The sequence below is a fragment of the Bubalus bubalis genome, chromosome 11, assembly GCF_019923935.1.
Source record: "Bubalus bubalis isolate 160015118507 breed Murrah chromosome 11, NDDB_SH_1, whole genome shotgun sequence".
NCBI lineage: Eukaryota > Metazoa > Chordata > Mammalia > Artiodactyla > Bovidae > Bubalus > Bubalus bubalis.
Genome location: NC_059167.1, coordinates 30911631 through 30983719, shown reverse-complemented (window position 1 = coordinate 30983719; position 72089 = coordinate 30911631). Strand labels below are relative to the sequence as shown.

Sequence of the window (72089 nt, the reverse complement as noted above, 5' to 3'; positions counted from 1 at the left end):
AGGGGGAAGTTTCAGGAGTGTGCAGAACAGCAGTCAACTCCAACAATTCTCTTGAAACTGGTCATGTGATAGTCTGGTCAGTGTCATCTTGATTGTTGTAAGTGCAGTTGATCTTCAGTTCCAGAGTTGGTTTGTCCCCTTTTCCTTGAAGTCAGTTCTTGGAATTGTGCAAGATGGATAAGCTTATGTCACAGCTATAGTCCAGTCATCATGCAGTTAGCTTTTTCTATGTGGTGGTGGTTTTAGTATCCTGCAAAAAACAACTCAGGAATAGACATCAGGCGCTATTATCTATGTCCTTCAGAGAGGAACTAAAGATTCTGTGATACTATCACCCTAACCACAAACTGCTTGAGCCTGCTTTTTTGTGACTCAGTGAGGCCAGGGAGACTACAGCTTTACCACAAGTAAGAAACAGGGAACATGGAGGCTTTATTGTACCTGGGAGGGCCCCACCGAGTCCTGTTCTGTTTCAGTACTACACTGAGTCTCACTACTGTGAACAAATTCTAGTCAAGTTTCCTCTGTGCCTTTTCCCCTTCTGTAAAATGAAAGGCTTGAGTTAGACTTAGTGTCCCCAGCTAGATCATCCCATGGATGGGTACACTCTATTCTCCATCCCAAACTCCAGCTGTGGGAGTGGTTGTGAAAGGGGATAGATCTGCAAATGGCAATTGGATTGGGAGCTGGGACAGCAGGCCCAGGATTGGGAAAACTGGCCCAAAGAATATAATCTCTGTCCATTCCTGGAGAATATGAAGTCTACATGAGCTCTGAACATCTAAGTCTCAAAAAATATGTCTTTGTCTTTTTTCATGGAAGAGCATTTTATTTTAAATATAGCAGGGTGCGCATGTTAATCCCAAACTCTCAATCTATCCCTATGTCTTTGTCTCTTAATTTGATGATTTGGTCTAATGTGAATATCTTGTTCATTCCAGGGTATGTACTTGTAAACTTGTGTACATTTATTATCTGACAAGATATAATGGTTAACTTTATGTGTTGACTTGGCTAGGCCATGGTGCCCAGTTTCTGGTTAAGCATTCAGCTAGATATTGCTATGAAGGGATTTTTTTGTTGGTACACTTTATATAAAGCAGACTAGCCTCCATAACATGGCTGGGTCTCATCTAATAAGTTAAAGACCTTAAGTGAAAAAAGACAGAGGTCCCAAGAAGAGAGAATTCTAACTCCAGAGTGCCTTTGAACTTGGGCACTGTCAACTCTTCCCTGAGTCTCCAGCCTGCCAGTCTGCCCTGCAAATTTCATACTTAGTCCCCAAAATTGTGAGTTATTTCCTTAAAATAAATCTCTCTCTCTCTGTCTCTCTGTATATGCATAGGTATGTGTATATATACTAGATTGGCCAAAAAGTTCATTTGGGTTTTTCCATAACCATTTACCAAAAAAAAGCAAACAAAAGTTTTGGCCAAAGCAATGTGTGTGTGTGTATCTCTTATTGGTTCTGTTTTTATGGAGAACACTAACTAACACACAGGTATAATAAAACCACATAGTCATGTCATCTCACCAGCAGTTCTTGCATTGGAAAATGAAAACAACAAATTAATGTACAACTTTCCATATCAGAAATTTTATTTTACCTAAACAGAAGTATTTTTAGAATTCAACTATACGTATAAAGATTCAGTTAGCCATCATCAGAAAAAATAACTATTATAACTAACATCTTTGCAGTATAAAATGTCCTCATCTGTTCTATTCTCCAGTGAGAAAAATCTACTTTCAGAATCTTCTACCTCAGTAAAGATACTCAGCAAGTTCTTCTCATAAATAACATCCATTCCAGTTGCCTCTTCCCATTGTACAGAATTTACCTTAAAACTTGGAGCCAAAGCATTCAAAGCAAATGAAGGACAGATGAACAGATGAAGGCATTCTTCTGAGACCAGTGGGGGATAGAGTCAGAGCAGTGGAAATCTGGCCTCTCCTGAAGCAGCCCATCCATGAGCTGACCAAATTTCAACCATTGAAATATAATATTCCAATAGTGTTTTTAAAAAATCTTATTTAAATATAAGCTGATGAAGCACAAGCTGGAATCAAGATTGCCAGGAGAAATATCAGTAACCTCAGATACGCAGATGACACCACCCTTATGGCAGAAAGTGAAGAACTAAAGAACCTCTTGATGAAAGTAAAAGAGGAGAGGGAAAAAGTTGGCTTAAAACTCAACATTCAGGAAACTAAGATCATGGCATCTGGTCGCATCACTTCCTGGCAGATAGATGGGGAAACAGTGGCTGACTTTATTTTTCTGGGCTCCAAAATCACTGCAGATGGTGACTGCAGCCATGAAATTAAAAGATGCTTACTCCTTGGAAGAAAAGCTATGACCAAACTAGAAGCATATTAAAAAGCAGAGACATTACTTTGCCGACAAAGGTCCATCTAGTCAAATCTATGGTTTTTCCAATATTTGTGTATGGATGTGAGAGTTGGACTATAAAGAAAGCTAAGCACTAAAGAATTGATGCTTTTTAACTGTGGTGTTGGAGAAGACTCTTGAGAGTCCCTTGGACTGCAAGAAGATCCAATCAGTCAATCCCAAAGGAAATCAGTCCTGAATATTCATTGGAAGGACTGATGCTGAAGCTGAAACTCCAATACTTTGGCTACCTGATGCAAAGAACTGTCTCATTGGAAAAGACCCTGCTGCTGGGAAAGATTGAAGGTGGGAAGAGAAGGGGATGACAGAGGATGAGATGGTTGGATAGCATCACCGACTCGATGGACATGAGTTTGAGTAAGCTCTGAGAGTTGGTGATGGACAGGGAAGACTGGTGTGTTGCAGTGCATGGGGATGCAAAGAGTCAGACACAACTGAGCAACTGAACTGAAACATAAGCTGCATTATTTCCTCTATGAACAGAGCAACTTAAACAATTGTCGAGAGACAAAGAAAGTATTACTGTCACTTCAGACCCCTTTCCATCCCCATTTTGGAAGAGCAGTGGCTGCTCCTTTTCTCAAGTCTCAGTATAGTCTTATGAGGCCAGGACAATGCTGCTGAGTGGTAAGTGCAGGACAGTGCTGCTGAGTGTTAAGTCCAAGCCAAGGCAATGGTCCTTCAAATAGGTCAGGGACCTTTCAGGATTAAAGAAAAAAGAGTGAAGCCATATACTATATTTCAGCACCTTACAACATGATTCTGCAAACACTAACTTGCTCTCGGCCAAAGTATTTGTTTCGGCAAATAAATCCTATTTGGTACTAAATCATCCCCTACTTCATGTCCTCAAGTACATGATTCATGTACTCTATGATTCATGTCCTAGAGTACACAGTGCAGTGAAAACAAAGTAATCAAAATACCACTGTCTAATTCACAAAGCATTAAAATACTGTTCTTGATTAATTTGCACTAGGAATATGCTTCAAAGCATTTAATTGTTTCTTCCTAAACACCTACATCGGAGAAGGCAATGGCACCCCACTCCAGTACTCTTGCCTGGAAAATCCCATGGATGGAGGAGCCTGGTAGGCTGCAGTCCATGGAATCGCGAAGAGTCGGACACGACTGAGCGACTTCACTTTCACTTTTCACTTTTCACTTTCATGCATTGGAGAAGGAAATGGCAACCCACTCCAGTGTTCTTGCCTGGAGAATCCCAGGGACGGGGAGCCTGGTGGGCTGCCGTCTCTGGGGTCGCACAGGGTCAGACACGACTGAAGCGACTTAGTAGCAGCAGCAGCAAACACCTACATAGGGCTTCCCAGATGGCTCAAGTGGTAAAGAATCCACCTGTCAATGAAAGAGATGCAAGACACTTGGGTTTGATTCCTGGGTCAGGAAAATGCCCTGGAGGAGGAAATGACAACCCACTCCAGTATTCTTGCCTGGGAAATCCCATGGACTGAGGAGCCTGGTGGGCTTCAGTCCATGGGGTTGCAAAGAGTTGGACAGGACTGAGCATGCAAACATACACAAACCCAGATACCTACAAGTGTTAGACAAGCAACAGCAGGAACTTTCTTATTCTTATGCATTTAAAAGCAAAAGAGTTTGCAATTCACAAGCCACATGAAGACCCAGTTCTGGTGCAGAGAAACAAGGTTATAGGCGATGACAGTAGTCAAATGGAGAATATTCCAGGCATGGATACAACAGAACTTCCATTCTCTCTAACTTCTGCAATGCGTTGTATTCTCTGACATCAAAGGCTGCTCTTCGGTAGGAGCCAAATATAACTTTAAAAGAACCACAAAAGTGAGATTGTGGCTTCCCTCCTCAAGGTTTCATTTTCCAATTACAAAACTTCCTTTTCTTTCCTCTTGAAATAGTTTGAAGAATGTTGCTTGTAATAATTAAATTTCCTTAAACAGCTCTTTCTTCTCACTTTCCAGTCCCATTGCAAACGTCCTCCACCAACCCCTCGCACTTCAGTCTTCCTCTTGAAAGTTTTTTCTGGTTGGAGCCACATCACCTCCTCCCTAGTCTTACCTCTCTTTACAATTACTTCTGATGGGGACTGTGTCTGATAGCTCAAGTTTTTTGTGGGGTTAATATAGTATTGCCTCAACAAAACTTTAAGTTCCTTGAGATAAAGTAACAAAGCCAATGTTTCTTTTGAAGGATCTATGATATTTAGCTATGATAACAAATGATAAACTCAAATTGAATTAAAATTTCCTTTCTTTGAAAGTTAGACCTCCATGAAATTCTCAGGTCAGGTCTCTGAGTGTCATTAACATGCTTTGAATAACATTTCAAACCAGGCCTTTTGTATAATCTGTAACCTTAGTTTTCACTCCAGCTGTGGTAGAATGATACCCAACCTTCCCTCCTTTTAGTAATGATCACTTTTGACGGTATGTGGTCAGGACCAGTCAACATAGATCAGCCAAGATGGAAGCAGTGGTATATAAGAAAATTGTCTCCTTTCATAATAAAAGCATATATTAAAAATAACTTAGAAAATCCAGATCATCCAAGATTGGCAGTCTCTGGGAGAACAGAAGGTCAGGAAAGGCGGCGGTGAGGAGATACTCCTCGTCCAACGTAAGGAGCAATGGCTGCGCTTTGCTGGAGCAGCCGTGAAGAGATACCCCACGCCCAGGGTAAGAGAAACCCAAGTAAGACGGTAGGTGTTGCAAGAGGGCATCAGAGGGCAAACACACTGAAACCATACTCACAGAAAACTAGTCAATCTAATCACACTAGGACTACAGCCTTGTCTAACTCAATGAAACTAAGCCATGCCCGTGGGGCAACCCAAGATGGGCGGGTCATGTTGGAGAGATCTGACAGAATGTGGTCCACTGGAGAAGGGAATGGCAAACCACTTCAGTATTCTTGCCTTGAGAACCCCATGAACAGTATGAGAAGGCAAAATGATAGAATACTGAAAGAGAAACTCCCCAGGTCAGTAGGTGTCCAATATGCTACTGGAGATCAGTGGAGAAATAACTCCAGAAAGAATGAAGGGATGGAGCCAAAGCAAAAAGAATACCCAGCTGTGGATGTGACTGGTGATAGAAGCAAGGTCCGATGCTGTAAAGACGAATATTGTATAGGAACCTGGAATGTCAGGTCCATGAATCAAGGCAAATTGCAAGTGGTCAAACAAGAGATGGCAAGAGTGAATGTCAACATTCTAGGAATCAGCGAACTGAAATGGACTGGAATGGGTGCATTTAACTCAGATGACCATTATATCTACTACTGGGGGCAGGAATCCCTCAGAAGAAATGGAATGGCCATCATGGTCAACAAAAGAGTCCAAAATGCAGTACTTGGATGCAATCTCAAAAAACAACAGAATGATCTCTGTTCGTTTCCAAGGCAAACCATTCAATATCACAGTAATCCCAAGTCTGTGCCCCAACCAGTAATGCTGAAGAAGCTGAGGTTGAACGGTTCTATGAAGACCTACAAGACCTTTTAGAACTAACACCCAAAAAAGATGTCCTTTTCATTATAGGGGACTGGAATGCAAAAGTAGGAAGTCAAGAAACACCTGGAGTAACAGGCAAATTTGGCCTTGGAATATGGAATGAAGCAGGGCAAAGACTAATAGAGTTTTGCCAAGAAAATGCACTGGTCATAAACACTCTCTTCCAACAACACGAGAGAAGACTCTATACATGGATATCACCAGATGGTCAATACCAAAATCAGATTGATTATATTCTTTGCAGCCAAAGATGGAGAAGCTCTATACAGTCAGCAAAACCAAGACCAGGAGCTGAGTATGGCTCAGACCATGAACTCCTTATTGCCAAATTCAGACTTAAATTGAAGAAAGTAGGGAAAACCACTAGACCATTCAGGTATGACCTAAATCAACTCCCTTATGATTATACAGTGGAAGTGAGAAATAGATTTAAGGGCCTAGATCTGATAGATAGAGTGCCTGATGAACTATGGAATGAGGTTCATGACATTGTACAGAAGACAGAGATCAAGACCATCCCCATGGAAAAGAAATGCAAAAAAGCAAAATGGCTGTCTGGGGAGGCCTTACAAATAGCTGTGAAAAGAAGAGAAGCGAAAAGCAAAGGAGAAAAGGAAAGATATAAACATCTGAATGCAGAGTGCCAAAGAATAGCAAGAAGAGATAAGAAAGCCTTCTTCAGCGATCAATGCAAAAAAATAGAGGAAAACAACAGAATGGGAAAGACTAGGGATCTCTTCAAGAAAATCAGAGATACCAAAGGAACATTTCATGCAAAGATGGGCACAATAAAGGACAGAAATGGTATGGACCTAACAGAAGCAGAAGATATTAAGAACAGATAGCAAGAATACACAGAAGAACTATACAAAAAAGATCTCCATGACCCAGATAATCACGATGGTGTGATCACTGACCTAGAGCCAGACATCCTGGAATGTGAAGTCAAGTGGGCCTTAGAAAGCATCATTACGAACAAAGCTAGTGGAGGTGATGGAATTCCAGTTGAGCTATTCCAAATCCTGAAAGATGATGCTGTGAAAGTGCTGCACTCAATATACCAGCAAATTTGGAAAACTCAGCAGTGGCCGCAGGACTGGAAAAGGTCAGTTTTCATTCCAATCCCAAAGAAAGGCAATGCCAAAGAATGCTCAAACTATCACACAATTGCACTCATCTCACACGCTAGTAAAGTAATGCTCAAAATTCTCCAACCGAGGCTTTAGCAATATGTGAACCGTGAACTTCCTGATGTTCAAGCTGGTTTTAGAAAAGGCAGAGGAACCAGAGATCAAATTGCCAACATCCACTGGATCATGGAAAAAGCAAGAGAGTTCCAGAAAAACATCTATTTCTGCTTTATTGACTATGCCAAAGCCTTTGACTGTGTGGATCACAATAAACTGTGAAAATTCTGAAAGAGATGGGAATACCAGACCACCTGATCTGCCTCTTGAAAAATTTGTATGCAGGTCAGGAAGCGACAGTTAGAACTGGAAATGGAACAACAGACTGGTTCCAAATAGGAAAAGGAATTCATCAAGGCTGTATATTGTCACCCTGCTTCTTTAACTTCTATGCAGAGTACATCATGAGAAATGCTGGACTGGAAGAAACACAAGCTGGAATCAAGATTGCCGGGAGAAATATCAATGACCTCAGATATGTAGATGACACCACCCTTATGGCAGAAAGTGAAGAGGAACTCAAAAGCCTCTTGATGAAAGTGAAAGTGGAGAGTGAAAAAGTTGGCTTAGAGCTCAACATTCAGAAAATGAAGATCACGGCATCCGGTCCCATCACTTTATGGGAAATAGGTGGGGAAACAGTGGAAACAGTGTCAGACTTTATTTTTCTGGGCTCCAAAATCACTACAGATGGTGACTGCAGCCATGAAATTAAAAGACGCTTACTCCTTGGAAGGAAAGTTATGACCAACCTAGATAGCATATTCAAAAGCAGAGACATTACTTTGCCAACAAGGTTTGTCTTGTCAAGGCTGTGGTTTTTCCTGTGGTCATGTATGGGTGTGAGAGTTGGACTGTGAAGAAGGCTGAGCGCCAAAGAATTGATGCTTTTGAACTGTGGTGTTGGAGAAGACTCTTGAGAGTCCCTTGGACTGCAAGGAGATCCAACCAGTCCATTCTGTTTGAGATCAGTCCTGGGTGTTCTTTGGAAGGAATGATGCTAAAGCTGAAACTCCAGTACTTTGGCTACCTGATGCGAAGAGTTGACTCATTGGAAAAGACTCTGATGCTGGGAGGGATTGGGGGCAAGAGGAGAAGGGGACGACAGAGGTTGAGATGGCTGGATGGCATCACTGACTCAATGGACGTGAGTCTGAGTGAACTCCGGGAGTTGGTGATGGACAGGGAGGCCTGGAGTGCTGCGATTCATAGGGTCGCAAAGAGTCGGACACAACTGAGCGACTGATCTGATCTGATCTGGGAGAATAGAAAAGAAAGGTAGACAATATGAATGAAAACAGAGACTGAGGAAGTCTAGGGAGAGAATATTCTTCCTCAAGAACAAGAAGGGATTTGTGGCTTTTGATTGACGACATGATTACAATACCCTGGATACTTTTGGAAATGTGTTGGATATGCTTTGCTTTCATAGTGCCTGGTGGCCACGGATCAGGTGTGCTAAAATCTGGGCAGCATGTAAAGGCAAACCTAATAAAGAGTTGTCTGGGCCCAAATGCCCACAGTTCCTGTCCAGAAATACTACAGCCTGACTGTGGTGGAGAGAGGTTTCATGGTCTATTCCCTGCTTAAGGGAAGGATTCCTGCATACTCTCCGCATCTGTGGGCCATATTGCATGTACAGTTCAGTTCAGTTCAGTTGCTCAGTTATGTCTGACTCTTTGAAACCCCATGGCCTGCAGCATGCCAGGCTTCCCTGTCCATCACCAATTCCCAGAGCTTACTCAAACTCATGTCCATCAAGTCGGTGATGCCATCCAACCATCTCATCCTCTGTCATTCCCTTCTCCTTCCACCTTCAATCTTTCCCAGCAGCAGGGTCTTTTCCAATGAGACAGTTCTTCACATCAGGTGCCCAAAGTATTGGAGTTTCAGCTTCAGCATCAGTCCTTTCAATGAATATTCAGGACTGATGTCCTTTAGGATGGAGTGGTTGGATCTCCTTGCAGTCCAAGGAACTCACAAGAGTCTTCTCCAACACCACAGTTCAAAAGCATCAATTCTTTGGCACTCAGATTACTTTATAGTCCAACTCTCACATCCATACATGACTACTGGAAAAACCATAGCTTTGACTGGATGGACCTTTGTTGGCAAAGTAATGTCTCTGCTTTTTTAATATGCTGTCTAGGTTGATCATAACTTTTCTTCCAAGGAGCAAGCGTCTTTTAATTTCATGGCTACAGTCACCATCTGCAATGATTTTAGAGCCCCCAAAAATAAAGTCTCTCACTGTTTCCACTGTTTCCCCATCTATTTGCCATGAAGTAATGGGACTAGATGCTATGATCTTAGTTTTCTCAATGTTGAGTTTTAAGCCAACTTTTTCATTCTCCTCTTTTACTTTCATCAAGAGGCTCTTTAGTTCTTCTTCAGTTTCTGCCATAGTGTGGTATCATCTACTTATCTAAGGTTACTGATATTTCTCCTGGAAATCTTGATTCCAGCTTGTACTTCATCCAGCCTGGCATTTCTCATGATGTACTCTGCATATAAGTTAAATAAGCAGGGTGACAATATACAGCCTTGATGTACTCCTTTCCCAGTTTGGAACCAGTCTGTTTTTCCGTGTCTAGTTCTAACTGTTGCTTCTTGACCTGCATACAGATTTCTCAGGAGGCAGGTCAGGTGGTCTGCTATTCTCATCTCTTTCAGTATTTCTCACAGTTTCTTGTGATCCACACAGTCAGAATCTTCAGTGTAGTCAATAAAGCAGAAGTAGATGTTTTTCTGGAACTCTCTTGCTTTTTCAATGATCCAATGGATGTTGGCAATTTGATCTCTGGTTCCTCTGCCTTTTCTAAATCCAGCTTGAACATCTAGAAGTTCATGCTTCACGTTCTGTTGAAGCCTGGCTTAGAGAATTTTGAGCATTACTTGGCTAGCTTGTGAGATGAGTGCAATTGTATGATAGTTTGAGCATTCTTTGGGATTGGAAGGAAAATTGACCTTTTCCAGTCCTGTGGCTGCTGTTGATTTTTCCAAATTTGCTGGCTTATTGAGTGCAGCACTTTCACAGCATCATCTTTCAGGATTTGAAATGGCTCAACTGGAATTCCATCACCTCCACTAGCTTTGTTCATAGTGATGCTTCCTAAGGCCCACTTGACCTCGCATTCCAGGATGACTGGCTCTAGGTGAGTGATCACACTATTGTGATTATCTGGGTCATGAAGATCTTTTTTGTACAGTTCTTCTGTGTATTCTTACCACCTCTTCTTAATGTCTTCTGCTTCTGTTAGGTCCATACCATTTCTGTCCTTTATTGTGCCCATCTTTGCATGAAATGTTCCCCTGGTTTCTCTAATTTTCTTGAAGATGTCCCATGTCCAAGGGCAAAGAAGAAGCCCCGCAAGATGGTAGGAGGGACAAAATTGCTTTTAGACTCAAACCCCATACCTGTCAGAGATACTCAGAGGACTCAAACAAACCTGTGCACACCAGGACCCAGAGACCCCACAGAGACTTACACAGAATTATGTTTGAGTGTCTCCTGTGGAGGTACGGGTCAGCAGTGGACTGCTGCAGGGGCAGGGGCTCTGGGTGCAGTAGACCTGGGTATGGCATAAACCCTTTTGGAGGAGGTTGCCATTAACCCCACAGTAGAGCTGCCAGAACTTACACAGGACTGGGGAAACAGACTCTTGGAGGGCACAAACAAAACTTTGTGCACACCAGGACCCAGGAGAAAGGAGCAGTGACCCCACAAGAGAGTGACCCAGACTTCCCTGTGAGTGTCCAGGAGTCTCTGGTGGAGGCATGGGTTGGTGGTGGCCTGCTGCAGGGTTGGGGGCACTGAGTGCAGCAGTGTGTGCAGGGGACCTTTTGAAGGAAGTTGCCATTATCTTCATTATCTCCACCATAGTTTGGCCTCAGGTCAAATAACGGAGGGAAAACAGCTCTGCCGATCAACAAAATTGGATTAAAGATTGCATGCACAAGCATTGGGTACTGTTGAGGATCCTTATATTCTACAGACAGACAACATCTTACCTAAAGAGTCTTGGATCTCTTATATAAGTTGCCTCCTTCTCTTTAATAATTTCAAGGGATTCCTCAATAGGAACTTCTCACTGCATTGCTGGCCACGTGTTGTTCTGCATATCAGTGCACTAACTGTTTCTTTGGGTTAGCTGATTTCAACATTATCTTGAGTCTCTGAAACATGAAAAGTTCACCATATGGTTGGTTCCCTCTGTCTGTTTCTCTTTCTCTTTCACTCTCTCTCTCATTGAATGCCTCATTTCAAACTTCTTTTTACATATCTCAGTAAATGATTTAGTCAGTGGTGCTGGTTACTCAAATATACCCATGTGGTAAAATTATATAGAACTACGTATGTATGCCTGAACACACATACACACTTGCATATATGTTAAGCTGGTGAAATCTGAATAAAGTCCCTGGATTGTACAAATATCCGTTTGCTGGCTCAGTTATTGTTCTGAAATTATGTAGAATGTTACCAGTAGGGAAAAACGGGTTGATGAAGTGTTGTATACAGAACTTCTATTTCATTTTTTTCAACTTCCTGTGAATCTATAATCATATTAAAGCAAAGTAGGAATATTTTGTAGTTATAAGGTGTTTGCCCTACAGTACAGTGTTATTTGAAGATAGACTTGGATTGATTATAAATGTGTATTGCAAATTATAGGGCAACTACTTTAAAAAGTTGTTTTTTTTTAAGTCATATAATTGATATGCTAATAAAGGAGAGAGCATTAGGCAGTTCTCCAGAGAAACAGAGCCAACGAGATGTGTGTGTGTAACAGGAAATTTATAATGAGAATTGGCTCATGCAAATGGAAACCAAGAATTCCCATGATCTGCCAGCTGCAAACTGGAGAACCATGAAAGCCAGTGGCATAATTCAGTCTTCGCCAGAGGCCTGAAAACCAGAGGAGCAGATGGTGTAAGTCCGCATCCAAGTCCAAATGCCCAAGAGCACTGATATCTGAGAACAGGAGAAGATGAATGTCTCAGCTCAAGCAGAGAGCAAATTCACCCTTCCTCTACTTTTTTGTTCTGTTTAGGCCTTCAATGGATTGGATGATGCCTACCCATATTGGAGAGAGTGATCCTTACTCAGTCTACTCATTCAAATGCAATCTCTTCCAGAAACAGCCTTACAGACACACCTAGAAATAATGTTTTATGAGCTATGTGGGCATCCCCTTTAGCCCAGTAAAGTTGATACATAAAATTAACCATCACAGAGGGAAAATAAACTTGTATAAAATGCTTAGTTAAAAAAGGCAGAAATGGTGTGGGAGACAAAATTAGGAAAAAAAGTACAAGTTTTTGTTACTTACTAACAATAAGTAAGGCAATAAACAGTAACAGAACAGATATGGTGGATATTAATCCAATTATATCAGTAAGCACTCTCAGTGGTCTAAAAACAAAAATTAAAAGTCACAGATTGAGGATATTTGCATCTATGTTTGTTAATGATATTGGCCTGTAATTTTCTTTCTTGGTGGCATCTATATCTGCTTTTGGTATACATTTCTGTGTGTAAAATAGATAGCTGGGGGAATTTGCTGTATGATGCAGGGAGCTCAAATCGGGTGCCCTGTGACTACTTAGAGGGGTAGGATGGTGTGGGAGATGGGAGGGAGGTTCAGGAGGGAGGGATATATGTATGCCTATGGCTGATTCATGTTGATGCATGGCAGAAACCAACACAATATTATAAAGCAATTATCCTCCAATTAAAAGTAAATTTTAAAAAAGTCACAGATTGTCAGAGGAGATCAAAAAACAAGACCCAGTTAAATGTTATCTAAAAGAAACTCACTAAATTTAAAGACACAGTAGATTAAAAGTAAGAGGATGGATTTGACAATGTTTTTTTGGATATGACACCAAAAGTACAGGAAACAAAAGCAAAAATAGACAAATGAGATGGCATCAAACTGAAAGGCTACATGGCAAAGGAAACCACTGAAAAAATGAAGTCAACCTATGGAACGGGAGAAAATATTTACAAAGCCCTATCTCTGATAAGAGGTTAAAATATACAAAACAAATCCAAACCAGTTAAGAATTTGTATATCAAAAATATACAAACTAAACCCAAAACAATTAAGAAAATGACAATAAGACCATGCATATTGATGGTTGCTGCTGCTACTGCTAAGTCGCTTCAGTTGTGTCCGACTCTGTGCGACCCCATAGACGGCAACCCATCAGGCTCCGCCGTCCCTGGGATTCTCCAGGCAAGAACACTGGAATGGGCTGCCATTTCCTTCTCCAATGCATGAAAGTAAAAAGTGAAAGTGAAGTCGCTCAGTCGTGCCCGACTCTTAGCGACCCCATGGACTGCAGCCTACCAGGCTCCTTCATCCATGGGATTTTCCAGGCAAGAGTACTGGAGTGGGGTGCCATTGCCTTCTCGGTTGCAACAACCTACACATGGTTTATTTACATCCTGTTAAGTGTGATGAGTCGCCTAGAAACAATGTTGCGTATATGGGAGGATGTGCTCTACTGCTAAGCCACTTCAGTCGTGTCCAACTGTGCGACCCCATAGACGGCAACCCACTAGGCTCCTCTGTCCCTGGGATTCTCCAGGCAAGAATACTGGAGTGGGTTGCCATTTCCTTCTCCTATTGATGGTTACCCTAAGTGTAAATGGGTTAAATTCTCCATCCAAATGACATAGACTATCTGAATGAATACAAAAGCAAGACCTGTATATATACTGTCTACAGAAGACCTACTTCAAACCTAGGGACACATACAGACTGAAAGTGGGGGGATGGAAAAGGGTATTCCATGGAAATAGAGATCAAAAGAAAGTGAATCTTTTTCAATCTGTCTCCCAGAGTAATGGAAATAAAAGCAAAGGTAAACAAATGGGACCTAATTAAACTCAAAAACTTTTGCACAGCCAAGAAGACCATAAACACAACAAAAATACAATCCATAGAATGGGAGAAAATATTTGCAAATGATGTGACTGATAAAAGATTCGTCTCCAAAATTTATAAAAAGGTCGTGTGGCTTAATATCATCAAAACAAGCAACCCAATCCAAAAAATGGACAGAAGACTTATATGGACATTTTTCCAAAGAAAACATTCAGATGGCCAAGAGTCACATGAAAAAATGTTCAACATCACTAATTATTAGAGGAATGCAAATCAAAACTACAATATCACTTCCCACCAGTCAGAACAGATATCATCAAACAATTCACAAACTATAAATTCTGGAGAAGATTCAGGGAGAAGGGAACCTTTGTACACTGTTCACGGGAATGTAAATTGATACAGCCACTGTGGAGAATAGTTTGAATGTTCCTAAAAAAAACTAAAAATAGACTTGCCATATGATCCAGCATATCCACTCCTGGACATATACCCAGATAAAACTATAATTAAAAAGGTACGTGCACCCCTATGTTCACTGCAGCACCATTTGCAATAGCCAAGACATGGAAACAACCTGAATGTCCATCTACAGATGAATGGGTAAAGAATATGGTATATATATACCACATCTTCTTCATTCAATGAAACATTACTCAGCCATTAAAAAGAATGGAAGCAACAACATGAATGGACCTAGAGATAATCAAACTAAGTGAAGTAAGTCAGAAAGAGAAAGACAAATACCATATGATATCACTTACATGTGGACTCTAAACTACAAAACAAATGAACATATCTATGAAACAGAAACAGATTCACAAGAGAGCAGGCTTGTGGTTTCCAAGGACAGGTCAGGGAAAGTGTGGAGTTTGGGATTAGCAGATGCAAACTATTATATACAGCAGCAGTCCTGCTCCACCAGTTTCCCTGGAGCACAGACTGCCTCACTCTCCACCTTGAATTCCCCTCAGTGGCTGAAGGTCAGCAGCTGCAGCAGTCACGGGACTAAATCTCTGAGAAGGCAGATGGCAAATGTCCTTGTCATTGCTGTTTAGCTGGCAATGCTCTTGGCAAGTGAAATTTGTAGTTGAATATATATATATATATATATATATATATATATATACACATACATATACATATACCTTATATATATATATATATATATATATATATATATATATATAAGATGGAATGCAATTGAATGTTATTCAGCCATACAAAAGAAGGAAATCCTGCCATTTGCAATAATATGGATGAAACTTAAAGGGCTAAGTGAAAACAATCAGATAAAGAAATACAAATACTGTATGATCTCACTTATATGTGGAATCTAAAATAAAAAGAAACAAAAAGCAAACTCAGATACAGAGAACTGATTGGTAGTCACCAGAAGCAGGCAGCAGATAGTCAAAAATAGAAACTTCCACTTATAAAATAAATAAGTCATGAAGATGGAGTGTACTGTATGGAGACTATAGTTAGTAATACTGCTATATTTGTATATTTATAAGTTGCTAAGACTGTTGATCTTTAAAGCTCTTGTCAGAAGAATAAAAATTGTAACTGTGTGGTGATGGATGTGCATAGATTTATTGTGGTGATCATTTTGCAATATATATAAATGTTAACTTATAGAGGTGGACCATAAAGAAGGCTGAGTGCTGAAGAATTGTGGCTTTTGAGTTGTAGTCCTGGAGAAGACCCTTGAGAGTCCCTTGGACAGCAAGGACATCAAACCAGTCAATCCTAAAGGAAACCAACCCTGAATATTCATTGGAAGGACTGATCCTGAAGCTGAAGCTCCAATACTGTGGCCACTAGATGCAAACAGCCGACTCATTGGAAAAGACCGCGATGCAGGAAAGACTGAAAGCAAAAGAAGAGGGCAGCAGAGTATGAGATGGTTAGATAGCATCACTGACTCAATAGACGTGAATCTGAGCAAACTCCAGGAGATAGTGAAGGAAAGGGAAGCCTGGCATCCTGCAGTCCACGGGGTCACAAAGAGTTGGACCTGACCTAGCCTCTGAACAACAACATCTGAAACTAATATAATTATATCTCAACTTGTTAAAAATATGATGAAATACTAATCCCCCAAAAGAAGCTATCTCTCACCTATAGTTGGGTGTCCCAAAGAAAGAGATTCACATGGACCCACAAAGCAGAGTGTCAGCAACAATTACAACTAATCTGCCCTCATCTTTTACCTCTATTCCCACTTGTCCTTAATGATTCTTGCAGGATGAATTGTGGAAACCTCACTGCTTCCACTCACCATTACAAGAACATCAGGTTTGGTATCCAGGCTTCTGTTTCCAAGGTTTCTATCTATAGGTTGCAAGACTCTCCCTGGTTTCCTGAAGAAGGAAGGAAAACATTTCCTCCCTCCCCCATGCCTTATGTACTGTTCTCTGTGCTCAGTCTCACAAAGCTAGCCTTTAAGTCTACCAGATCCTATCAGCCTCAAATCCTTCTCTCCATAGAAACTGGAACCTAGTCTGAGGACCAGTTAAAGACAGCAGATACCATTGCTACCCTGAATCATCTTCCCCAGCACAAGTCCCCAGCCAAAGTCTATGAAGGGACACTATTGGGGGCTAGGACTGGGGCGGGTCAGGGATGGGGGAACGTGGTGTCTACACCACATTGGTCTAGGCTCAACAGTCAGAAATGTACTTTTTCATCACTACCTGGGCTGAGTTCAGTTCAGTTCAGTCACTCAGTTGTGTCCAGCTCTCTGTGACCCAATGGACTGCAGCATGCCAGGCTTCCCTGTCCATCACCAACTCCTAGAGCTTATTCAAAGTCATGTACATCAAGTTGGTGATGCCATCCAACCATCTCATCCTCTGTCATCCCCTTCTTCTCCTGCCTTCAATCTGTCCCAACATCAGGGTCTTTTTCAATGAGTCAGTTCTTCCATCAGGTGGCCAAAGTATTGGAGTTTCAGCTTCAGCATCAGTCCTTCCAATGATTATTCAGGACTGATTTCCTTTAGAATGGACTGGCTGGATCTCCTTGCAGCCCAAGGGACTCTCAAGAGTCTTCTCCAACACCACAGTTCAAAAGCATCAGTTCTTCAGTGCTCAACTTTCTTTATAGTTCTACTCTAACATCCATACATGACTACTGGAAAAACCATAGCTTTGACTAGATGGACCTTTGTTGGCAAAGTAATGTCTCTGCTTTTTAATGTGCTGTCTAGGTTGCTCATAGCTTTTTTTCCTAGGAGCAAGCATCTTTTAATTTCATGGCTGCAGTCACCATCTGCAGTGATTCTGGAGCCCCCAAAAATAAAGTCTCTTGCTGTTTCCATTGTTTCCCCATATATTTGCCATGAAGTGATGGGACCAGATGCCGTGAGCTTAGTTTTCTGAAGGTTGCATTTTAAGCCAACTTTTTCATTCTCTTCTTTCACTTTCATCAAGAAGCTCTTTAGCTCTTCGCTTTCTGCCATAAGTGTGGTATCATCTGCATATATAAGGTTATTGATAATTCTCCTGGCAATCTTGATTATAGCTTATGCTTCATCCAGCCTGGCATTTCTTGTGATGTACTCTGCATATAAGTTAAATAAGCAGGGTGACAATATACAGCCTTGATGTATTCCTTTCCCAATTGTCTGTTGTTCCATGTCCAGTTCTAACTGTTGCTTCTTGACCTGAATACAGATTTCTCAGGAGACAGGTCAGGTGGTCTGGTATTCCCATCTCTTCAAGAATTTTCCATAGTTTGTTGTGATCCACAGAGTCAAAGGCTTTGGTGTAGTCAATAAAGCAGAAGTAGATGTTTTTCTGGAACTCTCTTGCTTTTTTGATGATCCAATAGATGTTGGCAAGTTGATCTCTGGCTTTCTAAATCCAGCTTGAACATCTAGAAGTTCACAGTTCACATACTGTTGAAGCCTGGCTTGGAGAATTTTGAGCATTACTTTGGTAGTGTGTGAGATGAGTGCAATTGAGTGGCAGTTTGAACATTCTTTGGCATTGCCTCTCTTTGGGATTGAAATGAAAACTTACTTTTTCCAGTCCTGTGGCCGCTGCTGAGTTTTCCAAATTTTCTGGCATATTGAGGGCAGCACTTTCACACCATTATCTTTTAAGATTTGATATAGCTCAACTGGAATTCCATCACCTCCACTAGCTTTTTTCGTAGTGATGCTTCCTAAGGCTCACTTGACTTTGTATTCCAGGATGTCTGGCTCTAGTTGAGTGATCACACCATTGTGGTTATCTGGGTCATGAAGATATTTTTTGTATAGTTCTTCTGTGTATTCTTGCCACCTTTTCTTACTGTCTTCTGCTTCTATTAGGTCCATACCATTTCTGTCCTTTACTGTGCCCATCTTTGCGTGAAATGTTCCCTTGGTATCTCTAATTTTCTTGAAGAGATCTCTAGTCTTTCCCATTTTATTGTTTTCCTCTATATCTTTGCACTGATCACTGAAGAAGGCTTTCTTATCTCTCTTGCTATTCTTTGGAACTCTCCATTTATTGGGTATATCTTTCCTTTTCTCCTTTGCTTTTTTCTTCTCTTCTTTTCACAGCTATTTGTAAGGCCTCAGAGAACCATTTTGCCTTTTTGCATTTCTTTTTCTTGGGGATGTTCTTGATCACTGCCTCCTGTACAGTGTCACGAAACTCTATCCATAGTTCTTCAGGAACTCTGTCTATCAGATCTAATCCCTTGAATCTACTTGTCACTTCCACTGTATAATCATAAGAGATTTGATTTAGGTCATACCTGAATGGTCTAGTGGTTTCCCTACTTTCTTCAATTTAAGTCTGAATTTGGCAATAAAGAGTTCATGAACTGAGCCACACTCAGCTCCTGGTCTTGTTTTTGCTGACTGTATAGAGCTTCTCCATCTTTGGCTGCAAAGAATATAATCAATCTGATTTCAGTATTGACCACCTGGTGATGTCCATGTATAGAGTCTTCTCATGTGTTGTTGAAAGAGGGTGTTCATGGGCAGGAGCGATCCTCCATGCTAGGGTATTGGCAAGCCATTCTGTGTCTGTATATATTAGGGATGATTCTTAAAACACAATGTGGCTGGAATTTTTTAAAAAGTCATTTACAAATGTATGTAAATGTACGGTGGATGAAGATGGTGGTATAGAAAGACGTGTGCTCATCTTCTCCTGTGAGAACTCCAAAATTACAGCTTGCTGCTGAACAACCATAACAGGAGAATGTTCAGTTCAGTTCTGTCCAGTTGCTCTGTCATGTCCGACTCTTTGCGACCCCATGAATTGCAGCATGCCAGGCCTCCCTGTCCATCACCAACTCCCGGAGTTAATCCAAACTCATGTCCATTGAGTCGATGATGCCATCCAGCCATCTCATCCTCTGCCATCCCCTTCTCCTCCTACCCCCAATCCCTCCCAGCATCAGAGTCTTTTCCAATGAGTCAACTCTTCGCATCAGGTGGCCAAAGTACTGGAGTTTCAGCTTTAGTATCAGTCCTTCCAAAGAACACCCAGGACTGATCTCCTTTAGAATGGACTGGTTGGATCTTCTTGCAGTCTAAGGGACTCTCAAGAGTCTTCTCCAACACCACAGTTCAAAAGCATCAATTCTTCGGCGCTCAGCTTTCTTCACAGTCCAACTCTCACATCCATACATGACTACTGGAAAAACCATAGCCTTGACTAGACAGACCTTTGTTGGCAAAGTAATGTCTCTGCTTTTGAATATGCTATCTAGGTTGGTCATAATTTTCCTTCTAAGGAGTAAGTGTCTTTTAATTTCATGGCTGCAATCACCATCTGCAGTGATTTTGGAGCCCCCAAAAATAAAGTCTGACACTGTTTCCACTGTTTCCCCACCTATTTCCCATGAAGTGATGGGACCGGATGCCATGATCTTCGTTTTCTGAATGTTGAGCTTTAAGCCAACTTTTTCACTCTCCACTTTCACTTTCATCAAGAGGCTTTTGAGTTCCTCTTCACTTTCTGCCATAAGGGTGGTGTCATCTGCATATCTGAGGTTATTGATATTTCTCCTGGCAATCTTGATTCCAGCTTGTGCTTCTTCCAGCCCAGTGTTTCTCATGATGTACTCTGCAGTACATGATGCTTATTAAGTTAAATAAGCAGGGTGACAATATACAGCCTTGATGAATTCCTTTTCCTATTTGGAACCAGTCTGTTGTTCCATGTCCAGTTCTAAGTGTTGCTTCCTGACCTGCATATAGGTTTCTCAAGAGGCAGGTCAGGTGGTCTGGTATTTGATCCCACCAAATAAAGATATCCCACATCCAAGGGCAAAGAAAAAGCCTCAGCAAGATGGTAGGAGGGGTGAAATCGTGTTTAGAATCAAAACCTCTACTCACCAGAGGTGCTTGGAGGCTTCAAGGAAACCTTGTGCAAACCAGGACACAGAGACCCCACAGAGACTAAGCCAGAACTGTATTCGAGTATCCCCAGTGGAGGTGCAGGTCAGCAGTGGTGTGCTGCAGAGGCAGGGGCTCTGGGTGCAGTAGACCTGGATATGGCATAAGCCCTTTTGGAGGAGGTTGCCATTAACACCACAATAGAGCTGCCAGAACTTACACAGGACTGGGGAAACAGACTCTTGGAGGGCACAAACAAAACTTTGTGAGAAAGGAGCAGTGACCTCACAAGAAACTGACCCAGACTTGCCCCTGAGTGTCCAGGAGTCTCCAGCAGAGGCATGGGTTGGTGGTGGCCTGCTGCAGGGTCAGGGGCACTCAGTGCAGCAGTGCATGCATGGGATCTTCTGAAGGATGTTTCCATTATCTTCATTGCCTCCACCATAGTTTGGCCTCTGGTCAAAGAAGAAGGAGGGAACACAGCCCCACCCATTAACAGAAAATTGGATTAAAGATTTACTGAGCATGGCCCAGCCCATCAGAATAAGACCCAGTTTCCCCTTTAGTCAGTCTCTCCCATCAGGAAGCTTCCATAAGCTTCTTATCCTTAGGGCCAACAGAATGAAAACCACAGTCATAGAAAACTAATCAAACTGATCACATGGATGACAGCCTTGCCTAACTCAGTGAAACTATGAGCCGTGCCATGTAGGACCACCCAAGACAGATGAGTCATGGTGGAGAGTTCTGACAAAATGTGGTCCACTGGAGAAGGGAATGGCAAACCACTTAAGTATTCTTGCCTTGAGAACAGTATGAAAAGGCAAACAGATAAGACACTGAAAGATGAACTCCCCAGGTCAGTAGGTGCCCAATATGCTACTGGAGATCAGTGGAGAAATAACTCCAGAAAGAATGAAAAGATGAATCCAAAGCAAAAACAATACCCAGTCGTGGATGTGACTGGTGATGGTAGTAAAGCCCAATGCTGTGAAGAACAATATTGCATAGGAACCTGGAATGTTAGGTCCATGAATCAAGGCAAATTGGAAGTGGTAAAAAAGGAGATGGCAAGAGTGAGCATCAACAATTTAGGAATCAGTGAACTAAAATGGACTGGAATGGGTGAATTTAACTCAGATGACCATTATATCTACTACTGTGGGCAAAAATCCCTTAGAAGAAATGGAGTAGCCATCATAGTTAACAAAAGAGTCTGACATGCAGTACTTGGATGCAATCTCAAAAAGAACAAAATGATCTCTGTTCATTTCCAAGGCAAACCATTCAATATCACAGTAATCCAAGTCTATGCCCCAACCAGTAATGCTGCAGAAGCTGAAGTTGAACAGTTCTATAAAGACCTACAAGATCTTCTGGAACTAACACCCAAAAAAGATGTCCTTTTCATTATAGGGGACTGGAATGCAAAAGTAGGAGGTCAAGAGATACCTAGAGTAACAGGCAAATTTGGCCTTGGACTACAAAATGAAGCAGGTCAAAGGCTAACAGAGTTTTGCCAAGAGAACACACTGGTCATAGCAAACCTGGGCTGAGGTAGCCCAGAAACCTGGGTGTTCAGAGGGTAAAGCTGATGACCTTTCTTTTTCTTCCCAACAGAGGCATTTTTGCTGAATTCAATGCATATAAGGTAAAATTACCTATTGTCTATCAGGGAATTCCTTGGGAAAAAAAAAAAAAAGGCTTTCATTATTACATTTTGTGTCTTCTGTCGAAGGTATCCATGGATAAGTCAGCACTGCCCTCTACTGGATAATCTGTTTACTACTCTACTGTGTCTGTGCTTAAGTTGCTCAGTCGTGTCTGACTCTTTCTGACGCCATGGACTGTAGCTCACCAGGCTCTTCTGTCCATGGGGATTCTTCATGCAAGAACACTGGAGTGGGTTGCCATGCCCTCCTCCAGGGGATATTCCCAATCCAGGGATGGAACCCAGATCTCCCACATTGCAGGTGGATTGGTTTAAATAGAATCTTTTATTTCTTCCTGGCCCCTGGCCCCTTCCCCCTCCACCACTGAATTTCAGAGAAAGATGCATGGAAACCAAGATGTTCAAGCTGTCTGGATATTCCTCCATGCTTATTAATATGGTCAGATAATATGTTTCTCAAAAGGGGGGCTTCCTTCTTTAATTTTGAGAATTGAAAGTTTAAAAAATTAATTCCAATCCATTAACATCAAAGAGAAAGAGTCAGAAAGACAGAGATAGAGATGAGGGAAAGAAACAGAGAGAGACAGGGAGGCAGAGACAGATAGAGAACCAGAGAATGAGAGCCAGTTCTCATCAGAGTAAATGAGTACTGGTTTCCTACTTTGGCAACCTCAAAAATAAATTCAAGTAAATGCTTTCTTTGTGACATCACCAGCTGCGGTTCTTATAATGTGTACACTAATTCTAGCTCATGAGATTAACATTTTATCTTCTTGAGACAAAATTTAAGTTGTGAGCTTGGTCAACTATAATGATCAGTTTTCCTGCTGTGAAAATGTTACACTTCTACCAAAACAGGTTAAATTACGGTTGATTGGGAGTCAGCCAGCAACCTGCTGTATCCGACATAGTAACAGCATGAAAAACAACTGATACTGAGTCCAAATTCAGATTTACACAAAAAATAGTAATTAAAAGATGCTACTACACAAATAGTTCTTACAAGGGGGAGAAAAAGGAAAAAGAAAAGAATACCTAATCAAATTACAATATATGCCTAAATTATCCCAACAAGAACATCTGGATACAGCCTTAACAAGACAAATGCAAACCAGAATAAGCCATCATTTCTGGGTTAAAGATCCCAAACGAGGCTCTCCAACCCTGACCCCCATCATCTCTCCCAGAAGCAGTCTCAAATCCCGGAAGGATCATTGCTTTAGCCTAAAACACCTGGATTCAAATTCCAGCTCTGCCATTATGTGGCTTTGAGAAAGACCTTGTTTTCCTTATCTGCAAGGTGGAGGTAATAAGACATAAATCATAGAGTCTGAGGAAATTTAAATGAAATGAAGCATGTAAATCACTTAGTATCTGGCATATATTTGGGTTTCAATAAAACTATGGTTTTCCCTTGTCCCTCTTCCTCCAAATTCTTTTAGCAACCAGGTTACTAGACAACTCTGGGTGCCACACAGGTCATCACTTGAAAGCAAAATGTCTAAAATTCTTCTCCCTCTATGTCTTCTTCCCTAATTGCTGCTACTGCTATTCATCTAGTTGTCCAAATGAAACACCTGAACATCACCCCAGGTGCTATGTTCTTGCTCACTTCCATATGTGTATTATAAAACTCCTCTGTCAGCTTCTCTGGAGGCTCAGTGGTAAAGAATCTGCCTGCCAGTGCAGGAGACACAAATTCCATCCCTGATCCAGGAATATGCCACATGCCACCGAACAGCTAGGCCCACGTGCTACAAGCATTGAGCCTGTGCTCTAGACCCCGGAAGCCGCAACAACTGAATCCATGTGCCACAACCACTGAAGCCCACATGCCCTAGAGCCCACCGCGGTGAGAGAAGCTACCACAATGAGAAGCCTGAGCACCACAGTTAGAGAGTATCCCGGGCTCTCTGCAACTAGAGAAAAGCCCATGCAACAACGAAGACTCTGCACAGCCAAAAAGACACAAATAAATAAAATTATATAAATAAATAAAATAAAATTATATTAAAAAAATATCCTCTGCCTTCATGACTCAGTAGATGTTACCTCTCCAGGGAAAAGCCTGGATTTCTCTGATCCTCTCAGGCTAAGTTAAGTTCTTGATCTGGTCCCATGTTCCCATAGATATGTCTATTAGAGAATAGGTTTTAATATGTTGTGACTTGTTTCTCTTTTCCACTGGGCTGTGAGTACTCTTAGAGCAGAGATTGTGTCATTCAAAGTTTCACTCCCAGGTACTAACATTGAACTTGGCACGTGAAGATGCCAAAAACCGTTTGTGGAATAAATGAATAGAGGTAAGGATTAATGAATATGTTCTTGCAGCTGCCAGAATGGTACCTCTTTCCCTTATGGAGCAACAGCATTAGGAGTCAGATGGAGAATGTCATAGGAACCCACAAGCCAGGATCAGGCTTCCTATTCCTCCCCCAAGTTTAGATTTCTAGACCCTGGAAGTCAGACAAGAGCAGACATCATCTCACAGGGGAAGTGGTCATCTGCCTCATGTCTATTACATGTAGAGTAGAGAGTCTGCTTCCGGAAGCTTGTCCATCAGCCTTGACCCGGGTGTGCTTTCCCACAGAATCCAGGGCAGAGGGAAATGTATGCTTTTTGCAGGGAGGCCAGTTCTAAAACTGAGAATGCATGTATTAGTGCAAGTTGTTGGTGCCAGCTGCGGAAGGCAGTGATGCTGAAATCCAGCTCATACTCTGCTTGCTAAGCCGGGCACGGTAGCTTGAATCTGTGTTGAATGAAGATGCCATCTGCTTGGTGAGCCCTTTGTTTAGAGGGCTGTGTCCATCCAGAGTGGGACCTTTGTCTCATTTGCACAAAAGCTCTGTGTGGACACATGGGACCCTATTATATATCCTTTCCTCAAATCTCGCCAATCAGATGTATCTTTTCCCCTCCCTTGGAGAAGATGTTAACAGACAGAAGAAAGGGTGGAAACTCCCTTCTCAATGCTTCCAAAAGGATGGATGTCTTATTTTTTTATGAGTGAGGAGAGGAAGGGAAGAGTTCTCCCTAAGAAAAATAGGTGGGGAGAAGAGAATTAGCATTAAATGAACATCTACTATGTGCCAGATATTGGAGCACATGATTTGGATAAATCATTTCATATTCAAGCAAGTCTGTAAAGGGACTTCCCTGGTGGCCCAGTGGCTAAGACTCCATCTTCTCAATCCAGGGGGCCCAGGTTCCATCCCTGGTCAGGAAACTAGATCCCACATGCCTCAACTAAGAGTTCACATGCCACAACTAAGACCCAGTGCAGCCAAATAAACATTAAAGGGTCTGGGTTGGGGGAGGAGCAAGTCTGTAAAAACTGGTACCTCCAGATGATTATCCTGAGGATTAGAGCCAGGAAGACCACATACCCAAAAGTGATGACACTGGTCCCAAAGCCCACCATCTTACCCCAGCCCATGACCCTCATCTTCAGACAGAGGTCTTACTAGTAGAGACTCATTCCTAGTAGTTCAGGAGCTAAAGGGCATGAAGCTGAACAATGCAGACACCTCTATTTTCCCAACGACCTGAACCAAGGAATGCCATTGAGGCAGCACCCAGTTTTCAAACAGGTACCTTCTAAAAGTTCATTCCAAGACTAAGACTTAACAAATACTTTTTCTAAGTTATAAATGAAGGTTAGATTCCTGGACTAGCTTACAGAACTGTTTTTAATATGGTTTGGAACCTGAAGCCCTGAAATAGAGCTTCTCTGGTCCTCTGTGAATGCAGAGGCCTGTGGGCACCCTTATGAGCTGGTAAGCTCCAAGATGGACTGACTGTTTATGTATAAAGGAGGTTTGTAAGGCAAGCAGCATAGAATGAAGGGCTTATGTAAAAAGTCCTACGAATAATGTTTTGAACATCTTTATTGCAGGCTTTCTCCATCCCAGCACAATCAACATTTGGGCCATGTAATTCTTTTTGTAGGGGAGCTGCTCAGGGCATTCCTCAATTGTTCAGGGAACTGTTCACATTTAGCAGCATCTCTGGCCTTAGCCCACTAGATGCCAGTAACAGCATCCGAGCACCAGTTTTCTGTTTACAGGCAAGGAACTGTCCCCTGAGGGACCAAAACCACTCTTCACCAAGGCTTTGGAATTCAGTGATCTCTGAATGATGGCTGACAACCACTTCAGTCCTCTGTAGCTCTCAAAGGCTAGAAACCCAGGCTTCTGTGGATAAACTACTAATGTGCAAAAACACATAACATTATTAAAGGAAAACACAATTTTAAAGGTAGTGGAGGATTATTTGCATTATCTTTAAAGCTTGAATACCTTTAAAGACCTAGGTATTTTAATACCCTGGAAAGATTTAACACCATTTTCTTAAATAAGGGATGTTTGAAAATTGCTTTTCAGTTTCAAATAAAATATACTGTTCCTCAGAAGAGTCTAAGACGTTTTAGGCGAATTATGATACATTTGTTTTCAGGTGCTGATTTGGCATCAACAATGGGCCTTTTCTTTGGCTGTAAACAGAAAAATGTGGGTGTGGGCATAATGAAGCAATTGTACCATTGGAAATAGTGAATAACCCACATCCTTCATAGAGAGGATCATGCTACCTTTACAGCGCAGGCCAAGAAAATTCCCATGATGCCCAGTCACAGAGAAGAGTTTCAGATTCCACAAAATACTCTGAGTCCTGTATTCCACTATTCTCTGCTTTCAAAGGAATGAAAAGTGAAGTTTCCTTCACAGGTCCTCATGCTAATGCCCAACTGCCCCCTGGGGAGGGTTCACCCTCTCTTTTATATGAAAATTAAAATTCTTATCCGATCAACGTCAAAATCTCCATTCACAGATGACTACAGAGGCAGTGAGTTGCTCTCAAAAGGTTACCCAAAGCAGAGGAAGGAATCAAATTCCAGGACTTAGATCTCCCGACTCCTCTGTAGACATTATTATATAGTCTCCACCTGGACATTATTATATTTCCTCCACCTGGGGGCAGAATTCTGGGAGTTAGCTATCACCATTAACCTGACCCCACTCCTCTTCTGCATCCCTTACCACCAAGTTGAAACCATTCATAGTTTGTATACGAGCAGAGTGGATCAGTCAAGAGCAGGGATTCTGGAGCCAGATCTGGACCTGGATCCAGAAGTTCTGTTCTGTCACTTCCTGGCTCTGGAAGACCTTTTGTACCCTCACCTCAGCTTATGTGTGCCTGTTTCCTCATCTCTCCAACTGAGACCACAAAAATGCCTATTTCCTAAAGTGGTTATGAGACATAAATGAGCAAATATTTGTAAAGTGCAAAGAACAGTGTCTTACATCTAGCAAGTGCTATGAAAATATATGTTAGACAAAATTATAAAATAAATAAGGCAACATGAGGCTTTGGTTCCATTATTACAATCAGGCAATGCCCTACAAGAAAAATTCAGAAATATGCTTTTTGTCTCCTACTGTACATCCTTCTTTCAATCCCTTCTTCCTTTTTCTATGTTCATCTTGAGCCCCCTTTCCAGCTTCCTACCAGGGTGTTCAGTTCAGTTCAGTTCAGTTCAGTCACTCAGTCGTGTCCGACTCTTTGCAACCCCATGAATCGCAGCATGCCAGGCCTCCCTGTCCATCACCGACTCCCGGAGTTCACTCAAACTCATGTCCATCGAGTCTGTGATGCCATCCAGCCATCTCATCCTCTGTTGTCCTCTTCTCCTCCTGCCACCAATCCCTCCCAGCATCAGAGTCTTTTCCAATGAGTCAACTCTTCGCATGAGGTGGCCAAAGTACTAGAGTTTCAGCTTTAGCATCATTCCTTCCAAAGAACACCCAGGGCTGATCTCCTTCAGAATGGACTGGTTGGATCTCCTTGCAGTCCAAGGGACTCTCAAGAGTCTTCTCCAACACCACAGTTCAAAAGCATCAATTCTTCGGCACTCAGCTTTCTTCACAGTCCAACTCTCACATCCATACATGACCACTGGAAAAACCATAGCCTTGACTAGACAGACCTTTGTTGGCAAAGTAATTTATCTGCTTTTTAAAATGCTATCTAAGTTGTTAGCAGATGACAACTGGTAATGTTTGAAGGTGCCAGTCTAAGCTTCTTCTCGGAGAGACCTTTGAATTCTACAGAGACTATGAAAGGCTAAGAAGTTATCAGAGCTTAAAGAAATGAATCTCCAACACTGACACATCAGTGAGGAGTTGTGTTTTCAGTACAGGAGATACTTCCTTTATCTGGTCTGTACACTCCTGAGGCTGTCCCTGGGGCAAATGGTAATGTAAGTTAATAGTTCTGTGCTTAAAAATTAAATTTTAAAAATAAGCAGCCTCAAATTTCTGTATTCTAGCATATGGCAATTGTGGTACTGTCTGAAATGAGTCATCCTAAACCCAAGTTAGAAGGAAACATAAGTTTCCAGATGTTGAAAATGTTTTTATTTTTTACTAAATAAAAAAGCAAGATGAGTGTGTTTTTCATACTGCTTATTTTTACTAGCAGTTAATGTTTACTCACTTCTGATTTTCCTAAGATGATCCTCTTGTAAGCTGTGGCCTAAATGCATTTAAATTGTCTTTGAATATTCTAAGCAACCCTTACTACCATGGAAACAGAACCAAGGATATGCAAGATGTCTCCTCTGCAATGGAATTTGGTGCTTTAGATATTTTTGATTGGTTGCCCTTCTCTGAAATGCAGTCCTGTCAGTTGGATTTACTTTTATTATCCATGGGAGCACACAGTTCACCACATAGTGGAAAATGCCATTCATCTGACAACGCCTTCCAGAGACATTCCCAGTCATGGGCAGAACTAGTAGGGCCAAATCCACATGTGTCAGAAAACATGGGCAGGTCTAATCCAGAAAGATTTAGGCATTTGTCCAGTGGTCTATGAGGTAACCTGCACCTTCTGTACTTTTATTAGTAGAGGAGAAAAGATGATGTTCCAGGGCCCCAAAGAATGCTGTGTAATGCCCTGGCTCTTGAGGATGTGATTTGGCTGTTGTATAATTCTGTATAAAGGGCATATGAGATAGTAATAGTACGGGGTCAAAATTGAGAAAGAGACAATTTCTACCTTTGTTGATAAAGTGTTTATAAGCTTAATAAAATAATTTAGCTGTTCCTCCCATATGTAAAATGATTATTTATAGAGTGTAGACTTAGAGCTTGGGTTCAACTTGAGGTCGTTTGTAAACTAATGATCCTTTGGAGGAAAGATGAGACATAAAGAACAAAAAATATAGTTTCCTTTGTTTCATCAATCCATGATGAAGATGGGAGAAAAATGTCAAGGTAAAGTCTGTCTGGTTCAAAAAATACCACCTGAGACATGATTAGAATCCATCTCAGTTATTTAAACGCACAGTGTTCTCATGCCTCCTAGAATAACTAGATCCATGAAACGTGCAAAGGCTTAAAACAAATACTTGTGATTTTTTTATTCATTTTTTCTTCTCTTTCTAGAGTTACGTGGAATTCTCTGGACATGTATCAAGAGACTAGCTGTTTATTAGGCTAAATATCATGGCAATAAAAGGGCACAGAGGCCAAATGAGCTGAGTCTACCTGCCCTTTGCCCTGCATAGAAGTGATTGTGATGTTTAGATGTTGAAAGATGAAAACACTGACAAGAAAGGTTAATCACTATCGCATATAAAAAGCCTGGCGTGCTGCGATTCATGGGGTCGCAAAGAGTCGGACACGACTGAGCAACTGAACTAAATTGAACTGACACATCCATGAGAAATATATTAATAAATATATTCACAGGTTCTAAAAGACGAAGGTGCACAGATAGTTTATGTGAATGGATATAAAACTGGTGTATAGAAACTTGAAAGGAAATTTAATAAGCAACAATGGCATCCCACTCCTGTACTCTTCCCTGGAAAATTCTATGGATGGAGGAGCCTGGAAGGCTGCAGTCCATGGGGTCGCTGAGGGTCAGACACGACTGAACGACTTCACTTTCACTTTTCACTTTCAGTTTTCACTTTCATGCATTGGAGAAGGAAATGGCAACCCATTCCAGTGTTCTTGCCTGGAGAATCCCAGGGACGGGGGAGCCTGATAGGCTGCTGTCTATGGGGTCACACAGAGTTGGACACGACTGAAGTGACTTAGCAGCAGCAGTAGCAGCAACCCAATAAATGAAAAAAGAACTATTTTATAACTGATTACCAAAAGCAATTTAATTATCTAATGCTGGTAGTTATGGAAGGTAAGACATATTTTGTCTGTGGCCACCAGCATCTTCGGAACTATCTTTGTACATTAGAGGAAGTTGTCAAGTTCTAAGTCCTACCTCTTAAGGAAAAATACAGAACTCATTTCCCCAAGTTCCTTTGCAACAAGGATATAGACATGTAACTTACAAATACATCCAATTAAGAATTTGATATAGAAGAGGAAATGTGTATCCATATATTCATCAATCCGTGATGGAGATGGGAGAAAAATGTCAAGGTAAAGTCTGTCTCGTTCAAAAAACACCACCTAATACATGATTCATTTTCACAGAACTTACTTTCTGATGGAGATGACAGCAGAGGTGAACAGCTTTGAGGACAGCAGAGTTTCTATCAACCAGTACACTGACTCAGCATGTGGGGTGCAGTGGTGTCTCCTGATCACAACAGAATCTCCTCTGGAACCGATGCATAGTGTGGTGTAGGGATCCTTCGTGGCTGTGGAGCCTCCAAGACATATTCACTGAACCTCTGGAAGGGCCAATAAGTTCTTTAGTTTGCAACTAAAGACCTTGGTTAATGTAGTGTGCGCATCCATACATCCTTCATGCAAATGCAAATTGCAATGCCCCTTTTGTAAAGTGCGGTAGTATTGAATATCATTTATCAAGATCCATTAAAAACACTCATCCCTGACTCACTAACCCTCTTCTAAGTCTTTATGGTAAGGAAATAGCCCAAAGGAAGGAAAATGGCCCTGTGAATGGACATGATTTAAAATTTCAAAGGATTAGAAACAATCTGAAGGCTCAGCAACAGGGGACAATTGAGTTACAGTATATCCTTGGTAGTCAATAGAATCGCAGCATTGCTGCATGGTCAGGGCTTGTGATACACAATTTTGTTGGAGGGAGGTGAGGGGACTTAAAGCTGCATTTAGATAGAGTGTGTGCTCTTCTTCCTTTGACTGAATATTTATTTGAGGCTTTCTGTGGGAAATGAAGAATGAGATTTGTGCTTTTTGTGCTCAGTTGCTCAGTTGTGTCCAACTCTTTGCAACCCCATAGACTGTAGCCTGCCAGGCTCCTCTGTCCACAGGGATTCTCCAGGCAAGAATACTGGAGTGGGTGGCACTAAAACCTGCCTCATTATCTCCTCCAGAGCTGCCACTCTTGGCAGATATTGCACAGTGAATAAAGTAATTGTTAGGAAGCTTATGTAGCAAGGTATGAAAAAATGCTCATGGTATCTTGTCAAGGGAATAGAGTAAAGCACAACATTATATCTATGTTGTGACTACAGTTATGTAAAAAAATGATAATAGTAAATCGACCCAGGTCTGGAAGGAAGCACAGAAAGACAGTAGGATTCACTGAGTGATAGAATTGTCAATAAATATTTTGTTCTTATTTTCTGTGAAGGCCATTTAATGCAACGAATATTTTTATGCTTTACAAAATTATCTTCTAAGTGTTAAAATTATATCTTCTCTTTGACCGCGTGTCCGTGATGTCGTGTATTACTGTCACCTGCTCAGTGAGGATGGCTTTGACACCTATTGTTTTTTGGCACAGTTAGATTCAATCTGGGCTCTGGGCAACCTGGCTACTTTTGATGTGCCTGGATCCATAGGAGCAAAGGAAAAAGGCACCACTCTAGGAAATCACTAGCCACATAGGCTTTTCCATCAGAGCTCTAAAAATATAACTGCTCACATAAAATGATGGGGACTGCTGGTGAGAGAGGAAACTGGCAAATCTCTTTGGCATTATCTACTAAAGTTGGAGGTATCCTTACACTGTGACCCAGAAATTTCACTCCTCGTTACTTACTTTGGAGAAACTATTGGCACATTTGCAGCAGTAAATATGTACAAGAATCTTTATAGTGTATATTCCTATTCACTAAAACTGAAAAAAATGCCAGTGTTCATCAATGGTAAATGGGTAAAAAAAAATGAGTAAGTGCATAGCGTCATCACATAGTACTGTATAGCAATGAATGTATACAAACTACATTTAGAGTCAACAAAATGAATGAAGCTCATAAACAAGCAAGATATGCAGTATGGCTGTTTATAAAGAGTTTAAAAGTAGGCAAAATTACTCTATGCTATTTAGGGATCCATACAAAATTGGTGAAACTCCAAAGTAAAGTAAGGAAAAAGATGGACTCAAATGTCAAGAGAGTGGTTCCCTCTGGGGAGGGCAAGGAGTTGTGTTTGGAAGGAGGCATAGTGGGGCTTCTGGCCTAGCAATGTTCTTCCCTGATTAGTGGTGTTTGGCAGATTTTTCACTCCTTAATTTCACATTAAGCAGTGGTACATTTGTGTTTTGCACTCCTTTCTTTGTGTACAGGAAAGTTTATGTTTTGAAAACAGAAAGAGAGGAGACACTCATGTGTCAGTGAGGCGGTTATAAGAAGACATTTCTTCTAGAAACAGAAACCACTTTCAGTTCATCGAAGTAGAAATTAGAGAGTGGAGGAGTTTGTTGAGACCTTCATTAATGAAATGGAGCCACCCCCAGGATCTATTTATCTAGGAGCATGGTTCAGAAACAGTACTTAATGAATAAATGTAAGGTTTGAATTCCCCAAAGCAAGGTATTAGATGGACCACCAGGAACTGTGCCTTTGAAAAGCTCCAGGTAGTAGAAATGAGAGCCCTCTGGAGGCTGGTGCCCCAAGAGAAGGAGACCTCTAAGTTTCAGCCACGGCCTTCTCTGGACAACAGAGAAGTTGAGGTTGCAGCCTCTGGATCTGAATTAGGGTTGGGTTGTCCCTCACTGTCAGGGATGCAGGCATGTGTGTTAACTGACCGATCTCCATAGGGCTTGGTGGCCCATGAAATTGATCTGAGATGAAGGAGGAAAGGGTCTCAGGGACTGCTAGCCTGAAGGCAGGACATCAACAATTTTAAATGGAACCTAGAATGACAGAACAGTGAGAAGAGAGTTTTCACTACATCTTGCCATGACCACTGAGGACACCTGGCTCACTGCCCTGCTTATAAACTTCTGCCCTGGAAAATTTAAGGGAAGTCTATTGAACCCTCCTCAAACTGACTTGGAAAGCAAATACTTAGCAATTTGCTCCTTGATAGGTCAACATCAACTGGAGGGTCTGCCCTAAACTAAACAATCTACTAAGAACCCCAAGTTTGTATTGATTACCTGTGCATTTGAAATCTATTGTCTGGGCTACTTACAAATCTGTAGGAATGGAGGTGAATTTATACATTCTTGTCTGGTGGAGATGCAAATAATTTCTATCTGGTGGAAAAGATAATCCCAAAGGTTATGGTATGGCCTTTTGGACATTAACCAGTTTTGTGTATAACCCAGAGATTTTACACTAGCATTGTCAAAAAAATACCTAGTGTCTTAAATGCTTCTTGTGCTCAGTTGCTCAGTCACATCTGTCTCTTTGCAACCCCATGGATTATAGCCTGCCAGGCTCCTCTGTCCATGGAATTTTCCAGGCAAGAATACTGGAAAGGGTTGCTATTTCTTCCTCCAGGGGATCTTCCCAATGGGGGATTGAACCTGTGTCACTTGTGGCTCCTGCATTGGCAGGCTGATTCTTTAACACTGCTCCACCTGGAAAGTCTCAAATGCTCTTTGGACAAGTTTTAAAATAAATCGGAGGTGAAAGTGAAAGTTACTCAGTCGTGTCCCACTCTTTGCGACTCCATGAACTATACAGTCCATGAAATTCTCCAGATCATAATACTGGACTGGGTAGCCCTTCCCTTCTCCAGGGGATCACCCAACCCAGGGATCAAACCCAGGTCTCCCGCATTGCAGGTGGATTCTTTACCAGCTGAGTCAGGAGGGAAGTCTAAGAATACTGGAGTGGGTAGACTCTGCCTTCTCCAGCAGATCTTCCTGACCCAGGAATCGAACTGGGGTCTCCTGCATTGCAGGCAGATTCTTTACCAAAGACAGCCTTCAGAATGGGAGAAAATAATAGCAAACAAAGCAACTGACAAAAAATTAATCTAAAAAATATACAAGCAATTCCTGCAGCTCAATTCCAGAAAAATAAATGACCCAATCAAAAAATGGGCCAAAGAACTAAACAGACAGTTCTCCAAAGAAGACATATGGATGGCTAACAAACACATGAAAAGATGCTCAACATCACTCACTATCAGAGAAATGCAAATCAAAACCACTATGAGGTACCATCTCACGTCGGTCAGAATAGCTGCTATCAAAAAGTTTACAAACAATAAATGCTGGAGAGGGTGTGGAGAAAACGGAACCCTCTTACACTGTTGGTGGGAATGCAAACTAGTACAGCCACTATGGAGAACAGTGTGGAGATTCCTTAAAAAACTGGAAATAGAACTGCCATATGACCCAGCAATCCCACTGCTGGACATACACACTGAGGAAACCAGAATTGAAAGAGACACGTGTGCCCTAATGTTCATCGCAGCACTGTTTATAATAGCCAGGACATGGAAGCAACCTAGATGTCCATCAGCAGATAAATGGATAAGAAAGCTGTGGTCCATATACACAATGGAGTATTACTCAGCCATTAAAAAGAATACATTTGAATCCATTCTAATGAGGTGGATGAAACTGGAGCCTATTATACAGAGTGAAGTAAGCCAAAAAGAAAAACACCAATACAGTATACTAACACATATATATGGAATTTAGAAAGATGGTAACAATAACCCTCAGAGAAGGCAATGGCACCCCACTTCAGTACTCTTGCCTGGAAAATCCCATGGATGGAGGAGCCTGGTGGGCTACAGTCCATGGGGTTGCTACGAGTCGGACATGACTGAGTGACTTCACTTTCACTTTTCATTTTCATGCATTGGAGAAGGAAATGGCAACCCACTCCAGTGTTCTTGCCTGGAGAATCCCAGGGACGGGGAAGCCTGGTGGGCTGCCATCTATGGGGTTGCACAGAGTCGGACACGACTGAAGCGACTTTGCAGCAGCAGCAGCAACAATAACCCTATATGCGAGACAGCAAAAGAGACACAGATGTATAGAACAGTCTTTTGGACTCTGTGGGAGAAGGCGAGGGTGGGATGATCTGATAGAATAGTATTGAAACATGTATATTAAATATATGAAACAGATTTCGAGTCCAGGTTTGATGCATGAGACAGGGTGCTCAGGGCTGGTGCACTGGAATGACCCAGAGGGATGGGATGGGGAGGGAGGTGGGAGGGCGGTTCAGGATAGGGAACACATGTAAACCCATGGCTGACTCATATCAATGTATGGCAAAAACCACTACAATATTGTAAAGTAATTAGCCTCCAACTAAAATAAACAAATTTTAAAAAAATGGAAGAAATGATGAAAAAAAAAAAGATTCTTTACACACTAAGCCATCAAATTCCTAAGGAAAAATAAAAAGAAGCTTCATGACAGACCATGTGAATCGGTTAAACAAGCTACAAATTGAAAGGGAATATTAGCAAACCACATATCCAGCAAAGACTCATATCTTAAATACATATAAAAATAAAAATTCAACACAAAAAAAATCCCCCAAATAATCCAACTAGAAAATAGGTCAAAGTCATAAACATTTATTTCACTGAAGATGGTAAATAAGAACACCAAAAGATGTTCACCATCATTAGTTATTGGGGAAATTAAAATAAATCACAATAAGATATTACTATACACCCATCAGAATGGTGAAAATAAAAATCAGTGACAACACTAAATGCTGGTGAGGAATGCAGAGAAGCCGAATTACTCGTACATTGGTGGTGCGAAAGCAAAATGGCACAACCCCCTGGAAAACAGGTTAGTAGATTTTCAGAAAACTAAACACACAAATACCACAAGATGTAGCAATTCTATTCTTGGGCATTTACCCCAGAGAAATGAAAACTTATATCTAAATGAAAACCCATACACAAATGTTCATAGGAATTCATAGATTTGTGTACCCATAACATTTGAGTTCATAATGGCCCCAAACTGGAAACAGTCCAGAGGTCCTTCAGTGGCTGATAATTCAACAAACTGTGACACTGCCTTACCGTGAAATACTACTCAGCCAAAAAGAAAGAGAAAGCTACCGATACACGTGACAATTTGGATTCATCTCTAGGGAATTATGCTGAGTGGGGGGAAAAAAAAGAAGCCAGTCCTAAATGGTTACATACAGTATGATTCTATTTATTTAACATTTAAATGTTAGCATTTAGCATTTCCATATTCAATACATACATTTTAACATTATGAACTTTTAACATTCATTTAACCTTCTGTGTTTTACGTTCTTTAACAAATCTAAACATTTATTTAACTTATTTAATATAACATTTTAGGAATAGAGAACAGATTAGTGATTTTCAGGGTTAGAGATCAGGAGGGTGGGTGGCAACACTCGGCAACTAGAGAGGAGCCCCCACTTACCGTAACTAGAGAAGAGCCAGAGCAGCAAAGAAGACCCAGCACAGCCAAAAATAAAAAGAAACAAACAAAAAAGAGAGGAGGGATATTTCTTACAGTAAAGAAACTGTTCTGTATTTTGCTTGTGGTGGTGGATGCATGAACCTACAAATGTGATAAATTATATAGAACTAAACACACACATGGAAGAGGGTATGGCAACCCACCCTTGCCTGGAGAATCCCATGGACAGAGGAGCCTGGTGGGCTGCAATCCATGGGGTCACTAAGAGTCAGACACGACTGAGCGACTTCACTTTCACTTTTCACTTTCATGCATTGGAGAAGGAAATGGCAACCCACTCCAGTGTTCTTGCCTGGAGAATCCCAGGGACAGAGGAGCCTGGTAGGAGGCCATCTATGGGTCGTACAGAGTTAGACACAACTGAAGCGACTTGGCAGCAGCAGCAGCAAACACACACATGGAGGAGGATATGGCAACCCACCCTTGCCTGGAGAATCCCATGGACAGAGGAGCCTGGCAGACTACAGTCCATAGAGTCGCAAAGAGTCATATATGACTTAGCACAAAACACACACATGCAAATGAGTACAACAGAATAAGAATTCCTGGTGGTCCAGTGGCTAGGACTTGGTGCTTTCACTACCAGAGCCCAGATTTGCTCCCTGGTCAGGAAACTAAGATGCTGCAAGAATACAATTATCTCAACTAACATTTCAGCCAAAATAACACCACTGAAGTGACTTAGCATAGCATAGCATAGCATAGCAATATATTGTCTCCCTTTAACGTCATGAAAGATGCAATTTTCTTTAAATTATAAAATAGTGCTAAGAGTACTGAATCTTAACGAAGGAGAAAACAAGAGGCAGTGAACTATTACCAGAAGGGTCTTGGGCTGGGCAACAGGGAAACAAGGCTTCTAATCCTTGTTTTGTTGCTAACTAGCTTCCCCCCAACCCCCAAATATCTTTCCAACCAGTCTGTAACTCTGGTTAAAATTTCACTATTAGAGATTGATTACTCCAGGTTAACTCTCTAATGAAACTAAATCTAGTGACATAATACTTGCCAGGGTATTGATTATCTACACTAGTGTGATTTCACTTGTTCCTAACCAGGAAACTAGCCCTGAGATAATAGGAGGTGCTTTGTACTTTAGTCCCACAGGGAGATAGGAATAGAAGGCACTGCTACTTTGGAGCCTGGAGAGAAGGTGGGGCTCTTAGAGGAAGGTACATGGGGTGGGAGATCACCGCTGACAAAAGCAGGCAATTTGAGCATAGCCTTAGGTGACAGAGGCTTCCCTGCTGGCTCAGACAGTAAAGCGTCTGCCTGCAGTATGGGAGACCCGGGTTAGATCCCTAGGTCAGGAAGATCCTCTGGAGAAGGAAATGGCAACCCACTCCAGTACCCTTGCCTAGAAAATCCCATGGACAGAGGAGACTGGTATGCTACAGTCCATGGAGTCGCAAAGAGTCAGACATGACTGAGTGACTTCGCTTTCCTTTCCTTTAGGTGACAGAGGGTGGTGAGAGAGGAGATTGGGAGAAGGAAGAGGGTCCGTGGTCCATGGAGAGGATGTGGGGAGGGTCTCCTCTACTCAAGCTTTTCCCAGGACTAATGCTCAGTGTAGCTGAGTATTCTAAAAGGAAGACTTCCTCTGGGATCAGGGAGGGAGGGAGGGAATGTGAAAAGAGTCCACTCCCTTGACATTCACCCAGAGGCTCTGAGGTTCACTGGAAAACATGCATGAGAACCTATGTCTAAGGGCATGCAAACATACATACACAGCACCATAAAAGGCGACAGCATTTTAGACTTTCCTTAGAATCTCAGGCCTGTGAATTTCTTCAACAAATTTCTCGGAACATCATGTCTTTACCAAGCCTTCCCCCATTTGCCGCTGCCACACTGGTGCAGACCTTGGATTCCAATGTCAGGGATAAAAGGTGTAACTCACTTTTCATGTAAATGCTTACTAGCTCACGCAGACCATTTTTATTTCTTTTGTGTTATGGGGGTTGTGAGTGGGAAAATGTAAGTGGTTTTGCTGACTGTCAGAGCAATGAATGCTTATTGTAAAAAAATCAATGACATAGAAAAGAAGAAAGTGAAGTTCTCTTCTTATCCTACCACATTGTAGTGGGTCTCTTCTAGATTTTTCAAAGTTGTATCACACTGTTCTTTCATCAGCATTTTTACTTAACGTAATACTGTGGACACCTCTTTGTCTCAATAAATGTAGCACTCCATCATCTTTATTAGTGGTTCCATAGTATTCCACTGTATTTGCTGTACCATAATTTATTCAACAGACCCAGTTGATGGATATTTAGATCATTAAAATTTCTTTCTATTATACATTATTCTTGAACTGATTGCTCCCAAAATATTAATTTCCTTAGAAAATACTTGCTAAGCCAAATCATACGCATATTAAATTTTACTATATGTTTTTATATCTCCCATTCTTATTTATATCTTTTGCCGTGACTTTTGATGGTGTTCAGCTTTTATCAGGAAGCATTTTAAACTTCTCCTATTGTTCTTGATTGCATCTCTCAATTTGTGGAACATTTGTTAGGTTAATATGGAACTTGAGAGGTTTTCAAATTTTCTTTAGCTCTTAAGTAAGTCTTTCTAGGAGATCAGATAACAAGTTCTGGCATGTGAGAAACGTACATGAAAGGACTACCACAAAGGAGTGAAGCTCTATGTATTTGGAGCTTGTTGTCTTATAATTAAATCTTTCTCAAGAATGTTTCCAGTAGTCATGTATGGATATGAGAGTTGGACCATAAAGTAAGCTGAGAGCCAAAGAATTGATGTTTTTGAACTGTGGTGTTGGAGAAGACTCTTGAGGGTCCCTTGGACAGCACGGAGATCCAACCAGTCCATCTTAAAGGAAATCAGTCCTGAATATTCACTGGAAGGACTGATGCTGAAGCTGAAACTCCAATATTTTGGTCACCTGATGTGAAGAGCTGACTCCTTAGAAAAGACCCTGATGCTGGAAAGATTGAAGGCAGGAGGCGAAGGGTATGACAGAAGATGAGATGGTTGGTTGGCATCACCAACTCGATGGACATGAGTTTGAGCAAGCTCTGGGAGTTAATGATGGACAGGGAGGCCTGGCGTGCTGCAGTCCATGGGGTCGCAAAGAGTCAGATATGACTGAGTGACTGAACTGAACTGAACTAAGACTGTTTTGGTGAAAATGAGTTAGGAGAAAAGTGCCGGGGTCCAGCCCCAGCTGATCCAGGGTATTCGAAGGAGAGACAGCATAGGCGAGGGTCAGGAAACAACTGCTTAATTACACGTTAATTAAGGATACAAAGAGTAATAGAATGAGGATAGCTCAGTAGGAAAATTCAGTGGAGAAAAGAGGCTGAGTAGCTTGGTTTACGCGGGAGACCAATAAAACTTCAAGACAAGAAGTTTGCACCACTTACGTAGGCCGCAGGCGTCCTTCCATTCTCCCGAAGGAGAGGAGACACTGAGGCCTCCCCGGTCGGATCTTAGAAGCCCAGGCATAATTAGCAAGCATGGTGGGTTCCGCGCTCCAGATGGAGACTCAGCTAGAATTTGGGAGACAGAGTGACATGGGGAGACCAAGTTTCAGTGAACAAGGCCCGCACTTTATTTTCCAAAGTAGTTTTTATACCTTAAGTTGTGCATAGAGGATAATGGGGGAAGGGGTGGAGTCATGCAAGGACAGCAGTTCCTGGTTCTAATCGAAGCCAGGCTTTCAAACTTATCATATGCAAAAGTTCAGGTGAATTACATCATCTTCTGGCCAGGAGGCCTGTTAACATTTTAAGAAACTTATCTTTCTCTAAAGGTGATTATTCCAAAGTCAGGCACCAGCCTCCAAAAAAGCATTGGACAAAGCTGCATTCCTATAGGGCAAAGGTGAGGTGGGCTCAATCAAGAAAAGAATTAACTCAAGGGTCCAACGTTACAAACATTGAGGCTACTACTTACATTTCTATACACCCATTATATCAATCAATACACTGCCAAGGACACAGTAGGTAAGGAGTATGGAGACTTAGCAGCAAACATTGGCCCAACAAGTGAAAAACCCTTCACCAATACAATTTCTAATCAATCTTTTAACTACTCAAAGGAATCTGTGTTTAGGCAGTTTAGAACATCTCCTGCCTCTCACAGCTGGGAGGCTCTGAACAATCACATGTGGCCGGAAAAACCTATTCAGGCAGGCTAGAGGATTTCCAAAGGAGTTTGTAGGTTGAAACACTGTCACACCCAGGAATTATTAACTGGAGCTGTAAGCTAACTTTTTTTTTCAGAGAGAGGTAGTGGGGGACAGCCCCCTGTAAAGTCAGAGGTGTAGGTGAAAGCACAAAGCAGAAAGTAGGCAGACTCTGGTTTGGGGGGTAGATGCTCGAGAATTTCCAGGGGGACTCCTGAGGCTCGATCCCGCCTTTGCGTATGCCGAGCCTCCTTCCTCATGACCTTTGTCATGGGCGGAATTCCTCACGCTGGCTCCCGGCAGTGATAGAATTCCAGTTGAGCTATTCCAGATCCTGAAAGATGATGCTGTGGAAAGTGCTGCACTCAATATGCAATACGCACTCAATATGCAATATGCCGGCTCCTGGCATCGAAAAGTATCCCTCTTTTAGGCTTGATTATTTTGAAACGCATAATTGAATCTTGTTCAGAGCTTCTGAGACCAATGACTGCCCTTCTCCTTTGTGCTGCACACAAAGTCTTGAGTGTAATCTCTTCCTGGACCACTTAGCTGAATTTTCTTCCTCAGTTCCTATTATACCTTTAAACCTCACCAAACTTAATAAATGAGAGCTGGAGACTAGGAGAAGCTCAACCAAGATTATCTGGATGGCACCTGGCAAGATCTTCTGACCCCACTCAAAGAGTGGCAGCATAAGGTCAGAGCAAATCCGAACTCGTTATGCTCAGTTCATGGACTGCAGGTTGAGCTGGACTAGACTGAGAATCAGGCCATGGTACTTACTGTAAAATCAATAGGAGAAAGGGGGAAAAAAAGAACTTGAAATGTGCTGAGTCAGGGGAGGAGGATCTTCAAAATCCCAACCAAAAGATTGGTCATACTTGACAGTGTTGAGGTGTGGCTGCTGAGGAAATTCACAAATTCAGCTGATGGGAATCCAACAAATATGTGCTTAACATCAACTGCATCTTCTTTCCTCCCAAGTAGACTTCACAAGTCTATGCATCTTTGTTTCTTATGGCCCTTTTTCTTTCTCTTCTTGTTTTTCCTCCCACCCTCATTCTTCCTATTCTGTGTGTGTGCTTATTTGCTCAGTCATCTCGTGAACTGTAGCCTGCCAGGCTCCTTTGTCCATGGGGTCACCCAGGCAAGCATACTGGAGTGGCTTGCCATTTCCTACTCCAGAGGATCTTTCCAACCCAGAGATTGAATCCGCGTCTCTTGCATCTCCTGCATTGGCAGGCAGATTCTTTACCACTAGTGCCACCTGGGAAGCTCTCTTCCTATTCTAAGTTCTGCAAATCCAGTGGCAAACGAGACCTGCATCACTTCTTTCTCTCTATAAATACATTCTCCCTTGCATACAAACTGTCTCAGGCTTTCACCATTCTAAAGAATTTCTTCTTTCCATTTTGTCCTCCCTTTTGGGGGATAGTTTATGCCAAAGTAAAGAATTCCTTAGTATGCATTCACTCTTTAACCAGACTTTGTCACTAAAGCCTTTTCTGAAATCATAGTTTCAAATGTCCCAAGTGATATATGATGGACATTCCAGGATATTCAGCACAGAAACAGCTTCATGTGTAAGAACTCTCCCAATCATATGGATTGATGGATGTGGATGTGGACTCCTTTGGCCTTTTATGAAAGTTGAAGAGGACCACACTTTTCTTTCTCCCTGTTAGAGTGTGAGTACATGATCTGGGTTTGGCCAATAGGATTGGCCAAAAAATGCAAAAGGAACTTTGATTTTGGAGAGCAGGAGGCAAGAACACAAGCTCAGTTAGAGATCAGTCATAGCAGCAGGGGCAACATGAAGTTTCTGGTGAATGCAGTGACTACCCCAGAGTGGGGAGCCAATGGCGATATCTTCACCAGACAATTTCTTGGGCAAGACCTTAGGCATGTTCCATGATTCCAAGTTTCTTCGGTTCCTACCAGGTTCTCAGCCTAGTCCTCCATTCTTCCTGTCTTGAGTTATTCAATATTCTTCCAATACACCTTTTTCTGCTGAAGTTAGCCAGAGTAGGCTTCCATCGTTTGCCATTAAGAACACTGCATTCATCACTGGGCAAGACACCTTCTCAGTTGTATCATTCTTTGGCTCTTTGCCAGAGTTTAAAGTAAATCCTCTCCCTCCTGAAATGTCTCTTATATTGCCCTTAGCAACCATACACTTTCTGAATATTCTCTTTTCTCTCTCACTGATCCTTCTCTATCATTCTCCATAATTCTGCCCTGGCTCTTCATTTCTCTATTTAAGATGTCCCCAAAAATATCACCTCTCCCCTGACTTCAGTGAACCTTTAAATTTAGCCTGTAGTCCATGCTCCACAATAAAGACCCAGTGCAGACTCATAAATAAATAAAATATTAGTATATATGTATATATCATTGACAACTGATTTGCTTAGTGTCCTCCAACATCAGTGAATCCTGGACCATCTATATAAAAACCACCTATTGTATCTGTGACAATGCAGACTCTTTGACCCTGTCTCAGAGCTAATGAATCAGAATGGGAAAAGAGGGGAAGGCTCAGGAATCTGTATTCTATAGAGTCCCCCCAGAAGATTTCTACATTCATAATTGTCTGAACTCTGCACTCTCGCAATCAATTTACCCCAGTGAGGATCAGCAGCTTCCCATTATAAACCTTAGAAAGAAATGTGTCTAGCTGTGAGCAAAGCAAGAGGGCTTCCACGGCCTAAACAAACATGCACCTCCTCTATCAAGCCCTTGCCACTAACCTGGACCTCACAGTCCATATGCCCTGTCTTCACTGTAGCCTGTGAAAAGACTCTGATGGCTTTTCACATGCTGAGAGCATCTGCTGTTGCTCATGGCACTTTTGTAATTGTAGCTCAAGAGAAAATCTGAGAGTGATAACACCTTGAGCTCTGCTCCTTGGACGCTAAACAATGAAATGGAAACCCTCAGCTTGGCACTCCACCTCCCTCCTGACCAAACACCAACCAAAAGCACAAACAGTGACTTCTCAGTGAGGTTGCAGGATAGCAGGTGACTGGAGTGAGTGAGTGTGTGTGTGTGTGTGTGTGTATGTGTGTGTGTTTAGGCACCATCTGCTGCATGCAATATAGATGAGATCTCCCCTGTGAGTTAAGCTGGAGCTTAGGCTTTAGGGCAGGGGTTTTCTACCTTAGCTGCTCATTAGAATCACTTGGGCAGCTTGAAAACGTCCTTAGGCCCAGGCTGTATCCCAGACCAGTAAAGTCAGAATCTCTTGAGATGAGACTTGGCATCCAAACTTTTTAACAGCTCCGTGGCCATTCCAATGTATGGGCAAGTTGTAAAGCCTCTGCTCAAGGGAGAGTTAATGAACTAGTTAACCCATAGAAAATAACAACCTCCACTCACTGTTATCATTATCAGGTGGAAGCCAGGACATCTTACACTGAAGCACCTACCTGCTGAAAAATGCAGAATTCTGACACTATTGACCGTAAACCCGTGGCTTTCTCAGTTTCAGGTAAAGCATTTCACCAGTAGAACCCTAATTCCGTTAGACAGCTAAATTATACTGCTGGTGCTCTGAACAGCTCATTCCTTAGTAAAATGGAAAAAGCCTTTTGTCAGAGAGGTTACATGAACCTGACTGGCTGTCAGGGCTCTCCACTTGACCTGTGGATTCACAGATTTGTGTGTATATGCATGTGTGTATTTCTATATGCTTTGTCTTCAAAGTGTTACTGAATTTGACAATAAAAGCAAGGAAGGAGTAATGTAGTGCTATCAGTCTTGTCTCTTTCTACTTTAATAATGATTTTTCCATGGCAGCATGGTATTTAATAAGCACTTTTTGTTAAATACTATATGGATATTATCTCACTGAATTTCAACAGCTCTGGGATAGGTATTATTTTCACTCTATAGATGCGGAAATCGAAGAGCATCGAGATTAGATTTGCCTGAAGTCCATTTGGATCTAAATCTATCTGACTTCAAAGTCTAGGCTCTTAGCCATATTATACTGCCTCTGGGAGCATTTTTGTGATCATCCACCTGCTCCTTATCCAATGTCAAATATTAATAAAATGTGCTTTTTACCTTAAGGAATACCAGAAATTATCTTTACAGATCAGACCCACAATGACAGTTTATACAGCTGTGTTTATAGACAATGATCTCAGTTTTTAGACAATGATCAAAGTTGCTAAGGTAGTCTGTGTTCAAATTGGATGCTTAACAAATATTTGTTGATGAATGATTAGTGTTAATTGCTCAGTCATGTCATGGACAGAGGAACCTGGCAGGCTACACAGTCCATGGGGTTGCAGTCGTGTCATAAAAATCACGAAATCAGTCCAGATTGGTATTGCAATAAAGTTTCAGCTACAGATTTCAGAGTGTGGTCTACATGGCAGCAATCTTATTTTTGTTCTCTAGCAGAAGTAGTAGTGAAAGTAGCTCAGTCGTGTCCAACTCTTTGCGACCCCACGGCGTATATATAGTCCATGGAATTCTCCAGGCCAGAATACTGGAGTGGGTAGCTGTTCCCTTCTCCAGGGGATCTTCCCAACCCAGGGATAGAACCCAGGTCTCCCGCATTGCAGGTGGATTGTTTACCAGCTGAGCCACCTAGAAGTCTTGACAATTTATCTGACTCCTTCCCCCTCACTCCCAGAGAACCACCTATTGTAAATATCGAAGATTTGCCGTTGTTCAGAATCCTATAATTTTATTTCAGTGACACGGAATCACATTTAGGCTAAGCCTATAGCTTTTAACCAGTATTATGTGAACTTTCGGGAGAACACAAAGACTTTCTAAGGGAATATCATCACAGATTTGGAACTACCTTTTGTAAATTTTCCTGAGCTGATTCACCTGAAAAATGTTCTATTGGTCCTCTGTTCCTGCTTCCCGTCTCAGGATTCAGTTCAGTTCAGTCCCTCAGTCGTGTCCGACTCTTTGCGACCCCATGAATCGCAGCACGCCAGGCCTCCCTGTCCATCACCAACTCCCGGAGTTCACTCAAACTCACGTCCATAGAGTCGGTAATGCCATCCAGCCATCTCATCCTCTGTCGTCCCCTTCTCCTCCTGCCCCCAATCTGATGCCCCAGCATCAGAGTCTTTTCCAATGAGTCAACTCTTCGCATGAGTTGGCCAAAGTACTGGAGTTTCAGCTTTAGCATCAGTCCTTCCAAAGAACACCCAGGACTGATCTCCTTTAGAATGGACTGGTTCGATCTTCTTGCAGTCTAAGGGACTCTCAAGAGCCTTCTCCAATACCACAGTTCAAAAGCATCAATTCTTCGGCACTCAGCTTTCTTCATGGTCCAACTCTCACATCCATACATGGCTACTGGAAAAACCATAGCCTTGACTAGACAGACCTTTGTTGGCAAAGTAATGTCTCTGCTTTTCAATATACTATCTAGGTTAGTCATAACTTTGCTTCCAAGGAGTAAGTGTCTTTTAATTTCATGGCTGCAGTCACCATCTGCAGTGATTTTGGAGCCCCCAAAAATAAAGTCTGACACTGTTTCCACTGTTTCCCCGTCTATTTCCCATGAAGTGATGGGACCAGATGCCATGATCTTAGTTTTCTGAATGTTGAGCTTTAAGCCAACTTTTTCACTCTCCTCTTTCACTTTCATCAAGAAGCTTTTTAGTTCTTCTTCTCTTTCTGCCGTAAGGGTGGTGTCATCTGCATATCGGGTGATTGATATTTCTCCCGGCAATCTTGATTCCAGCTTGTGTTTCTTCCAGCCCAGTGTTTCTCATGATGTACTCTGCATAGAAGTTAAATAAGCAGGGTGACAATATACAGCCTTGACATACTCCTTTTCCGATTTGGAACCAGTCTGTTGTCCCATGTCCAGTTCTAACTGTTGCTTCCTGACCTGCATACAGGTTTCTCAAGAGGCAGGTCAGGTGGTCTCACGATTACCCTTCCTTAATTTTGCAGAAGAAATGAATACATTTCACCTTTAAAAAATGGGAAATTATATAGTGATATAAGCTCTGATATGCTTAATCAAGAGATATTTCAAAATCTTGATATCAGAGAAGCTTTCCTTAATTAAGGCACCATAAACTCCTAATAGGGATTCATATCTTTATAACATATTTCCATTAAGAGTGAAGCATAATTTTATTTTTTATGTTGCTTCAGTTGTTTTACTTTGAATAGTAATAAAAGAGGCAAAATTATCAAAACTTTAATTATCTATAGCACCAGTCTCTAGAAACAGCAAAATATTTATCTTTCAACATGATGTTTCATTTTTTTTTTAAACTGAAGGATACTTTGCTTTACAATTATGTATTGGTTTCTGCCATACATCAGCATGAATCAGCCATAGTTATATATACGTTTGTTCCCTCTTGAACCTCCCTTCCACCTCCCATCCCATCCCACCCCTCTAGGTTGTTACGGAGCACTGGGTTTGAGCTCCCTGCATCATAGAGCAAATTTCCATGGGCTCTCTATTTTACATATGGTAAAGTATATGTTTCAAGAGAATGAAGCATCATTTTAGAAATGGGGCATTTGGCCTATATTGACATGACTATATGAATTCCAAGACAGAAATCCTAAGCCTTGCCATGGACAAAATAAGGTATACCATCTTCAGTATTTCTTCCATATCATTAAATGACAAAGTTCCAGTATTCATGTCTTGGAATCCATGTAGTCAAGACTGCGAAGAGCATGCTAGCAGACACCAAGCTTCATCAGAGCTAGTCTCTGAATCTTCACCATTCACACCAGTAAGAAAGTGTCAGATGAATACTTTCCTTAATTTGTGTCTATGATTGTGTCTCAGTGGCATCTTTTGTTGGATTTCAAGGAGGAAGAGGTGACAAGTTCCATGCTGACCTCCCACAGGTAAACAATACAGCTTAGAGTAAAAGGAATGTGGATCAAAGTTAATGTGTGTTGTTTTTTTTTTATTCAGACTGGTAGGAAAAAAATTATACAGATTATTGGATATTTTAAATCCACATTCATTTTTCCTTAAATGAACATCTCCTACTGGCTGTCAGCAACAAACACTTCTTGCTAATTTATTTATACCTACCATCCTCTTCCTTGGGTTGAACTGTCCCCACAGGCTTTGTAGCTGATTCTACTATGCACCTAACAACGAATGCTGCAACATTGCACAGCCCCCTAGGCAGCCATGTTAGCAACAATCATTAATGATTCTTTTGTAAGACTGAATTTACAAGAGCCCTCTATCTTCCACCCCTCTTTCTCTCTTACTTTCTGTAACTATTCACAAAGTACATTCAACTGCACTCTGAAAAGTAGAATTTCTAACTATATGCATGTGTAGGACAATAAGTTCAATAAATGCAGCCTAGGGTATAAAGCTGGCTGCATCATTTCAGATGATGATATTCAATTCTAACAATTGTAGCAATTAAACTGCTCGGTAATGGACTTTATATTAAGGGAGAAAAATAAACCTTTGTGTTTCTTGGGCTGCTTTGGGTTGGGTATTCTATTTCTTGCAGCCAAACCATGCAAAACTGACTCACTTTGCATTCATCAGACAGTAACTGCCCACCATCAATTCCGCAGAATTTCTTGAACCCACACACACTCTCTCTTTCCTTTTGCCACAATGGAGAAGAATATCCCTCCTCTGATCCAAAGCTATTCAGCCACCCATGTTTGCTTTCCATCTGAGGACGTTGCTGTGGTTTATTCCTCTGTTTTGCATCTTTAGCTTCTTATTCTCCACCCAGACCTTCCAAAGAGCATTCAAACATCTTCTTACACCTCAACCGACCAACCAACAAAAATACCTCCCTTGATTATACATTCTTCTCTGCCAGTATTCCCATTGCTCTTCTCTCCTTCCCAGCCAATGTTCACAGGAGTTGTCTACACCCACTATCTCTACTTCCTTTCCTTCCTTTCTTTCTTCTACCCCACCAATCTAGAAAAAACAGCTCTTGATAAGGCCACTGTGACATTTGTGTTACTAAATCTAACAGATGCTTCTCAGTTTCATCATCTCTAACTTCTTAGCAACATTTGACACTGTTGATTACTGACCAGTTCTTAAGTCATTCTCTTTATTTGTCTCCTATGAGACCACATACCCCTGGTTTATTATCTGTGGCCATGGTTCCTCCTTCTCAAGCTGGTTTTGAATATCAGGGCTCCTCATGGTTCCATCCTGGGCTCTCTTCTTGTGCTCTGCTCTGTCATCCCAGAATGACCTTGACTGTATAGGCTGCTAACTCTCAAATGTATATGTCCAGTCTGATCTGCTTGCCGAGCTCTAGCTTTGCACAGATAATTAATAACTTGATTTTTCTATTTGGACAGCTCACAAGCATCTCAGACTTAAGATTTACAAAATGAAACTCTTCATTTTGACTCACTCAGATGTGCTCCCACTTTGGTCTTCTATATCAATAAGTTTCACCTTCATCTACTCAGATGTTCTTGCTAGAACAGTGGGTGGGTCATCCTTGACATAGCCCTTATCTTCAATCTCATCTCCCTCCTTCAACCTCCACTTAAATCCCAAATAAGGTATCCCTAAGTCCTATAGACTATACCTCTAAAATATTCCCTGTATCAATCTACTTCTCTCTGCTTCTACTCTAACCACAGTCCAAACCACCAAAGGCTTTTACAATAGCTTCTTAACTGATTTTCCTCTATCCTCTTTCTGACCCGTTCTTCACTAAAGAACTGGGGCAATGGTTGTAAAGATAAGTTGAGCATGCCATTTCCCAGTTTAAATGCTTCAGTGGCTACCCATTGCACTTGGATAAAAATCCATTATCTTTAAAATTGCCTTTGAAACATTGCGTAATTTATCCCCAACCTACCATCACAATCTCATCAGATGTCTCTCTCCTTGACCCAACCACATTAGCCTCCCTCCATTCTTTGAGGGTGCCAAGTTCTTTGCTTATTCAAGGCCTGCTCAGTGTACAATACTCTTTGCCAAGCTTTGTCTTCTAGTCTGAATTTAAATGTCATTTCCTCAGAAAGCCCTTTCCTAATATCAACTGCTGCCAGTGCTCTATACACAATGTTGATTATTTGCCATATGCACTTTCCCACTTTTTTTTTTTTTTTTTGCTTTTTGTAACAGTGTTGCTATAAATGTTTTTATATATGTTACAAGAGTTTCTCTAAGGCAGTGTTTTTGAAACTGTGGGTCCCAAGTTGCCTGTGGTTAGTAATGTCAATTTTTTTTTAAGAAAAATAAGAAAGTAAAATAAATAGAAGTGAATACAATAGAAAATACTAAAGTATACAGCATGTAACAAGAATAAGCTTTGTTTTATGAAACTTTGATTTCAGGTGTGTTGGGGGGGATCATAAAGTAAAATAGATTTATTACTACAGGTCAAAGTCAAAAAAGATTGGAAGTCTATTACTTCAGGGTATATTTTAGGAAGCGATATCTTGGGTCACAGTGTTCTATTGTAGTTTTAAGCACGAATCTAGGAAATCAAGAGCTTCAATGGGGAAAAAAATGAAATAAATCTATACATATACTACACTTTGCCCTTAGTTTACTCATGTTAGTTTCCATAAACTTCAGTTCATACTAACAGTATCTTTTGAGAAAGGGGAAAATTCTTAGAGAAAAACATCTTACAAATATTGTATAAGAGGTCAGTTATTTATGTAGAAATCAGTGTTGTTTAAGTATACAGAGCAGTGACAGAAACCAGGAGGTCTGAAGGTTTAGCATGCCTTCTCTTTTCGTAACTTTCCACATCACCAATTTACATTATGGCTGGAAATAAATCCTCTATGTTTATTTAAACACTAAAAGTGTAGAACACATTTATTTTATTGTATAAAACTCTATTGGAAAAATTCTGGCTTCTTAGAATAGTAATCCCCAATCCATGGACAAAATACCATCTCCATGCGCTGTTTTCTATTCTCGTTGCCTTTGGTGCCCTGTTGCCCTTTAACCTACCTTTACGGCACAGCAAAGAGCTGAAGCTGAGCCAGTTCTACAAGCCAGGGCAGACAGCTGCCTCTGGGCAGGGCCTGAGGGCAACTGAAGCACAGTCTGCTGTGAAGCATCTATTCTATTGCCTGACTTGCCACTAGAGTGACTCGCCGGTTTCAGCCAGAAGATTCTTGTTAAAATCCAAATATTTTACGGAGGAGCAAGTCACATGTTCAAACCACTAGTTTTAAAAGCAGTCAGGACCTTGAATGAAGGGGATGGAAAGAAGTTAGCTGCTAAGGCAGGCTGAGGTGGGAAACAGCTCCCACCTCTTTAGTGAGGGGGTAGGCTGAGTTCCCCAGCTGAATGTGGAAAAGAGGGCCTGAAGACAAACTCTTCCTACTTATCAGTTTTGTGCTATCTGTAAACACTCTCCCTGATACTGTGGGGACATCTTGGAAGCACCAGGGATCAGAGCCAGCATTTCAGCTCCGTTCTGTGTAGCCTCATTTACACGCTGCATCCACTGTGAGATCTCAGGCGTTGCCCCATGCTCGCATTCAAACACAGCTTCTCAGAAGCCAGTATTTGAAACACGGAAACCAACCCAGTTTTGGATACCCATCTGGTTTATGTGTCAGCCTTTTGTTTCTATTGTAATTATCTCTAGTCGTGCCTGACCCTTCTTTTAGCCAGTTTTGTTTTTTCAATCATCTCCAAATAGATATTCCACTTGAGCAAAACCAGTATTGCCCTGTAGCCAGCAACGAGAAGAGGAACGTTGGATTTCAAAAGCAATAAAAGAAAACAAAACCAGACAGAGACCAGGTCTGTTTCTTTAGGACACATCAACCTTACACCATTGCCAGCATCGCTTTTTATTTAAGATGACAAACAGATAAAATCCCTTCATCGCTGATGTAAGACGTCTCTTGGTAATAGTAGTAAAGAGAACTAGGGTCCAGGTTGACATTTACTGGGCCAAGATTCTGCTGTTGGGGGATTTGTGGGTGAGAAGTGAACAGCCCACCTGATTCAGTTATATGAGACTTGACTTGATTTTGCTCCCAGGAGTCCAGGGGCTTTGGGACAGGCTGGTGATAAGCAGAGTTCCTTACCTTCAGAGCCCATAATCTCTATGCCTCCATTACTCACTTTCTAGGTAAGGTTTTTTTTTTCTTTTCTGGGTCAGGTTTTGATTAAACTCACTCCCAATGAGGCATAAGTGGTAAATGTGGTTGCTTGTTGGGTTTTGACCTTCCTCCTGGAAATTCACAATCCACATTAGGTGTTGAGAAGCCCCACATAGAAGGAACCTGTCTAACTTTGTTTCACTGTAAGTGTTTTATCCCAACTTTGTGTCTTTAGAATAACTTAACATTTTCAGGGGGTGCTAGCACTATGGCAGACATGTTTCTTTAAGTGAAATGAATGTATCTCTTATACATTCATTCTTTCAATAAATGGCTACTGAGGCCTAGTATGTGCCAGGCACCGATGAATAAAATAATCACCTTCATGAAACTTATATTCTTTAATTAGCTTGTCTCTCCTACATTTATTGTATAGTTAATTAACATAATTCACTGATAAACATTAATAAAATAATCACACCAGCAAGGATATGGCTGAACCAGGGTGGCCCTGAAAGATTCTCTTCTGGATGACTGAGGACACCTGGAGGCAGGTGTTAACCCGATGAATGGGGAAGAGTTTTGAGGAGAACAACGTTCTAGAAAGAGGGGCCACAGGGACAGATATTGAGCAAGAGGAGAAAGCGCGGTGCTATTCAAGAAAGCAGAGTGACAGTCTTCTTCCTGGTTGAGGCTGAGGAGGTGGGTAGAGGCCAGACTATGTCAGGAAGCTGGCTGGGGAAGGGTTTGTTTTGGCCCCAGGGTCCCTCTCAGTGCTGCTGAAATCACACCACCTCCGCCTTGGGCGTTTGCCAGGTCCCAGGCTGCACAGCAGGCATTAGTGCCCCATTTTCCAGGAAAGGAAACAAAGGTCAGAGACGCAAGTGACCTTCCCAAGAGCGACTCAGGGGCAGAATCAGGATTTAAACTCAAAGTCTGTCTGAGTCCAAAACCATGTGCCAAACTAACAGTCCTGAAGACAGCTGCCTGTCCATAAAGCCTGACACCACGCATTCCCTCCCCGCGCACCTGGCTCCTGAAGGTTTTGTCCCTGGGGGAGGCGTGGCCAGAGGATGACCAACACAGATGCCACGTTCAGGGTCAGGAAGCACGGGAGTAGGACAGCAAAAACCACCCTTCAGGACTCGACGTACAATTCTAAGTACAAAAAACGGACACAATTTTCCACTTCATGCTGTAGATTAGGCTGTACTACCAAGTGGAAAAGGGAAGCCCAGTGCCTTTCTGAGGTTTTGATTTCTGTATGGTTCTGAGTTCTGAAAGGCCTTTAAACATCTCAGGACTATAAGCCTATGGCCTTCACGCCAGCACAGCAGACCCCAGACCCTTTCTGTGAGGCTCCACCGCCTACAGAGGGATTGGTGATATGCATGTGGCCTGAGGGGATTCTTAGCTGCCAAAGTGTGCTTGCTACTGGAGGGTGAAAAGAGGGGTGTTGATTTCAAGGCTTTTTAGAAGATCTCAGAGTCCTGCTTCATCTGTAGAGTAAAAACAGGTCCTCAAAGAGCCTTAATTCCTCTCTGGACTTAAATGTAGAGTGGTGGTCAGGGCCAGAACCCAGTGTCCTGACATCCTGTACCCTGTACAATTGTGTGCCTGTGTGTGCGTGTGCATGACTACACACACACACACACACACACACACACTGCTTTCCATCTCAGCAGTGTACATTGTGCCTGCTGTAGCCTCAGTCACTTGAGTTCCAGGAATCCTGGAGGCTCTTATATCTGGTAATGATTCTGGTTGGAGATGCCCCAATGATATGTCATCTTTGAACATGCATACATTTGACTTTGATTCATGGCTTTACTCTGACTGTGGGTAAGATGTTCAGCCTCAGTTTCTACGTCTGTGAAGTAGATCTAATACCTTCCTGCTGGTATTGTTGTAATGATTAAGTGACATCACATAAACCAGTTCGCAAAGCACATGGTAAGTAAGCCCTTAATAAACAACAGCAATCATTTTGTCAGTCCAAGAGGTGAAGGGCCTGAGGGTAAGCAGGAAGGTCTAGCAAAGAAAGTCTGCAGCAGTGTGTCTCTGGTTGTGGTGACCCCAGCCCTTCACTCTCTGACCTCCAATTAGACTTAAGGGTCTCTGAATAAACTGAAAAGTGGCCTAGGCCGTCAGCCACCTTCCTGGGCCAGTGCACGTCTTCAGATTTGAGGCCACATGGAGGAGTAGATCAGGAATAATCATTAGGTTAGTTAGTCCTGCCTTCATCTTTTCTGGTTATTTGATCTTAGGCAAATTATTTACACTCCCTGCATCTCACTTCTCTCATTTGCAAAATGAGAATAATAATGACATCTGTCCCATAGGACATGTGTGCCGATTAATGAAGAAATGTAGAAAGCAGTTTTAGGGTATAGTTATGTTTTATGATGAAGGAAGAGGAGTAACTGTTCATAAATTTGGCCTCTGCTGGAAAACTTCCAGTAACAATGAGTTCACAGAAAGGATTGCATTATCGATCAGTTATAATTGTTTGAAGTTTCTCTTTATATTAAGTGGATGCCTGTGCTTCATCTCAACTCTGACACATAGAGATTTTGCTGGACCAGCCTCAGACTCCTTTATCAGCAATTGCGGGGACAGGAACTGGGCTTGTATAGTTAAAACCCCCCACTGCAGACTGTCTACCACTGATTTAGGGACCAAGACCAACCTGGAGTTACAGCAGAGCACTCTGGGGCTAACATTGATGTGATCATGTTCTATGGATGACAAGGACAGAAACCTACCCAAACTGTACCCTTGGACAGGAGTTTGTCTGGCGTTGGAAAAGTTATATGAGGAAACTCCCCAAATGGATTAGACTTTCTAGATTTAACTGCATTATCCTCCAAATGACCCAAAGTCAATTTATTCCTCTAATGGTTGCCTCCAGGTATCTCTGAAAGGATGTTGGGGTGGGAGTGGGAGAGATCAAGGAGAATGGCCAAGCAAGTTTGGCTGATAGACTAGAGAGACTGAACAGCCCCGGGCTCAGGAACTGTCAAGCGGTCTAGGCAGAACAAAGTGAGAAATGAGTGAGAAGACTTCTGGACTGTGCCGGCCATAACTGTGCCTGTATGTGCTTGAACCAAAATGCACACGTGTTAAAGCAACATGAAACTTTAGCCATGATTGGTTGTGGGTACATGAGAGTTTCAGCCTGTAGGTCATGAAAGTGTCTTGCCACATAATGTGCCTTGTATAAGTTATTTATTTTTTTTAATCTTTTATACAATTTTATTTAAAAAATCTTGTTAATGTAAAGGCATTGGCACATTTTAAAAACAAACTACATAAACAGATCTTTCCTATAACCTAGGAAAGTGGAATGTCAGAAGTCAACAAAATGTGATAAACTTAAAGTGCTAAAACAGAAGGCACTTCACAAACTCTGTTCACTGAAACAGTTAATATATCCTAGTTTACACCCTTCACTTTATAAGTGGCAGTGAATTTCTGGATTGGAGGACACAAAGGAACACGGACAGTCTTGTGGCAGTACAAGTGGAAGACAGAACAAGTGATAAGCCCTTGGACAACTTCCTTGTTTCTCATGACCTGAAGTCTACTTTAACGTTCTTCTCATATAAGGGGAAGAAAACAGAAGGGTTCAAAATGGGAAGAAAAGTTGAAATTTCAGAAAGTAATTACTTGAGGGTGGAGGGTTGGTGGATGTGAAATCATTTTTTCTCCTGAAACAGTCAGAATCCTTTGTTTTTATGGTTGAAGTTTTGTGAAGCAAAAATAAAGTATTAGGGAAGAACATTTCAGAATCAGTGAACTAAAAAGGTGTTACATTCATTATTTTAAATACTTAGGTTATTAAGAAGTCTAAAATGTTACACAGTTAGAGGTAGATAACAGTCCCAAGTTTCCATGGAATCTAATAATTTAGTATCTGAACATCAAACAGATCACAAACGCCTTCATTATCATCTAAATTAAAGTTGTAGTCATCTGCTGGGGTCGGAGAAAGCCGTAAGAGCGGAAACACATCAGAAGACATTAACTCATCAATGATATCTCCACTAATAGATCCTGAAGACAAGTCTGTGGCCGGCGTGTGCTGGAGAGGCTGGCTTCGTTCAGAGACAGGTGGCTCAGGCAGGCTCTGGACGGCCGAGCTGGGCTTGTGTGGAGGCACTGGGGTGGGGGGCTGAGAGGGAGGCTGCGCGAGGTCGTCTGGGGGGGGCACCGGGAAAACCACGGGCTTAGATGAGCTGGACTCTTTATTTGTAAGCAGCACGTGGATAGGTCCTGAATGACTCTTTAGATTGATCTGGTATTTCTTTTGTCCATTCTGACCCATTTCTGGAATAGGTACCTCCAGTTGTGTACCACAAGGTGCTTGAATGGCCAAAAGTGTATCACCATTAAAACAATTACAGATGTCTTCATGAGTTACATAGGAAAATCTATTATTAATGGAGTCGTCCATCACATTTTTGATGCTTTGCTGTAGCCACAACTTCTGCTGATCAAGTTCTCTTTCCTTCAGTTCTAGATCTTCAATTTCAGCTTTGAGATATCTTAATCTATCTATGACTTCTTCAGTATTACAGCCAGCATCTACACCTTTCCATACTGTTTTTTGACTTTTTTTCGATTAAGTCAATTCCTTCCAAGACATTGGTGATATCATAAATTCTTCTTTTTTGCCTCACAGCCAAAGTATCTGCAGCCGCCTTGAGGTCCAGCACGCCGTCCTTGGCCTCCTGCAGCAGCGACACGAACTTGGCGGTGAGCAGCCCCAGGCTCTTTTCGTGCCGGCTACTGCCGGCCCCGGGCGGCGCGCAGCTCGCGGGCCTCGGCCGCCGCCATCGCGTCCCCGCGCTCCGCCACCTGCCGGGCCGGACCCGGGGCGGCCGCGGCCGTCGCCACCCGCCAAGGGCGGGACGAGGAGTCCTGTATAAGTTCTTTAAAGTATAGAATGTAAGCAATATACAGTTGTCCTTTGGCATTCTCAAAGCTTTGATTTCAGGACCTCTGTGGATACTAAAATCTGTGAGTGCTCAAGTCCCTTATATAAGCTGACATAATATTTGCAAATAACCTATAAATATCATCCTGTATACTTTATATATCTCTAGTTTATTTATAATACTTAATATAACATAGGGGCTTCCCTGGTGGCTCAGAGGGTAAAGCATCTGCCTGCAATGCGTGAGACCTGGGTTCGATCCCTGGGTCGGGAAGATACCCTGGAGAAGGAAAAGACAACCCACTCCAGTACTCTTGCCTGGAAAATCCCATGAATAGAGAAGCCTGGTAGGCTACAGTCCATAGGGTCGCAAAGAGTCGGACATGACTGAGCATAAATACTGTGTAAATACTTCTAAATACAATATAAATGCTATGCAAACATAGTTGTAAATACAATGTATACTATGTAAATAGTTGCCAGTGTATGGAAAATTCAAGTGTCACTTTTCAAAACTTTTTGGAATTTTTATTTCTGATTGTTTTCAATTTGTGGTTTGTTAAATCTGTGAATGTGGAGCTGGCAATACAAAGGGCCTATTGTAATTATAGGAAAAACATGCTATATTTTCCATGTTCTTCATCTTGGAAAATATTTACATACTTGAAATTTCTTTTTCATATAAAATTATGCTACTTTCCCAAGATTAGGAACTCCTTTGAGGAAAGGGATTCTGTCCTATATGGAATTCTGGGTATGTGGTAGGGGCTTATCAAATACTTGATGAAATATTGAATAATGTGGTACCTTGTGCTTTATGCTGCTAACTATGTGTCCACGATAGGGCTGCCTTGGAAAGCACCACCCAGCACCTTACGTCAAACTATGACACAACATCCCTGGGAAGCCCCCAGAAATTTCTGTTTGCTTTCTATTGAAGCCATCACCTAAGTGACCGGATATGTGGGTCTCTAGAGACCAGGCTGATGGGATTAATTTTCTCTTCCTCAGTACAGCATGTACATTGGTGACTACTTTTTGTAGAAGGCAGGTTAAGTTGCAGACAGACACTGTCTCCACTACTCAATTCACTGGGTGTGGGTGTTTGGGGCCATAAGCAGCCTCCTGACTGCTACCATGGGTGGGATTCATCTTAATCATCTGACTCCAAATCCACTTTTTCCCCTTTCTTCTCTTGTTTTTTAATTGACATACGACATTATATTTGTTTCAGGTATACAATCTAATGATTTAATATTTGCATATATTGTGAAATTGTAACAGGAGGGAAAGGGGCAGGGCGCAATTTTTGAAAGAATGACATAGCCCAAGGACACAACATAAAGCAATTAGAATCAAATGGGACCAAGATGACAGACAAGACTAGACCTTAATCCTCAATCAACAAGTGAAATGATGTACCCAGAGGTGCCATGACAGTTCCAAAGTGAAAGTGGCTCATTCGTGTCTGACTCTTGAGACCCCATGTACTATTCAGTCCATGGAATTCTCCAGGCCAGAATACTGGAGTGGGTAGCCGTTCCCTTCTCCAGGGGATCTTCCCAACCCAGGGGTCGAACCCAGGTCTCCTACATTGCAGGCAGATTCTTTACCAGCTGAGCCACTAGGGAAACCCATGACAGTTCCAAGGCACTGTTAAAAGGAGTAGGCGGTGGCCTAAATCCAGGAAATCTCCACTCCTTCCCAAAAATAGTTGGAATAATCCTCCCACTCATTAGCATATGAAATTACCCAGCCTATAAAAACTAACCACACCAAATTTCGAGGCTGCATGTGCCCTTTGCGATGGCCCACATTCTGTCTGTGGAGTGTGCTTCTCTCTATATCTGAATAAGTCCACTTCTTACCTATCACTTTGTCTCTCACTGAATTCTTTCTGCAATGAGACATCAAGAACCTGAGCTTCATTAGGTCCGGAAACCAGATACTGTGGGTTTTGGCTGGGTTCAAGTCCCAGCCACGTGTGTTCAAGTCCCAGGCAGGGTTTTGGTTGGGTTCGAGTCCTAGCCACCTGGGTTCAAGTCCCAAGCAGAGTTTTGGCAGGGTTTGAGACCCAGCCATGCGGGTTTAAGTCCCAAACTGGGTTTTGACTGGGTTTGAGCCCTAGCCATGTGAGTTCGAGTCCCAGTCTGAGGTAAACGGATTCAAAATGATCATCACATGAAGTCTACAGACAGTCTCTGAGTTATGATAGTTCAACTTACAATTTTTTGGCTTTACAATGGTGAGAAAGTATTACAAATTCAATAGAAACTGTACTTTGAACTTCTCCTGGACTACAGCTCCCAATCAGCCATGTGATCATGAAGGTAAACGACCCACCAGCCTATAACTATTGTATACCCTGCAGCCATTCTGTTTTCTGTATTCAATAAATTATATGAGATACCTAACACTCTGTTATGAAACAGGCTTTGTGTTAGATGATTTTGCCCAGCTATAAGCTAAGTGTTCTGAGCACATTTAAGTTAGGCTAGGCTAAGTTATGGTGTTTCTTAGGTTAGGTGTCTTAAACACATTTTTTGACTTGTGATATTTTCAATGTATGGTGGGTGTATTGGGACATAACCCCTTGTAAGTCAAGGAACATCTGAAGTTTACACTTATCCATCCATCCAGCTATACCTACATACTATACATAGTTACAATTTTTTTTCTTTTTATGAGAACTTTTAAGATCAGCTCTTTTAGTAACTTTCAAATATGCAATACAGTTTTATTAACTATAGTCACCATGCTGTACATTATATCCCTAAGACCTGAAGTGACCAGAAGTTTGTACATTTTAATCACCTTCACCCATTTTGCCCACACTCTACCCCTCTCCCAACTTGTCTTAATAATCTGTCTTGCCTCTGTCATTTTGCTTTGAGACCCCTGATTTCTGAAGGTATAAATTGACTTCTGTCCAGGACTCAAGTTTCTTAGAATTTTCTCTCCTTCTAACCACTAAAGCCTACCATCAACTAATGTCCTGAAGTGCTATTGTGGTGTAAGGCTTGAAATTAAGGCTCAATAGTATATACTGCCTTGACATCTTGTAAAATCCAGGAGTTCTCAGATAGCCTAACTACAAGTTCCCCTCCCTATGCTAATCTTGGGGACAAGGTCGCCTAGCCAAACAACACTCCTTATCAAAGGGACCCAGCACAGTGCATGGTTATCCGTGAGTAGCAGGTTTCAGTTCCCTGCCAGCTCACAGAATTATCCAAACAAGCCAATCACATCTTCCCGCGGGAATCCAGAGGCACCACACCCACTTGATACCACAAAGCCTGTTTCTCATAGACACTCTGTGGCTGGTTCACTCTGTCCTCAAGTGCGATCCCCGTGTGGCCCTACCATGGCAAGCAGTGTTCTCCTCCCCCAGGCTTTCAGTATACAGTAAATCCCCTCTATACGCACCTTCAAGTTGCAAACTTTCATCAAAGATGCCAACGTGTGTTCACATGTCCAATCACATCAGGAGTGAGTGAAATTGCAGCTTGCCCTCAGTCTTCTATTGCTAAAGATCCTTCAACTCTACCATCGCTCACCTCCTACCATCCTCCAGTCAGTAACCCTTCATGCCTGCTCATTCAATGCCAGCCCCTGTATGTCAGCTGCTATACTGTACTACTATACTTTTTAAGATACTGTACTATAAGATTACAAATGTTTTCTTTATTTTTTGTGTTTTATATATTATTTGTGTGAAAAGTATTATGAACCTATTACAATATGATAGTATATAGCCAGTGTTATTTGGGCACCTAGGGTATCTTCGTTGGACTTAAAAACACTTTGGATTTACGAATGTGTGCTTGTATGTAGGAGACTTACCATAAATGACTAATAAACTGTGGTTGATCTCATCTGTACAGTGTAGAGTGTCAGGTGTTCCGCCATCTGCATAATCCCAGGGTGGGAATCCCTCCCTCACTGATGGGGTGAAAAGGGAGTGATTAAAACAGTTATGCCCATACCACTCTTGAAATGGATTTTATGAAGTTGTTCTTGTGCCCCTTTCTCAGCTCTCCTAAGATGCAACTGTTCCTGCAGATTTCACTCCTTTTGCTGCCCCTCTGGAGGGCTGTGGGCTGCATTTCCCCCTATTTCCCCACCTTCATACTCAGCATGTTACCAACTCTTAAATACCACCAACAACATGGGCAAAATTCAGAAGCAACCTCTTCCAGGTCTGTACAAAATAATATTTGAGTATTTGCCTTTCTTTCTTTGGCAACATTAGTGTTCTCCAAACCCTCTTTAATATTTTACTACATCTGCCCCACCATCCTGAGGGTCACCCACACATCTCCTGAGAGTAAAGGGAGTTTTTGCCATGGAGATTCAAATGTCAGTTATATGGTAGTATGCCTTAAAAAAAAAAACTACTCTGAGTAAGAAGCCACTTATTTTTTCACTTTCTTGCAATACTTAAGTTGACTAAAGTATAGTCATAGTAGAATGCATTATTAACTGATCAATCTACTTCTGGTGCGAGGTTTCTGCAGGGGTTTTGACATGCCATCAGGAGCAGCAAAAGAGAAAAGACATCCTTCCTGTGTTGCTTCTACTGAATTTTAGTGGATTCACATTCTAGGATTCTAGTGGAAACACGTTCTAAGATGTAGATCTCCTTTCTGCAACTTAACCAATTCACCTGAAGATGTAGAAATTATATTTTTTTGGATTAACTAGAAAATGTAGATGAATGTTTATCTGACACCTGATTAGGGAAGGCATAAGTTTGAATGTAAAGTAAGAAAACATAATGGGAAAAGGTTATAGACCTAACTTTATAGAATACGTAAACTTCTGAAGGCTAAAATTTAAAAGTCCTAAATGAAGTTAAAGGTCAAATTGGGAAAAAGATGAAACATATATGGCTGTCAAAGAGTTTGACAGTCTTACTGTTAAAGAAACGCTCACAAAAAGGATATTTTTTCCCTGGTGGGCTTCCTTGGTGGCTCAGACAGTAAAGAATCTGCCTGCAATGCAGGAAGCCCAGGTTTGATCCCTGGTGAAAGGAATGGCTACTCACTCCAGTATTATTGCCTGGAGAATTCCATGGACAGGGGAGACAATAAACATTTATTTCTCAACATTCTGTAGCAAAGGAGAGGAGACTGGCGGGTTTCAGCCCATGGGGGCCCAAAGAGTTGGACAAGACTAACACTTCCACTTTCACTTTTATGCTCCAACTGAAAAGTCATCAAAGGATATGATTAGGCAGTTAATGAAAAAGGTATCACAGAATACCAATAGTTCAATCCAAAATGTCCATCCTCTCTAGCAAACAAATAAAATTAAAATAAGACTGAGGTGCTAATTCTTGTCCATAAAGTTGGCAGTGAGTGGACTCACCTTTAAAATCCTGGTGGTAGACAGGGCTCATCTCTCTATGGAAGGTACAAACACCAGATGCTCTCATGCCCAGCCCCTAGGCCGGGGCACTCAGATGTGATGCCCCATGTCACTTGCTTGTCATGCTGAGAACCTGGGTGAGAACAGAACTCCTTCTGGCTGCAGCAGCAACATTCAGTTTCCAGGAGCTGCTGGGGCAGTGGTGCCAGCATGGTATCTGATGTCCAGTGTCCTGGGTCCAGGCCTGGTGCCAGTAGTCGTGGCAAAGCAAGGGTAGGCTCCCTACAGCCTCAAGGGTGACGCCAGAGGGGTCCTGGCTCACTGGCTCTGTGGGAAGGCTTGGCCTGGGGCTCTGGCTGCACAGACTTCCTCCACTCCTGCCTGTTAGCTAAGCTTCATGGTGTAGCTTTCCTGACAAATTTGTGGGCTGACCAGTACCTAAATTCCTGCAGTGCTTTCTGCTGCTTGACTTGTTTAGTAATACATAAAGAAAGCTCTCCAATCTAGTAATTTTACTTCTCAGGACATATCCCATAAGTAACAAGAAACGTGCATATTTAGATAAAAGGATATTCTTCTAAGCCCTGTTCAGATTAGCAAAAACACAGATCCAAATGTTCTACCATAAGGAATTAGTTAAATTCTGAAGTACAGAATATTATGCAGTAATTAAAAATCATGTTCTTAAAGAATTTTACAAGATGTAAAAATAGTACTTATAATACTAGTTAAAAAGCAAAATGTTTGGTGAAAGTCCAACTTTTCATAAATAATCAAAATGTAAACAGCCACTTTCTCTTGGAAATAAATATGGAATATGGGTTTACTGGTGAGGTCTTTCTATTTATTGTATATCTTCTAATCCTTTATAATGAACATGTACTTTGGCCAACATCAGAAATTTAAACAAAAGCTAAATCAGAAAAAAAAGATGTATGTGAAAATTTTATTTATTGTCCAGTGGGTTAATTGATCTTTTGTTTGGTTGCGTGTTTGGTTTTAGCAGCTTAGTAATACATCTTCAACTTACAAAGGACACGAACATTTTAACAAACTTCTAAAGAGACCTAAACTCTATTCTCTGTACACTATTGACAGAATGTTTGTGTCCCCTTAAAATTCATCTGTGGAAATTCTAAGCCTGAAAGTAGTGGTATTTGGAAGTGGAGTTTTTAGGAGGTGACTCGGTCATGAGAGTGAAACTTTTATGAGTGGGATTAGTGCCTTTATTTAAAAACAAAAACAAAAACACACAGAGCTCTCTTAATCTTTCTGCCATGTAGAACACAGTGGAAAGACTGTCAACCAGGAAGTAGGCCTTCACTGGACACCTAATCTGCTGATGCCTTGATCTTAGACTTCCCAGGCGACAGAATGTTAGAAATAAATGTCTGTTGTTTATAAGCCACCTTCCCTGGTGGCTCAGATGGTAAAGAATCCGCCTGCAATTCAGAAGACCTGGGTTCGATCCGTGGGTTGGGAAGATCCCCTGGAGAAGGGAACTACTACCCACTCCAGTATTGTGGCCTGGAGAATTCCATGGACTGTATAGTTCAAGGGGTCACAAAGAGTTGGACATGACTGAATGACGTTCACTTAAGGTACTTATAGCAGCTTGAACTAAGATACTATATTTTTTTCACAATTGCCAAAAGAACTGTCTCAATAAAACACTAGTTTTAACTTAGGAAACTTTTTTGTTTTAAGTATTCAGTTAAATACTGAATGAATTCAGTTGCCTACTCAAGGCAGAAGTTCGATTCCTGGGTCATGAAAATCCCCTGGAGAAGGGAATGGCAACCCACTCCAGTATTCTTGCCCAAGAATTCCATGGACAGAGGAGACTGGTGGGTTATAGTCCACAGGGTCACAAAGAGTCGGACATGAGTGAGCAACTAACCATCATCATCATCATCACTAAAGGCAGGAGGTCTGAACTGGTGGGGAGATCAGAAGATAGATGTACATGGGCTGTTGGAGAGCCCATGTAGGGAGGGTGGATGGTCATAAAATAAACATAAACACTAAAAACCTAGGGAACATAAATATATCATCATTCTCCACTAAGAACATGTTAATTGTCTTTCTCTTATGCTGATGCTGCTGTTAATAACATTTATTACCATGGCAGAATGCTTTACAGTTTATGAAGTACTTGTACTTGCCCAGATATTATTATTAGGCTCATTTTACTGGAGAGAAAACTAAGCCCTAGAGAAATTAAGTGATTTATTGCCTGTCTCATGCTTATTATATGGCAGTGAATAAAGTAAAAGTCACTCAGTTGTGCCCGACTCTTTGTGACCTCATGGACTGTAGTCTATGGAGTTCTCCAGGCCAGAATACTGGAGTAGGTAACATTTTCCCTTCTCCAGGGCATCTTCCCAACCCAGGGTTGAACCCAGGTCTCCCACATTGCAGGCGGATTCTTTACTAGCTGAGCCACAAGGGAAGACCAAGAATACTAGAGTGGGTAGCCTATCCCTTCACCGGGGGATCTTCCCGACCTAGGAATTGAACTGGAGTTTCCTGGATAACAGGAGAATTCTTTACCAGCTGAGCTAACAAGGAAGCCACTGAGCCTAGAAACCGGGTCTTCTGCTCTTTCAACTATTCTTGGAGATGGCAGAGCAAAGTGATGAAAACCTTGGGCTTTGGAGCCCGACAAACCTGGGTACACACCCAGCTCTGGCCCTATCAACTGTGTGAACTCAGAAAAACTGCCTAGCCCCTCTCGGCCTGTTTCCTCATCTCTGAAGCTGAACCAAAGACACCGACCTTGGAGAGTACCTGTGAGAATGGAAAGTGTTAGTCACTTGGTTGTGTCCGACTTTTCGTGACCCCATGGACTGTAGCCTGTCAGGCTCCTCTGTCCATGGGGATTCTCCAGGCAGGAATATGGAGTGGGTGTCCATCTGCTTCTCCAGGGGATCTTCCTAACCCAAGGATCAAACCTGGGTTTCCTACATTGCAGGCAGTTTCTTAACCATCTGAGCCACCTGAGAAGCTAGCTGTTATCACTGTTCCGCCCACCTCCTTGGTAAGCCTTGTTTCTAGTCTCCCGGAACTAACATCCCTATTGTGGGTTGAATTTCGTCCTCCAGAAATTCGAAATCATATGCTGAAGTCCTAACCTCCAACAGCTCAGCGTGTGTGTCATGCTCAGTCACTTCACTCACGTCCAGCCCTGTGCAACCCTATGGATTGCAGCCTGCCAGGCTCCATGTTCATGGGATTCTCCAGGCAAAAATACCGGGGTGCGTTGCAGTGCCCCCCTTCAGGGGACCTTCCCGTCCCAGGGATCAAACCAGAGTCTCTTACGTCTAACTTGCACTGGCAGGCAGATTCTTTACCAGTAGCGCTACCTGGGAAGCCCTCCGGTAGCTCGGAATGAAGCCTTATTAGGAAATATGCCAAATGTCATGAGTTAAAGTGAGGTCATGCTGAAGTAGAAAGGGCCCCCCAGCCAAAATGACTGGTATCTTCCTAAAGAGAGGAAATTTGGAGATAGACACACACAGGGAGAACATCCTGTAAAGACTGGAGTGATGCTGCCATAACAAGGAATTAGCAGATGCTAGAAGAGAGGCCTGGAAGAGATCCTTCCCTCCAGACTTCAGAGGGAGCATGGCCCTTGATTTTGGACTTGAGGCCCCCAAGCTGTGAAACAACACATTTTGGTTGTTTCAGCTAGCCAGTTTGCGGTACTTTGTCATGGTAGCCCTGGAATCCCTCTCCACTGTGGCTCTGGTACCACTGTATCTATTCACTGTCCCCCTGAAGTATGTTTTACCATCACTGGATTGTAATCAGCTTCCCCTTGTGATGCTTTCTTGCATCTAAGTTCACTCATCAGAGAAAGATGATGATAAGGAAAGTCTGTGAATGTTGGAGAAGTTCAGATCCTAGGTTTAAAAAATGTCTCACTAATTATAAAAGTCTTATGATTGTAAAAGTTGCATTAAAAATATACCCTGACCACTAATGAGCTTAAAGTTGCCATTCACACTTTTACTATATAAAGTTCCTTTTACTATTTGCAATTTCCAAGGATTAGATATGACCATTTTGGCAGGGCCATGACCCTGTTTACCTGAGTTTAAGAATGTTTTCTTTTCTTTTTTTTTTTTCCAAAAAATTTGCATATTTATAAATATGTATTTTCTGAATTAAAGAATTATCCGGGTAAAATACTAAGGACCTACATTCTCCTTATTTACAATTCTGAACTCTTTAGGTCTATGGTAACTTGTAGGAATGTCCTTACTACATTTTGATTTTCAATTAAGAACTAGCAATTTGCAAGTGTCAATTTTGGACTCAACATTCTAGTTAGTTAGACATCTTTGGAAAAGAAGAGACAGTCTATTTAGTCCATTTTAGTTTTCAAAAGTATAGACCCTGGGTTTAGGACACTACAGAATTTCTCTAACTACTTCAAAAAATGTGGTTAAATTTTTAACACTGCATCAAGATGAATTTATTTTTATTTACCTTAAATTAAAAAAATATGTATGTTGTATACATTTGGGGAGGTAGAAAGATCTTTGTTGCAAAAAAAAAGGTTTCAAGCATCAATACATTATAATACTGCTAGGAGAAGGGGCAGAAATTATGGGCTTAGATGCTATATGAGTTATCTATTGCTGTTTTAAATTTAGCCACAAATTTTTGGGACTTAAGCCAATATTTGTGTCTTATCTCACAGTTTCTGGTCAGTTATCTGGTGAGGTTTAGCTGGGTGCTCTGGCTCTAGGGTTCTCAGTCTTCAGTCAAGGTGCTAGCTTATCTCAAGGCTTGTCTGGGGATAGATCTTGTAAGCTCATTCATGTGGTTGTTGGCTGGATTTAGTTTCTCGCAGCTGTTAGACAGGCTTCGTTCCTTGCTTGCTATTGGCTGAAGGCTGTCCTTAGTTCCCTGCCAAATGGACCTCTTTATTTGGAGGATGGCTCACACCATGATGATTTCCTTCTTCAGTGCTAACATGCTAGAGGGCAAGAGAGAACTCCAGCAAGACAGAAACCACAGTCTTTTGTAACTTAATCTTAGAAGTGATATCTCATCACTTTTGTCACATGCTGTTTGTTAGAAAGCAGTCATTAGGTCCAGCCCACTCTCAAGGGGAGGAGATTACACAAGATGTGAATACCAGGATATGAGGATCGCTGTGGCATTTTAGAAGGCTGACTGCTGCAGATGTTAAGCATACAGATAGTGATCTGGTTCCAATGGCTTCTTGAGCTCCTCCTGTTCATTTCTTTATGACTTTTTCCTTAATTGTGGTTGACAGTCACTGGGTTTGTCATTATCGCTACAGGAATGAATGCAACTTGCTTTTTGGCTCTGTCATTTCCAATATGTTTTTAGATGTTTATAGACTCCTCAGTGACTTCCAACTATGTGCATAATGTTAAACCTCCAGGATTGCTGCCTTAAAGTGAAAATTCCATATTTCCATCAGTGTAATCTTTCCAAAATGCTTACTAAACACTTGCATGGCTCATCAATGCCCTTCAGAAAAACCTGAACATAGAATGCAAGGACCCCAGTTAGCAGCAAGCTCCACCTTTCCCCCACAATTTTTTACTGTTGTGCCCACCCTCCCACACAAAAATACCAGGCACTACTGAATTACTTAAAGTTGCTTGAGAACACAATTTCTTACCCAAGACTTAGAACAAATGCTATTTCTGCTCAAAATCATTTCCCGCTCCCTGCCAGCCTCACACCACCACTAACTTCTTTCTCCCTGTTAACATGATTCAGTCCACAGTTTATGTGAATATTTCTGTCAAGGGACTTCATATACTAATTGTATGCTTAAGTGTCTGACTTATTCTGATCTCAGAAGAGTCTGCATATTCATTTTACAATGTTCCTGTGGTACTCACTTTTTCCCCATTTTATCACAGTGCACGTATTATAGCTGCTCATTTATTCATCAGTTACTCCTCTACAGCAAGGTTTTTCAACCCATTAGTGGGTTGTGAAACCAAATTAGTAAATTACACCAAAAGTGTTTAAAATAATTTTTTATTGTTGTTAAGTCACTAAGAGATGTCTGACTCTTTTGCAACCCCATGGGCTGTAGCCTGCCCAGCTCCTCTGTCCGTGGGATTTCCCAGGTGAGAACACTGGAGGGAGTTGCCATTTCCTTCTCCAGGGGAATCTTCCTGACCCAAAGATTGAACTCACATCTCTTGCATTATAGTCAGATTCTTTACCACTGAGCAGCAGGGAAGCCCTGCTTAAAAGAAAAAGATAATACCAAAAAAAAAAAAAAAAAAAAATCAGAGTTCTACTGTGTATCAAATATACTTCAATTAAAAAAAAGAAAAAAATTGAAGTTCATTTCCTATAGGAAGGGTTTCTGTATGTTTCATTTTTCTTCAGTTTATTTATATAATATACAAATTGATAAACTTAAAATGTCATATATTACGTGTAAAGTGAAGCAATTGTCTCTCTCTCTTTCTGTCTCTCTTGCTCTTTCCATGCTTATATACCCATATACACACGTATTTGTGCTGCTGCTAAATCACTTCAGTCGTGTCCAACTCTGTGCGACCCCATAGAGGCAGCCCACCAGGCTCCCCCGTCCCTGGGATTCTCAAGGCAAGAACACTGGAGTGGGTTGCAATTTCCTTCTCCAATGCATGAGAGTGAAAAATGAAAGTGAAGTCGCTCAGTCGTGTCCAACTCTCAGCGACACCATGGACTGTAGCCCACCAGGCTCCTCCATCCATGGGATTTTCCAGGCAAGAGTACCGGAGTGGGGTGTCATTGCCTTCTCTGATATTTGTGCTAGGTCACTGTCAAAAATGATTTGAAAACCACTGCTTTTAAGTAAAAGCTCCATTAGACTGGGAACATGTCTTATTATTTATAACATGTCTTATTACTTATAACATGTCTTGATTATTTCCTGGCCCTAATAAAAATTTATGACTAACTCTATGGACAAACAAATGAATAAAAATTATATACATAAAAGTTAGCCATGGAATTCTGCATTTCCATGTGATTCTTAAAATTACATCTATGTCTAATATCCTGGACCAGCTACACAATTTGCTGGGCCCAAGACAAAATGAAAATGTGGGGCCCTTGTTAAAAAGTTATTAAGAATTCCAAGATGATGATAGCATAGCATTAACTCAAGCACAGGGCCTTTTAAAAAACTTTTTATTTGTTTTTAATTGAGGGATAATTGTTTTACAATATGGTACTGGTTTCTTCCATACATCAACATGAATCAGCCATATGTATGCATATGTCCCCTCCCTCTTGAACCTCCCTCCCACCTCCCATCCCATCCCACCCCTCTAGGTTGTCACCAAGCACCAGTCTGAGCTCCCTGAGTCATACAGCAAATCCCCCCAGGCTATCTAGTTTACATATGGTGCTGTGTATGTTTCAATGCTGCTCTCTCCATTGGTCTCACCCTCTTCTTCCTTGCTCTATGTCCCCAAGTCTAGTCTCTATTTCATCTCCATTGCTGCTGAAAATAGGTTCATCAGTAATATCTTTGCAGACTCCATGTATATGATACTTGTTTTTCTCTTTCTGACTTACTTCACTCTGTATAGTAGGCTCTAGATTCATCCATCTCTTTAGAACTGACTCAAATGCATTCCTTTTTTGGGCTGAGTAATATTGCATTGTATAAATGCACCACAGCTTCTTTATCCATTCATCTGTTGATGGGCATCTAGGTTGCTTCCATGTCCTAGGTATTGTAAATAGTGCTGCAGTGAACACTGGGGTACATGTGTCTTTTTCAATTATGGATTTCTCAGGGTATATGCCCAGTAGTGGGATTATTGGGTTATATGGTAGTCTTATTCCTAGATTTTACTGTCCTCCATTGTGGATGTATCAATTTACATTCCCACCAACAGTGCAAGACCGTTCCCTTTTCTCTACACCCTCTCCAGCATTTATTGTTTGTAGGTTTTTTGATGGTGGCTATTCTGACCAGTGTGAGGTGATATCTCATTGTAGTTTTGATTTGTATTTCTCTAATAATGAGTGAGGATCATAGAAAAAGCAAGGGAATTCCAGAAAAACATCTACTTCTGCTTCATTGAATATGTTAAAGCCTTTGACTGTGTGAATCACAACAAACTGTGGAAAATTCTTAAAGAGATGGGAATACCAGACCACCTTACCTGCCTCCTGAGAAACCTGTATGCAGGTCAAGAAGCAACAGAAGCAGACATGAAACAACAGACTGGTTCCAAATTGGGAAAGGAGTACGTCAAGGCTTGTATATTGTCACCCTGCTTATTGAACTTATATGCAGAGTACTCTATGTGAAATGCTGGGCTGGATGAAGCTCAAGCTGGAATCAGCATTGCTGGGAGAAATTTCAACAACCTCAGATATGCAGATGACACCACCCTTATGGCAGAAAGCAAAGAGGAACTGAAGAGCCTGATGATGAAGGTGAAAGAGGAGAGGGAAAAAGCTGGCTTAAAACTCCACATTCAGAAAACTAAGATCATGGCAACCGGTCCCATCACTTCATGGCAAATAGAATGGGGATAAAATGGAAACACTGACAGACTTTGTTTTCTTGGGTTCCAGAATCCCTGGATGGTGACTGCAGCCACAAAATTGAAAGCCACTTGTCCTTTAGAAGAAAAGCTATGACAAACCTAGACAGCATATTAAAAAGCAGAAACAGCACTTTGCTGACAAAGGTCCATATAGTCAAAGCTATGGTTTTTCCAGTAGTCATGTACAGATGTGAGAGTTGGACCAAAGAGAAGGCTGAATGCGGAAGAATTGATACTTTGGAACTGTGGTGCTGGAAAAGATTTTTGAGAGTCCCTTGGACAGCAAGAAGATCAAACTAGTCAGTCCTTCCAATGAATATTCAGGAAATCAACCCTGAATATTCATTGGGAGGACTGATGCTGAAGCTGAAGCTTCAATACTTTGGCCACCTGAGAAGAGCCGACTCATTGAAAAAGAGCCTGATGCTGGGAAAGAGTAAAGGCAGGAAGAGAAGGGGATGACAGAGGATGAGCTAGCTGGATGGCATCACTGACTCAATGGTCATGAGTTTGTGCAACCTCTGGGAGATAGTGAAGGACAGGGAAGCCTGACATGCTGTAGTGTATGGGGCTGCAAAGAGTCAGACATGACTGAGCCACTGGAGAACAAAAGCAATATGGCAAGTCTAGAAATCAGATTTGTCCCTCTTCCCAGGTTGTTTTTACAGCTGATTGTTGTTTGTTTGTTTAACAACTTTCTGAACTAGTTGTGTAAAGTCTAAATATATTATTTGTCATGTGTACTGAAGTCTCTGCTCAGCTAGCTTAGTAGTCAACTAATCATTGGACAGAAATTTCCGTAAATGCCTGGGACTGGTAAGTCTTCCAGTGTTTGCTAAGGGTCTGTACGCATACGGGGGCACACTCAGTCAGGCAGTAAACAACCCTGCCATTGGTTTACTGCCTGCTTTTGAGGAGATTCAAAGTTAGCAAGAGGTGACAGTTTAGGGCTTTCTTGGATCTTTCCTGAGCATGCAGTTACCCCTGGGCAGATGCATAATATGCAATTATATATCTGGTTGGATGTCTAGAGTCTTAGGAGTATGTTGGCACTTTTCGAAGCCCCCTTATGGACATTTCACTCCCAAACTGTTCGTTTTAATCTTTTTTGATTGGCCTAATGTTTGTTCCAGCTCTTACCAACTGTTTCAGATTACCATGGTGTTAAAAAATTGTTGTTGAGGGGAGGGTGGTGGGAGGGGGGTTCAGGATGGTGGGACACATGTACACCCATGACTGATTCATGTTGCTGTATGGCAAAAACCATCACAATATTGTAAAGTAATTAGCCTCCAATTAAAAGATATATATTAATTTTAAAAATTGTTGTTGATTATTTTTGACAAAATTCCCCA

General features: G+C 41.7%; 1 protein-coding gene across 1 annotated transcript; it reads right to left on the bottom strand.

Moving 5' to 3' along the window:
• Window positions 1-55659: 55659 nt before the first annotated feature.
• LOC123464670 (transcription factor E2F5-like) lies at window positions 55660-56535 on the bottom strand. The gene has a single exon (XM_045162047.1). It carries the CDS (start codon window positions 56318-56320, stop codon window positions 55766-55768), a length of 555 nt encoding a protein of 184 aa, XP_045017982.1. The 5' UTR covers window positions 56321-56535; the 3' UTR covers window positions 55660-55765.
• Window positions 56536-72089: the final 15554 nt, after the last annotated feature.

Coding starts and splice junctions, on each gene's coding strand:
- LOC123464670 (XM_045162047.1), bottom strand. CDS start 56,320: ATGGACGACTCCATTAATAATAGATTTTCCTATGTAACTCATGAAGAC.